The sequence below is a fragment of the Homo sapiens genome, chromosome 2 (assembly GCF_000001405.40).
Source record: "Homo sapiens chromosome 2, GRCh38.p14 Primary Assembly".
Classification (NCBI taxonomy): Eukaryota; Metazoa; Chordata; class Mammalia; order Primates; family Hominidae; genus Homo; species Homo sapiens.
The window spans coordinates 147,572,809-147,644,897 of NC_000002.12; the positions used below are offsets into that span (position 1 = coordinate 147,572,809).

Below are 72,089 nucleotides of genomic sequence, written 5' to 3' on the forward strand. Positions count from 1 at the left end.
GCCTTGCGAAATCCCAACCCTGTTCACTGTGGCATGTTGGTACGACTCACCCTTTATGTACCATCCCTTTCCACCTTCTCAGAGAGGCTGCTCTGTCTCTCTTGCTAATTCCCACTGGTTTCTAAACATGCTGTAGTGCCTTTCATGTCTTCAAAAGTACTCCCTTAACCCATAATTCTCACCAGAGACCACTACTCTCTCTGCTTCCCTTGACAGTCAAACTTTCCCCAAAATGTTGACTACACAGTCTATATGCACTTTGTCATTGCCTATTTACTGTTCAGCCTACTGTAATCTAAGTTCTGCCTCTACTTCCAAAACTACCCCTACTAAAGTCACCAATGGCCTCTAAGTTTTAAAATTAAGTCTTCTTCTCACTAAACTACCAAACATATTCAACAAACTTGGCCTCTCTCCCCTTGTTGAAACACCCTCCTCTGGTCCTTCTATGACACCGTTTCTCCTGAATGTTTTCTTACCTCTCCTACTAGTACCTTCTTAAGCTCATTAACAGTACCTTCTTTATGTGATATTTAAATTTTCGAGTTTTTCAGGGCTCAGTTCTGCGGGTTCTTTCTATTATATTCTTTTTCTCAGTAAAATCTTACACACTCACATGGTTTTAAGTAGCATCTGTATACCAATGTATTTTCAACCTATATCTTTAACCAGAGACCCTTATGTCCAACTAATTCTTTAACGTCTTCTCTATGTCTCAAAAATATTTCAACCCTGGTATATTCAAAATGGAATCTTTATTTCCCCCTCCAATTTGCTTCAACTCCACCCTTCTCTACTTCAGTAAATGGCATCTTCTCCATCCACCCAATTACACTAACCCCAAATCCTCCTTCATCTCCTCAACTAAGGCATTAACAAGTCCTCTCAATTTTACCAACAAAATATCTGAAATCTGCTAACCCCTGCTCATCTTTGGTGCTAACCCTGGAGTCCAAGCTACTGTGATCTTTTCCTAATCTAAAGCAGTAATGCTCCATCACCTATTCTTGTCTCCTCCTTCAATTAATTTTCCAGAGTGGTCTCTGGCTAGTTAAATCTAGTTGTGTTATTCCTTTGCTTAAAAGGGTACAGTGGCTTATTGTATTAATCAGGGCTCTCCAGAGAAACAGGACAAATAGGTTTTAAGTATACACATTTAAGGAGAGATCGAGAGGTTTATTATAAGAATTGGTCCATGTGATTATGGAGGCCAAAAAGTCCATCTGCAAGCTGGAGAACCAGGAAAGCTGGTGATATAATTCAGTCCAACTCCAACGGCTAAGAACTAGGAGAGCCAATGCTGCAAGTCCTGGTCTAAGTCCAAAACACCAAGAATCAGGAGCTCTGATGTCTGAGGGCAAGAGAAGATGAATGTTCCAGCTCAAGAAGACAGAAAATTAGCTCTTCCTTGCCTTTTTTATTCTATCCAGGAATTCTATCAATGGATTAGATTATGCCCACCCACAGTGGTGAGGGCAGATCTTTACTCAGTCTACTGTTTCAAATGCTAATCTCTTCTGAAAACACCTCCACAGACACATCCAGAAATAATGTTTCAACAGCCATCTGGGTATCCCTTAGCTCAGTCAAGTTGACACATATTATCAACCATGTCACTTATCATTCTTCTCATAATCTGGCCCCTGCCTATAGTTCTAGACATATCCCATACCCCTCACTCTCACACATATACCATGTTCCAGCCATCCTGGTCACCTTTTCATTCCACTAGTGCTCCCTGTTCTTCCCCTCTCCATAGCCTTCTCACTTGTGCTTCCATATGCTTGGAATGATTGTCTCTCCAACTCACTTTTTGGCTAACTCTTACTCATCCGTCAAGTAACTTTAGCACGATTCTTAGAAAGGTCTTTCCTGAATTCCCAAACTAATGTAAATTTTAACCTTTGATTATACTTTATATTTTTCCACAATAGTTTTTGGAACAATTTGAAATTATATAATTTTTCATTTAATTTTTATTTCCCAGTAGACTATACATTCTTTAAGGACAAGAACTGTGTGTGTTTTGTTTACTGCTGCATTCTCAGCATGTACATCAGCGTGTGGTTCATTGATAGCCATTTGTTAAATGAATAGGAAGTTAAAGTTTTTGTAAAGCTGCATTTGGCTGTCCTCACCTGATTTAAGGAGGGAAGGAAACTGCCAACTCTAAAGGGGAAAAAATAACTATATGCCTCCAAGACACAGAAGGACAACATTCAGGGCAATTAGCATGGCCAGGATGTTACAGAATAAAGCCCCAGCTCAGTTCTCTGGATACCTGTTGTAGAAAGAAGGCCTCAGAATATGAGATCAGACCAAACTGGAGTTATAAACTCTGTTAGACACAGTTGCAACTATTCAGCTTAATTTTTGTGTCACGTGCCTCTCTTCACATTGTTGGTGAACTTAATTCCATTAAACCACCAGACCTAAGGCTTCAAGTATGGTGTACATACTCTTGCAAGTATTTACAAGTATATACTTTTGTACATTTTGCACAAAAGAATAAGGCTGACTGCCTCTTATCACTGAACGGCGCTCTGATTTCTCTGTCCACAGGTATAAACAAGAACATTTTGCATTTTATTTTATGATTCATCTTGTTACAGATATAAGATAATGAGCCTGAAAGAGATGATACATGGATGGAAAAAAAAGAAAATTCAGGGCTGTGAATAATATTCCTGTAGATTCCCAAGTAAAATAAAATAATAAACAAATCTCATATCACTCCGGGTCCAGATCTCGTGATTAAAGTGTTATAGTCCAGAAATCCCATCAATGTTCATTGGAATTACATGTACTAACAACCAGAAAAGAATCCTCTTATCCCCCATTGCTGCCTCTAAAGGGATAAAAGAACAAATCCTAGAAATTATATAGTTTGCTTCACTTTCTTATTTCCTTTTCATGAACTGTCTTATTCCGAAGTTAAAAAAAAACTATGCTTATATATTAATATCTTCCTTTTGCCAGGTGAATATTTCCTAAGCATAATACTTTTCTATTCTACAGAGTACTCAAGCCAAATGCATTGAGAATGAGATGGCTAATAATTCCTTAGCAACATTGGTAAATAAATCTAAAGTTATATTACAGCCTGAAAAATATACCTAAGCTTAAATATACTGTCTTCCATGCTAAATGGGAGGTCAATACCATTCAAGTCAAGAAATTAGCTCAGCAAAATTTTGCTCTTTCTAAAGGGCTAGTAAAACTTAAATTAATCAACATCTGTAATATGAGATTTCACAATAAGGGTTAAGCAAGAACAAACTGAGTTCAAACTTTGTTCTTCTTAAACCTTTTTGAATCTTTAATGACTTGAGGTTTTGCTTTACCTTGGGTCATTTCTGAATATTAATAATAGTCATGAATGGTAGTTATAAGATAACAGGTATTAAACAGATTTTCCACTAATCCCAAAGCAACTCATGAAAGTTGTTTTCTTGAACAAAGCACCAGAAGATACTTCACTGGCATTCTTTTCTCCTGAAAACAGATTATAAGAAAATTGCAACCAACAAAACATTCTGCTAAATTATGGCCTTTGTACTTTAAGAACAAACAAAATGTCCCTAGGTGCAGTCCCATAGCACTAAGGAATTTCTAATAGAGCTATCTTTTGACTCCATTACAACTAGCCCATGAGTTCACAAGTACATCTGTCTCTTGGAATTCAAAATAGAGATGCAGTTGTTAAAAAGAGGGGTGGGCTTTAGAGTCTGCAAAACACTGAAGCTATGGGATGCAGATTCTAGAGAATACTGAAGCTATTTTCTCAAACTACTGTGATCTCTGCTTACTGAGTTAGGGTACAGTAAGTCCCCACTTATCCACGGTTCCACTTTCCATGCTTTCGGTTACCTGTGGAACAGTACAAGATATTTAGAGAGAGACAGAGACCACATTCACATAACTTTCATTACAGTATATTGTTACAATTGTTAGTTATTGTTGGTAATGTCTTACCGTGCCTAATTTTTCTTTTCTTTTTTTTTTTTTTTTTGAGACAGAGTCTTGCTCTGTTGCCCAGGCTGGAGTGCAGTGGTGCAATCTCTGCTCATTGCAACCTCCGCCTCCCAGGTTCAAGCCATCCTCCTGCCTCAGCCTCCCGAGTCGCTGGGATTGTGCCTAACTTATACATTTAACTTTAGCATTGTATGTATGTACAGAAAAAAAAGATACTATATATAAGGCTAGATATTATATGTAGTTGCAGGCATTTACTGGGGGTCTTAGAACATATTTCCCATGGGTAAGGGGGTCTATTTTATGAGGCAACTTGTAATAAACTGAGATGTAGCTTGAGACTATGCGTTATCACAATCATACCCAATAAACCAGGAGCTTATACTTCAAATGTCATACATTTTTCCTTTGCGCCCTGTGTACTTTCCCAGTTTGAGCAACAAAATCTTATCTGAAAAGCTTATTTTCATTCTCAGAGCTGAGTGCATGAGAACAAGCAACTTTAAAATAAGCAGAAGTAATGCAAAATATAAAAATAAATTTAAAAGGAGAGGGGCTATGGAAAGTAAAGTAAACACTAAGGAAAATAATGACCATTTGAACTAGGCTTACTCTTAGGCCCAAATAGCCTACTCCTACCCTCTGACAGATACAGACCAGTCATCCAAGACACATGATCCACGAAGAGTCGGCTTTCCAAAGGTCTTTGTATAGTGGAATCTGCACTGCCTCACTGGTGACACTGTTCAACTTTTCACCTTTGAACACCCAAGAAAGCCAGTGCCAAAAAGAGCCTCTGTGTTCTCTCCTAACACAGCAAACACTACGGCATTCCAAGTCAGCCTTCGAGAGGCTTCTGAGAAACCAAATTGTATCCATTCTCTCCATTCCTCTTTTCTCAGCCCTGGACTGTCAGAGAGTCAGAGTTATAGGAGGAAAACTTGAGCCTTGAAGGACTGAACCATCTTTACCAGCCTCAGGACCTAGTCAGGATCAGAACTGGCCTCTCATTTGAAAAATGAAGAAACCACAGTCTAGAGATGACGTGTCACACGCCCAAGGTCATACCACCAATGGTGGCCCATGTTTGGAGGTAAAATACTATTTGGCCCGACAATGTGTTTTTCCGTTTCCACCCTACTTCCATCCCTCCACCAAGCCAGAGAGCTGGAAGAAAGGCTGACTTATGCATCCTTGTGTTTTGCTTGTTTATTTGTTTAAAATTTTTAAAATAATATATGAGGGTTCAGAAGGAGAATAACCAGGGAGGAAGAGCAGCAGTGTGCAGCATTTTACAATTTCACAGAAGCCACTTCTCCTTGTAGGGTAGTCCAGCTACGAGCTTTCTGCTTCTCCATGTTTCCCAACCATGTTGGCGGCATATCATCTCTCCAGCCTTGAGAGTTACATATGGTGTAAGATCTCACTGTGTAAACTGACAGCAGAACCACTCCAAGTTCTCCCCCATAGAAAGGGACTGGTGGGATCCCCCTGTGTCAGAAAAACAGAAAGAATTTGTATTGCAAATAGCAACTTTTCTATAGGGGGAGAAAGGCTCCATGGTCCTTATTCTAAGCAAGAGGCCCTAACCTTTTGCACACAGACCTCTTTACAGTCAGGTGAAGTCTGTGATGGCTTCTCATAATTGTGTTTTTAAAAGCATAAAACAAAACACATAGGCATACAAAGGAAATGAATCATATTTAAATACTAATATCAAAATATTTTAAAAACAAATCACTGATATATTAATATACTTTTAATTAATGCATTAAATAATAAGATCTAGTTTCAGGTCTAATATCATATTCTTGCAGTATTGTTGAACATAAACAATATCTCATGATATAGGAAACAAATACAATGTGATACAAAAAAATCTGTGATTTCTAGTAATGACTAAGTCACAGTACTGCTAATACTACTATAATTAGTTGCCTATATTCATAGTGAAAGAAAATACTAAATTTCATTAGTGATTCATGAAAATAAAGCCGTAGTCTCTTTTTAATCCAATTACACAGAATTCCTGAGTTCTATCCATGAACCCCAGATGGAGAATCTCCACTCTAAAGAATCATTATAACTTATGAGAGCCGTTTGTCCCACCTAAGAAGTACATACCATGTGCACTTGAGCGTACTCAATTTAACATTTCTTAACATCATTACCTTTAAATTGAAGATTATCCAGGAGCCAGTAAGAATTAGATTACTCTGCCATCACTTTCACTAAACCAATAGCTAATATATTCTCATTAGCTCAATTAGTGCATGAGCATTATTTCCCAGAGCGAGATCATCACACCAGAAAATATTGATTATTCGCATGTATTATAGCAAGTCTTAGGTGCAGGTCTGTCTGTCCCTGCGGCTGTACATGCAGACCAGATATCAGCTGAGAATGTGGTGGTGAAACACTGGTTAAATGAGTGTAGAGATCTCCATTTATCAGAGGGAAGTAAAGAAAGATCCACTGTACAGCAAATGGGGAGTTTGCCTGCCTTCAGTTTATGGAGTTAGACAAAATCACGACACTGACAGAAATTCGATTTAGTCTACAAAATTGGCTTTGTCTTCTATTGTCTTTACTAATGTTCCTATCCCATTCTCTTACTCTTTCTCTAAGCCTCTCTAGGTAATAAATGCATTCCTGACTAAACTCTATCTCTAATCATCCTCTCTATGGCTGCATATTAGTTTCTGTTACTTGATTAAATTATGTCACGAGTAAGGCAGAATACATGCTTTACTTGGCGAAGCACTGAGCACAGTGCTAGGCACATTATAGCAATTTGTATACAAATATTTGCCCATTGATCAGAAGTAAATAAGAAATGTATTAAAATGAGGGAAGTACATTTACTAACTTCTTTGATGACCATTCTTTGTTTTCATGAGTGTTCTGTTCTGAAATAAATAAAGACATCAGAGGGGACTGGCGCTTTGGGATTCATTGGGTGGTAGTTGCTGAGTATAGGTAACATTTTCTTTGGGGCAGGCAGGTTGTATGAGTAAGAATGTTATTTAGCATGGAAGTGATGTGATGGTCCTTGGCAACAGCAACAGCATAACAGCCTAGTTTTCATTTCCTCGCTCATTCATTCATTCTACAAACCCATTGAGGGTTCACTAGGTGAGAAAGAGGAAAGAAACCTGGTGCAGACCTTAAGAAAACTTAAGCTTGGGAAGGTAACAATAATCTGATTGATGGCCTCCTTTTCTTTCCTTTACTGCTACTGAATTTAGGCTTTGAATCACTGAAATCTCTTCCAGTCTTTGGCTCTCATTTCCAATCATTTGCTATTTGTGCAACATAACCTTCTTCTCCAAATCAAACTGCTGCCAAGTGAATCTTAATAAAATAATTATAACACTATTGAATAATAGATAAATAGATAACCCAAATGTTCAACAATAGGGAAATGGCTGAGGAAATAATTGTATTTCCACAAAATATTGTACAACCAATAAAAGCTATATTCATGAAGGGTTTTTAATAATATGGGGCATTGATGTTGTTATATTAAGTACAAAAACAGAAAATAAATTGTATATTCAGTGTGATATCAACCATATAAATACACACACACACACACACACACACACACACAAAGAAACAAAACAAGGCCGGAGAGAAACATACCAATATATTAACCATACTTATGACTATAAGTAATGATAACATTTTTTGTTATATTTTAAGTTCTAGGATACGTTTAAAGAACGTGCAGGTTTGTTACATAGGTATACGTATGCCATGGTGGTTTGCTGCACCCATCAACCCATCATCTACATTAGGTATTTCCCCTAATGCTCTCCCTCCTCAGCTCCCCAGCCCATGGCAGTCCCCAGTGTGTGATGTTCCCCTCCCTGTGTCCATGTGTTCTCATTGTTCAACTCCCACTTATGAGTGAGGACATGTGGTGTTTGGTTTTCTGTTCCTGTGTTAGTTTGCTGAAAATCATGATTTCCAGCTTTATCCATGTCCCTGCAAAGGACATGAATTCATCCTTTTTTATGGCTGCACAGTATCCCATGGTGTATATGTGGGCCACATTTTCTTTATCCAGTCTATCATTGATGGGCATTTGGGTTGGTTCCAAATATTTGCTATTGTTAGTGCTGCAATAAACATACGTATGCATGCGTCTTTATCGTAGAATGACTTATAATCCTTTGGATATATAACCTAGTAAAGGGATTGCTGGGTCAAATGATATTTCTGGTTCTAGATCCTTGAGGAATTGCCAAACTGTCTTACACAATGTTGAACTAATTTACACTCCCATCAACAGTGTAAAAGCATTCCTAGTTCTCCACATCCTCTCCAGCATCTGTTGTGTCCTGACTTTTTAATGATCACCTTTCTAACCAGTATGAGATGGTATCTCATTGCGGTTTTGATTTGCATTTCTCTAATGACCAGTGATGATGAGCTTTTTTTCATATGTTTGTTGGCCACATAAATGTCTTCTTTCGAGAAGTATCTTTTCATATCCTTCACCCACTTTTTGATGGGGTTGTTCATTTTTTCCTTGTAAAGTTGTTTAAGTTCCTTATAGATTCTGGATATTAGCCTTTTGTCAGATGGATAGATTGCAAAACTTTCTCCCATTCTGTAGGTTGCCTGTTCACTCTGATGATAGTTTCTTTTGCTATGCAGAAGCTCTTTAGTTTAATTAGATCCATTTGTCAATTTTGGCTTTTGTTACCATTGCTTTTGGTGTTTTAGTCATGAAGTCTTTGCCCATGCCTATGTCCTGAATGGTATTGCCTAGGTTTTCTTCAAGGGTTCTTATGGTTTTAGGTCTTACATTTAAGTCTTTAATACGCTTTGAGTTAATTTTTGTATAAGGTGTAAGGAAGGGATCCAGTTTCAGTTTTCCGCATATGGCCAGCCAGTTTTCCCAACACCATTTGTTAAATAGGGAATCCTTTCGCCCTTTCTTGTTTTTGTCAGATTTGTCAAAGATCAGATGGTTGTAGACATATGGCATTATGTCTGAGGCCTCTGTTCTGTTCCATTGGTCTGTATATCTTTTTTGGTACCAGTACCATACTGTTTTGGTTACTGCAGCCTTGTAGTATAGCTTGAAGTCAGCTAGCATGATGCCTCCAGCTTTGTTCTTTTTGCTTAGGATTGCCTTGGCTATACAGGCTCTTTTTTGGTTCCATATGAAATTTAAAGTAGTTTTTTCTTATTCTGTGAAGAAAGTCAATGGTAGCTTGATGGGGACAGCATTGAATCTATAAGTTACTTTGGGCAGTATGGCCATTTTCACGATATTGATTCTTCCTATCCATGAGCGTGGAATGTTTTTCCATTTGTTTGTGTCCTCTCTTATTTCCTTGAGCAGTGGTTTGTAGTTCTCCTTCAAGAGGTCCTTCACGTCCCTTGTAAGTTGTATTCCTAGGTATTTTATTCTTTTTGTAGCAATTGTGAGTGGAAGTTCACGCATGATTTGGCTCTCTATTATTGGTGTATAGGAATGCTTGTGATTCTTGCATATTGATTTTGTATCCTGAGACTTTGCTGAAGCCGCTTATCAGCTTAAGAAGATTTTGGGCTGAGACAATGGGGTTTTCTAAATATACAATCATGTCATCTGCAACAGAGACAATTTGACTTCCTCTCTTCCTATTTGAATACCTTTTATTTCTTTATCTTGCTTGATTGCACTGGCCAGAACTTCCAATACTATGTTGAATAGGAGTGGTGAGAGAGGGCGTCCTTGTCTTGTGCCGGTTTTCAAACTTCCAGCTTTTGCCCATTCAGTATGATATTGGATGTGGGTTTGTCAGAAATAGCTCTTATTATTTTCAGATGTGTTCCATCAATACCTAGTTTATTGACAGTTTTTAGCATGAAGCAGTGTTAAATTTTATTGAAGGCCTTTTCTGCATCTATTGAGATAATCATGTGGTTTTCATTGTTGCTTCTGTTTATGTAATGGATTACATTTATTGATTTGCTTATGTTGAACCAGCCTTGCATCACAGGGATGAACCCAACTTGATCATGGTGGATATGATCTACCTTTTTGATGTGCTGCTGGATTCAGCTTGCCAGTATCTTACTGAGGATTTTCACATCAATGTTCACCAGGAATATTGGCCTGAAATTTTCTTTTTTTGTTGTGTCTCTGTCAGGTTTTGGTATCAAGATGATGCTGGACTCCTAAAATGAGTTAGGGAGGAAACCCTCTTTTTCTATTGTTTGGAATAGTTTCAGAAGGAAAGGTACCAGCTCCTCTTTGTATCTCTGGTAGAATTCAGCTGTGAATCCCTCTGGTCCCAGGCTCTTTTTAGTTAGTAGTCTATTAATTACTGCCTCAATTTCAGAACTTGTTATTGGTCTATTCAGGGATTCAGCTTCTTCCTGGTTTAGTCTTGGGAGGGTGTATGTGTCCAGAAATTTATCCATTTCTTCTACATTTTCTACTTTATTTGTGTAGAGGTGTTTATAGTATTCTCTGATGGTAGGTTGTATTTTTGTGGGATCAATGGTGATATCCCCTTTATCATTTTTTATTGTGTCTATTTGATTATTCTCTCTTTTCTTCTTTATTAGTCTAGTCAGTGGTCTATCCATTTTGTTAATCTTTTCAAAAAACCAGCTCCTGGATTCATTGATTATTTGAAGGGTTTTTCATGTCTCTATCTCCTTCAGTTCTGCTCTAATCTTAGTTATTTCTTGTCTCCTGATAGCTTTTAAATTTGTTTGCTCTTGCTTCTCTAGTTCTTTCAATTGTGATGTTAGAGTGTTGATTTTCTATCTTTTCCACTATCTCCTGTGGGCATTTAGTGCTATAAATTTCCTTTAAACACTGCTTTAGATGTGTCCTGGAGATTCTGTTACGTTGTGTCTTTCTTCTCATTGGTTTCAAAGAACTTATACATTTCTGACTTAATTTCATTATTTACCCAGTTATTCAGGAGCAGGTCGGTCAGTTTCCGTGCAGTTGTGTGGTTTTGAGTAAGTTTCTTAACCCTGAGTTCCAATTTGATTGCACTGTGGTCTGAGAGACTGTTATGATTTCCATTCTTTTGCATTTGCTAAACAGTGTTTTACTTCCAATTATATGGTCAGTTTTAGAATAAGTGTGATGTGGTGCTGAGAAGAACGTATATTCTGTTGATTTCGGGTGGAGGGTTCTGTAGATGTCTATTAGGTCCGCTTGTCCAGAGCTGAGTTCAAGTCCTGAGTATCCTTGTTAAATTTCTGTCTCATTGATCTGTCTAATATTGACAGTCAGGTGTTAAAATCTCCCACTATTATTGTGTAAGAGTCGAAGTCTCTTAGTAGGTCTCCAACATCTTGCTTTATGAATCTGGGTACTCCTGTTTTGGGTGCATATATATTTAGGATAGTTAGCTCTTCTTGTTGCATTGATCCCTTTACCATTACATAATGCTCTTCTTTGTCTTTTTTGATCTTTGCTGGTTTAAAGTCTGTTTTATCAGAGACTAGGATTGCAACCCCTGCTTTTATTGCTTTCCATTTGCTTGGTAAATATTCCTTTATCCTTTTATTTTGAGCCTATGTGTGTTTTTGCACAAGATGGGTTTCCTGAATACAGCACACCATGGGTCTTGACTCTTCATCCAATTTGCCAGTCTGTGTCTTTTAATTTGGGGCATTTAGCCCATTAACATTTAAGGTTAATATTGTTATGTGTGAATTTGATCCTGTCATTATGATGCTAGCTGGTTATTTTGCCCATTAGTTGATGCAGTTTCTTCATAGTGTAAATGGTCTTTTCTTCATAGCATCGATGGTCTTTACAATTTGGTATGTTTTTGCAATGGCTGGTACTGATTTTTCCTTTCCATATTTAGTGCGTCCTTCAGGAGCTCTTGTAAGGCAGACCTTCTGGTGACAAAATCTCTCAGTATTTGCTTGTCTGTAAAGGATTTTCTTTCTCCTTCACTTATGAAGCTTTGTTTGTTTGGATATAAAATTCTGGGTTGAAAATTCTTTTAAGAAAGTTGAATATTGGCTCCTACTCCCTTCTGGCTTGTAGGGGTTCTGCCAAGAGATCTGCTGTTAGTCTGACGGGCTTCCCTTTGTGGGTAATCCGACCTTTCTCTCTGGCTACCCTTAACATTTTTTCCTTCAATTCAACCTTGGTGAATCTGACAATTATATGTCTTGGGGTTGCTCTTCTTGAGGAGTATCTTTGTGGTGTTCTCTGTATTTCCCAAATCTGAATGTTGGCCTGTCTTGCTAGGTTGGAAAGTTCTGGTTAATATCCTGAAGTGTGTTTTCCAGCTTGGTTCCATTCTCCCCATCACTTTCAGGTACACCAATCAAACATAGGTTTGGTCTTTTCACATAGTCCCATATTTCTTGGAGGACTTGTTCATTCCTTTGCATTCTTTTTTCTCTAATCTTGTCTTCGTGCTTTATTTCATTAAGTTGATCTTCAATCTCTGATATCTTTTCTTCCATTTGATCGATTTGGCTATTGATACTTGTGTATGCTTCACGAAGTTCTCATGCTGTGTTTTTCAGCTCCATCAGGTCATTTATGTTCTTCTCTAAACTGCTTATTCTAGTTAGCAATTGGTCTAACCTTTTTTCAAGATTCTTAGCTTCCTTGTGTTGTGTTAGAACATGCTCCTTTAGCTTGAAGGAGTTTGTTATTACCCACCTTCTGAAGCCTACTTCTATCAATTCATCAAACTCATTCTCCATCCAGTTTTGTTCCCTTGCTGGTAAGGAATTGTGATCCTTTGGAGGAGAAGAGGCATTCTGGATTTTGGAATTTTCAGCCTTTTGCACTGGTTTTTCCTCATCTTCGTGGATTTATCTACCTTTGATCTTTGATGTTGGTGACCTTCCGATGGGGTTTCTGTGGATGTCCTTTTTGTTGATGTTGATGCTATTCCTTTCTGTTTGTTAGTTTTCTTTCTAACAGTCAGGCCCCTCTGCTGCAGGTCTGCTGGAGTTTGCTGGTGGCCCACTCCAGACCCTGTTTGCCTGTGTTAACACCAGCAGAGGCTGCAGAACAGCAAAGATTGCTGCCTGTTCATTACTGTGGAAGCTTCATCCCAGAGGGGCACCCGCCAGATGCCAGCCAGAGCTCTCCTGTATAAGGAGTCTATCAACCCCTGCTGGGAGGTGTCTACCAGTCAGGAGGCATGGTGGTCAGGGACCCACTTGAGGAGGCAGTCTGTCCCTTAGAAGAGCTCAAGCACTGTGCTGAGAGATCCACTGCTCTCTTCAGAACCAGCAGGCAGGAACGTTTAAGTCTGCTGATGTTGTGCCCACAGCCACCCCTTCCCCCAGGTGCTTTGTCCCAGGGAGATGGAAGTTTTATCTATAAGCCCGATTAGGGCTGCTGCCTTTCTTTCAGAGATGCCCTGCCCAGAGAGGAGGAATCTAGAGAGGCAGTCTGGCTACAGTGGCTTTGTGGTGCTGCGGTGGGCTCCATCCAGTTCAAATTTCTCCATGGCTTTGTTTACACTGTGAGGGGAAAACCACCTACTCAAGCCTCAGTAATGGTGGACGCCCCTCCCCTCAACAAGCTCAAGCATCCCAGGTCAACTTCAGACTGCTGTGCTGACAGTGAGAATTTCAAGCCAGTAGATCTTAGCTTGCTGGGCTCCACGGGGCTGGGATCCACTGAGCTAGACCACTTGGCTCCCTGGCTTCAACCCCCTTTCCAGGGGAGTGAACGGTTCTGTCTTGCTGGCATTCCAGGTGCCACTGGGGTATTAAAAATACTCCTGCAGCTAGCTGGGTGTCTGCCCAAATGGCCGCCCAGTTTTGTGCTGGAAACCCAGGGCCCTGGTGGTGTAGGCACCTAAGGGAACCTCCTGGACTGTGGGTTGTGAAGACCATGGGAAAAGCATAGTATCTGGGCCAGATAGCTCAGTCCCTCATGGCAGGGTCCCTCATGGCTTCCCTTGGCTAGGGGAGGGAGTTCCCTGACCCCTTGCGCTTCCGGGGTGAGGCAATGCCCCACCCTGCTTTGGCTTGCCCTCCGTGGGCTTCCCCCACTATCTAACCAGTACCAGTGAGATGAACCAGGTACCTCAGTTGGAAATGCAGAAATCACCCACCTTCTGCATTGATCTCACTGGGAGCTACAGATCGGAGCTGTTCCTATTCTGATAAAAACATTCTAAAGTAAAAGTTTATAGAGAAAAATTATGAGAATACATAATTTTTATACATTTTTAAATCCATTATTTCCTGGTATTAACCAAAAAATAATTTGAAAAATGTAAATCTGATTATGTAAATCATAATCCCGGCTCATAATCTTTCAGTGCCTTACTCTGCCTTAGTGATCTGACACCAATTCTCTTAGATACACTAGCCTTCAAAGACCTCTCTGAGCTGATGGTGTTTGCAGCATTTCTTCCTTCTCTCTTCTCACATTCTGATCTGATACCCCCAAGCTGTCCAGCCTCTGAACCTTTGTTCAGGCTGTTACTTCTTCCCAGAACTAGATTAAGGAAAGAGCCAGATGGCAAATACCCCAGCAATGCTTAAAGCTGTAATGAAATGGAACAAACTGTGTTTACTAGGACTCCCTTCAGATACAGGACTGTAGGTGTTAGGAAGGAATAATTTAATAAAGACACTTAGGGATGGGGAATATTGGCAGGGGTAAGTGTGAATAACCACAGATGGTAGGTAGCTACACTGCCTTCCAAGGAGAGTAGGTCCAGGTAACTGCAGGGCTTTTCTCCTGCTAAGTAGGGTATACAAGCTTGAGGCCAGGTCTGAATGACTTCAAGCAATAAAGAAGAGGCTTCTGTTGGGCTTCTCTCTCTCTGCTAAACAAATGCTGAGCAAATGGATTTGATGGCAAAGGCCATCAGTCTGAAGGAACACCAAATCACAAACTGGTCAGAGCACTTACAGCTCTGCCCTGTTTCTTCTGCAATGCTCTCAATTATCTCCTCCTCCAGGGCCTTCTACCACACACCACCATCTGAACATCTCCCTTCTCTGAACTCCTTTAGCTCTTAGTTGATACAGCACTTCTCATTCCACTCTGCCTTAAGACTATCTGAGGATGTGCCTTATCTCCTTCAGTAGATGAAAAACTTCTAGAGGACAAGATTTATTTTTAATTGTACCTCATATACTAGTCAATGTATATTAAATAAATGAATGACTGAATTAATTGGAGAACAAGTAAACTATCTCAGTGCTAAACCAAGAAGACAGAGATTAATGAGTAATAAGAAAAGGTCCTTCAGATACATTACAAAAGGCAACTTACTTGGACCAGTTTGACATAGGGCGGAGTGAGTAAAGGACAGAGGCTTACTGAAGATTCTACCTTGGCCTGGCCATAAACCTAGAGAAATAAAACCCTGAAGTGTCTAGGGCCCTGCTCAGAGCACATTTCAGTGTCATTATCTGTCTGACAGCTGGCTCTAAGCAGTCCTATATCGTTCATGAAAAAATGTCATTGAAATGTGAATAATTTGAAGCTCCTTTGGCATTCCCTAAGTAATTTCACCTAGACAAGCAGCTCTCCCCAGCCTGATGTCACATTGAGTTCTTTGGTTGGAGGTAGGAGTTGAACAAATGCTCAGACCCGCATGCTATATATAGGAGAAGACTGCCTCACACATTCTAATAACAATAACCATCCCTGAACTATTTAGCCATTGCCTGCCATATTTCACACTCCTATTTCCTGACTCATTTGCAAGAGTCAGGCCTCTGCTGTGAATCACCCTCCACTGCTAGCTCAATCCATTATTCCAGAATTAACCTTCAGACTCAGCAGAAAATCCCAAATCCCAGAGTAAGTAATCCCTTACACAGGTAAATTGGACCATCTCCCCTTCAATCCTCTGGGGACACATCTCCCCTGGGATGCTGTTCCCAACCAAGTGCCTGGCCAGCTCCTCACACAGTCTTTCCACAATGACTTCACTGCTCTCTCCAGTCATCACTGCCAAGGCACAAGTTTTTCACTTCCTACACAGTTTCTTTGGTGGGAATTTCACTTGTACAGGATCTGGCTGTCCACATAGACCAGAATTTTCTTAACCCTAGTCAGGTGGTCTTTTTTCCCCCTCCACATCAGAGATCCACAAATAGCATCTTCTTATAAGAATGAACTGCTTATGTATTGTATCATTCATTTTTTACTTTGTAAGGTTCTCACTAAAAGCTCTACTTTAAAAGTAATTCAAAAATGGCAAAAATAAGAATACAACTCAAAGAAGATGCTTCAGTATACATTAGGTTACATGCTGCCCCTTAGTACAATTTAAACATTTTAAGTCCATTTTGTCTGTGACTAATTGACCATTCTAACTTTCACAGTGCTGGTGAAAAATATCCAAATGGATCCTGTTAAACTAGACAGTCAGTATTTCTCAGAAGTCAGTATTTTCAGCTCTTCTAAGTGAAGATTCTGCTACAAAAAATCTTCCTTTTCCAAATACCAGAAGTCAGCCTATTAGGGACCTAATTATGTACTGAGATTTATAGGGGCTCTAAAGAAATCCGTCATCCCTGTGACTCCTCCCCACACAACAGGCTGCCATGGGACCTGAAGCTGCTGGAAACAACAGCTTTACCCCTTTGAGTAAAGGCCATGAGTTTTCTGGCCATCTCCCCAGTGGACAGTTTAATGTCTCTTCCCACATGCTAGACCCAGCAAGTAAAGTGAAGCATGCTGCCTCTTAAGTCATTTCATCCTCTTTTGGACAATTCTAGTTTCTTTTAAAAAGATTCCTTAATATATAATAGTAAAACCAACGTCCAATATCTACCATTTAGAATTTACAACTTTGGCATTTTGTCATTTTATTCATTTTTATAAAAGAAAATAAATGTTATAGATTAAGTTGAAGTCTATTCTCATTAGTTTAGGCCCATCTTCCCCACAGGAATTTGGTGTGATTACTTCAAGGCTATTTCTTAAACTTTTCTATATTTAATTTGAATAATATGAATTTGCTTATATTCAACTATTTTTTGACCTAAGGAATCTAATTTTGGCCAGGCATGATGGCTCATGCCTGTAAGCCCAACATTTGAGAGGCTGAAGCAGGAGGATCACTTAAGGCCAGGAGTTCAAGACCAGCCTGGGCAACATGACAAGACCTTGTCTTCTACTAAAAAAAAAGTTTTTCTAATTAGCCAGGTGTGGTGGTGCACGCCTGTGGCCCCACCTACTCAAGAGGCTGAGATGGGAGGATCGCTTGAGCCTGAGAGGTTAAGGGTGCAGTGAACCATGATCCCACCACTGCACTGCAGCCTAGGTGAAGGAGCAAGACCCTGTCACACACACAAAATAAATTTATGTGGTTCAACCGAACATGTATCAATATATTCTTCAAGTGTTGGCTTTTAAAATATATATAAATTATATCGTACAATACCTATCACTCTGCAATTTTCTGTTTTTACTCAATGTTATGGTTTTAAGGTCTATATATACATTTTGAGAGCAAGTACATTCACAGCTATATGGGACCTATTATATCAAGGTGCCACTTTGTATTGATCCATTATGCAGGGCTTGGTTTGCTTGTTTTGCAATTACAAAAAAAAAAAAAAGGTTAACAGTGTATATTCTTGCCAATTTGTCTTCAAAGCATATGAGTCAGTTAAAAAAAAAAGATCGCCAATGGGCTCTTACCAATGATCATACCACTCAGACTTCACCAACATTAAGTGAGAGTTCTTACTTTTACCTACTCTCACCAAACTTAACACTATCAGATTTTTTAAATATTTTGCCAATGTGAGGGGCAAAAAATTGTTTCTGTCTGGGTTGTTTAAATTTCACTTTTCTGATTACTAGCGTGATTGAGACAGCTCTAGTTTTCAGATAGTACTTCCTTACCTGTGAGCCACAATCTGCAACTTCCACCCATTGATTTCCTATATCAGCAGTTCTCAACCTTTTGTCTTCAGGGAGCCTTTAAAATCTTTACAAATTATTGGGTACCCCAAAGAGCTTTTGTGTATGTGAGTTTTCTCTGTTAATGTGCACTGTATTCAAAATTTTAATTGAGAATTAAACATTTAATTAATGTAAAATGTAATAAATCATTAACATACTTTAAATTAAAATAACCATATTTTTCAAAACAAAAAATTTAATGAGAAGAGTGACATTATTTTGCATCTTTGCAAACTGCCTTAATGTCTGACTTAGTAATAAAAGACAGCTGGAATCTCATACCTGTTTCTGCACTCAATCTGTTGTGGTATATTGAGTGAAATAGGTGAAGAAAATTCAACCTCATACAGATACATTCTTGGAAAAGGAATGAGAATTTTAATAGCCTTTGCAGATAACTGTGGAAATTCTTTGGTACTAGGCAGAACTCAACAAGTGGTAGTGTCTTAAAGGTTAGCTGCAATATGGAATCTGAAACCATATCAAAGAACATTTTACCTTCTGTTACATTAAAATTCACTGGCCTATCTTACACTTTAAATAGATCTTTGGCCCACGAATGATTCTCGGACTGCATACATTGGTCATTTAAAAAATATTAATTCACTGGGGTATCAGATTTTCTAAATACTGATACATTTTACACAATATCAAAAAATCATGTTTGTAATATCGTCATCAATCTAGAAAAGTTTTTAAGGATTGGGAAGCTGGCAAGCTCATGGTGACAGATACAAGTTTTCCAAAATTCTAATCTCCACTTGAAAGCTTGAATTTTATCACTGGTAACAAATGCTCAGTTTTTCCTTAGAGTGACAGGCTCATTTTGTTGTTAATTTTAAAGAAATGTCTACCAAATACCCAAGTCTGCATAACCATAGTCTGTCAGTCATGCATTCAACTTAAAATGCCATCCTATGAAAAAAGCAGCTAGTTCAGCTTGCAATTCAAATAACTGCACACTTGCTTTTCCTCAAAACAATTATATTTGGATAGGCAGCAGAATTACTTTATGCATTCTTCCCATTTTGCCACACAGAATAATAAAGAGATGTGTATTCAAGGTTTGAAATTTCATAAAATTAATAATTCCTACAGCTTCATCAGGGATTCTCAAGAGAAACTGATCATTTATTATATATGGAGGTGAATAATACAACAACAACTAGTACAGTTTGGTGTCACTGCTTTGTTTTCTGCTTTGTTTGTTGCCAGAAGTTTTACCACCACTGCTTTTGCACCATGAGTGCAAATGTCAACACAATAAATAGGCAAATAAAATTGTAATATTATCATGAAAATAGTCTTGACCTCACAGACCCCCAGGAAGAATTCCAGGATGCCCAGTCATCCACAGATCACTTTTTTGAGAATCACCACCTTACTTGCTAGTTTTCAATTATTGCCTCTTAGCTCAAAATTCACCCTTCATTGCCTGCTCTGTGAATAGAGTTGAGCCTTATAAATATATTTCCTTTGCCACCTAGAACGATGTCAAGCTTTGTCAGCAGCAGGTGCTGGAATGACACTGCAGGAAGAAGGGGCCTTCCTCCCTATTTCTGAATCTGGCATGCATGGCTTCTCTAGTGCCCAGATCCTACAGCACATACACCTTCTCCAGCATCTGGCTCCTGTAGTGCATAGAAGCTAGTACCAGTCAGTGACCAGCCATTTCTCCTGGCATCTCCCTTTGGGTAGTTTCACAGCAAAGAGCCTCCAGCAATATACCTTCCTGTGAAAAGCTTTCCCTGGCATCCTAGTGGGTGGAATTCTAACAAGTTCTAGAGAACACAGTTTCAGCAAGTTCCACCAGCACTGCATTACAATTAATTCCCCACTACCCAGGGAACCACGGTCATGCCCTCCAACAAGGTCTGTATCACAGCTGTGGGCAGTCAGGGGGCTCTTCCTTGGGTGCTCTAGCTCAGCCCTAGGGATAGGGCTGCTCTTTTATACCTGCTCTTTCCATACTCTCTCTCTCTTTTTAACTTTTATTTTAGGTTCACAGGTACATATGCAGGTTTCTTTCTTATACAGGTAAACTTGTGTCATGGTGGTTTGTTGTACAGATTATTCCATCATCCAAATACTAAGCCTAGGTCCCAAAGTTATTTTTTCTGATCCTCTCCCTCCTCCCACCCTTCAACCTCAAGTAAGCCATAGCGTCTGTTGTTCCCCTCTATGTTTCCATGTGTTCTCATCATTTAGTTCCCACTTACAAGTGAGAACATGTGGTATTTGGTTTTCTGTTCCCGCATTAGTTTGCTAAGGATAATGGCATCCAGTTCTATCCATGTTCCTGCAAAATATATGATCTTGCTCTTTTTCATGGCTGCATAGTATTCCATTGTACATGTATACCACATTATCTTTATCCAATCTGTCACTGATGGGCATTTACATTGATTCCATGTCTTTGCTATTGTAAATAGTGCTGCAATGAACATTTGTGTGCATGTATCTTTATGGTAGAATAATTTATTATATATTCCACTAGGTATATAGCCAGTAATCGAATTGCTGGGTCTCCATACTCTTTTAAAGTTCTTTTTAGTCTTATTATCCAATGCCTCAAACCTTTAATCTCCTGCTATAGTTAATAATTCCTTATATTCATATTTCTTTGTTCAAATAACTATGTGATTTCTGTCTTCTGATTAGATCATGATTGATATGGACCATATAGAACAAAACTCATTTCTCCCATATCAAAAATATCATCTTTGATACCTATTATCAGAATTTTTCCATCAATAGAAAGAAGCCCTAAACAAGAAGACAGAACAAGTAGGTTTTGGAGAGGAAAATATAAGATATAGACAAATGAAAAGTCCATGGAATGAAGCTTGAAATGAGGAGGATATGAATGAGGACTTAGAATGGAAATGGTTTTAGGAAATTCAGATGGACAATTGGAAGGCCCTGATCAGCCAAAAGAGAAATTAACTGGGTAATCTGTTAAGGTGACCTGTTCTGTATTTACCTTGTGTATTAATTTCCTATTGCTACTGTAGCATCTTAACACAAACTTAGTGGCTTACAACAATATAAATGTATTGTTTGTAACAATGTTATACAAATGTAATAATACACTTGTTATTTATAATGTATTACAATATATTTATTATATAAATGTAACATACCATTTGTTACATTTGTGTTGTTTTAAGCCACTAAGTTTGTGTTAAGATGTTACTTAAAATTCTGCAGGTCAGAAGTTCAAAATGGGTCTCACCAGGCTAAAATCAAGGTATCAGCAGGGCTGCATTTCTTCCTGGAGGCTGTAGGGGAGAGTCCATTTCCCTGTCTTTTTAGCTTCTAGAGGCTGCCTACCTTTCTTGGCTTGTGGTCCTTTCCTCCATCTTCGAAGCCCAAAGTGGAGGGTTACATCCTCATCTCACATCTCTAGGACTGCTCTGCTGCCTCCCTCTTTTGCTTTTAAGAACCCTTGTGATTACTTTGGGCGTGCCCAGATAAAACAAGATAATCTCCCTATTATAAGGCCAGCCGACTGGCAGCCTTGATTCCATCTGCAACCTTAATTACCCTTTCCAGTAAGGTAACAGTTACAGATTCCAAGGATTAGAAAGCAGATACCTTTGAGGGACCATTCTATTGCCTACCACACCTTAGGACAGATTGCTTTGTGGAGTTCACTCAACCAGGATCAAAGAAAGAAATGTTGAAGGGAGATTAATGATAGCCAAGAAATTTACCATTTTTGAAGACTTATAAGCCTTTCTGGCATTGTATTGTGTTGAATTCAAGTGTATCTATGCATAGGATGCCTCTTTTGACTTTCAAAGAGGTTAAAATCTAACATAGAAAAACAAAATGAACCAAATGTTTCTCCAACAGAAGAGAATCTTGTTATTAAAGACAGAGAATATTTTATTCTTCTTTGTTTTTCTGAGCCCAAAACACACTGTCTTGTAGATAGGAGCAAATGCTTGTTTAGTAGAGAGGAGGTAGAGAGAGGGTTGATATACAGAATAATATATTTTATACACACACGCACACACACATTCTGGAAGGCAAAGAAGAGGATGTAAATTAAGACAATATTTAAAAATAAAAGGGAGCTGTGGAAATAGAAAAAAGTTGAATTCCAAGTCCATATTATATTATCTTATTTCAAAGGTCTCTCAAAAATAGCTAAATGAAGTAGGCTTTCTATGTTTCTCTTCTAATTTTAACACAGAGAGAAAATGTATTCTTCTACCTCTTCAAAAATTGCAAAATATCAGCAGAATAAGTTCCAAGGTGATAACTTTCCATTCAGAGGGTAAATTTTTACAGTTACATTAAATTATAGCCCCCTGAGGTTTCAGTAATGGAAATGCCGGCAGACCCTGAAATACAGCAGCCGCACCCAGAGACTCCCACCCTTTCTCTCTCACCCTCTCCCACCTGCCCCATCACTACTCTCATTTCTACCACTGAGAGAACTGAGCTATTTTTTTTTACCAGCTTTTGATTCTGCACTCAAAGTAAACCCTGCCTTATATCAGGAAAATGTATGAAAATATTATTACATATTTGTCAAAAGCCATGGTATCTTTGGCTGACATATCTGTCCTGTTGCCTAACATTGCCTACTTTGTGTGACTCCAGACACTCCCAATTAGGGATTCAAAGGGCAAAAACAGAAGAATGACTGCCAACGCTTTATTACTGAGTCCCTTGCTAGCTGTGTAAGAGGCTCTGAAAGTTGACAGGGGTGGTGGGGCGGGACACAGTTGGGAGGTGTCATGGGACACATTGCCTCTGACTGTTGCCAGAGCTTCCTTTCTCTTTGGAGAGCTCTATGATTGTTACGGTCTCCCGGGATCACCCTCTAGGCTTACATCCTGCTGTTTTTGGAGGATTTTTAAGGCAGTGAGTAATTTTTGTGAATTTATCCTAGGTACAGGGATCTAGGAGAGGATGAATGTGCTCCTGTGTTATTGCTCACCTGGCAAGATTACAGCTGTCTACAGTTCTGCTAAGTGTCATCATTGGGGTTGTGCACAGAAGCAGGTGAGCACTTAGGGGTTAATATTGTGCATTGGCAGTTCTGAATGCAGGCCTCAGACGGCATTGCAAAACCTAAGGGCAGGATTTTTTAATTGCCTATTGTCTTCAAAATCTCCATATCTCATGCTGGGAACCTTATGAAAGATGCAGCATATACCTCTTTTGATACTGCCTTACTGCCTTTCAGCAGCTTTTCCCCCCAGGTACCCCTGCCTGGGACTGTCCACACCAGCAGCCTCACAACTTCCATCCTTCCTTCCAATCTTCTCCATTCAAAATGCATCCACCTGTGTCCCATGCCTTCAAAGCTCTATTTCCAGATAAAACTTTGCTTTAACAGATGCTTTCTGGAAAAAAATAAATAAATAACCTTAAGACAATGAAAATGAAATGAACAAAATTTCAAATCTGAGAAGGGACATGGGTTTGGTATCCCTCAAATCAAACCATATAATTTATTAGTAGGGTGGGTGTACATGATTTTTCCCTTCTATGTTTCTCATTTATTAAATAAATATTTATTAGCCAGCATTAATAGTGAAGCACAGCTGAAGATGTGGAGATGACAGAGAGTTGCTGCCTTTACGGAATTTACAATATAGTAGATAAGAAACAGACATAAATAAATGTAACACTAGGCACAAATACATAAACCGAGTATTGCAGGACTCCTAACACTACTGCCTCCCAAAAAATGGGGTGTCTGCATATATTTAGAGCTAAATTCTGACACTATATATATATATATATACAGTTATGATTATACTTTTTTCAGTTATACACACGAGCCTCACTAAACCTCGCCAGCCTTAACTCTTTTCTGTTTATGATTTAGTGGAAGTAACAGCAAATGGAAGAAAAAGTAACCTGATGAGAGAAGAAAAGCAATTACACAGCTTATAAAAATACCAAGGATGACTTTTTTTCCTTCCTAGCTGTCACTGATTTCAAAAACAAAAAGAAAATTTATAACCTGAAAAAGAAAGCACAGAAGTAGGTGCTGATTTGATTTTGTAGCAGATTAGGAACACTGTTAAATGCACTGCAGTCCTTTATACTTAGAGTAGCATGGGCAGGGAAGGACATCAGATGATCATTTTCCTAGCTCTGTTTATCTATATGTTGCTAGGAGAAAATTTAAAATATTCATCAAAAGTGCATTTGGAAATATTACTGGTACTGGTAAAGGAATAGCATCCCAGGCTTCTGTATATTTCATTGTCACCATTTCAGAAATCTCACCTGCCTGGCAGATTGCTTTGCTTAAAGTGGAAAAAAAATAGTGGTATCTATTTTAAGCATCATGATTCTTAATTTCTTAATCTTCTGTTCTTGAGTTCTATAATAAATCCTTTCAAAGTTGTACATATGCATTAAGAAGCACACAAAAGTCACCTTTTCTTTTCTCCTCAAAACATGAAAGCTTTTTTATTCTGTTTAAAAAGGCTCTTAAAACAAGTTCTCTAAGCCAACTTTCTAATCCACGCATCATGTAACACTAGGACCCAGTTTTTCTGGATGCAGAAACTGTTGTATCTGGTAAAGTTATTTCACCCCTTGTCATCCCATGGAAAATTAGTGCTAGGGTTTGAATGTTTGTGTTACCCCAAAATTCATAGGTTGAAATTTTAATCCCCAAAGTGATGATATCAGGAGGTGGGGACTTTGGGATTGATTAGAGCCCTCCTGAATGCCATGATGAAAGAGACCCACAGAGACTTCTCACCATTTCCACCATGTGAAGACACAGTGAAAAGGCACCATCTGTGAACCAAGAAGTGGTCCCTCACCACATACTGAATCTGCTGGCGCCTTGATCTTGGACTTCCCAGCCTCTAGAACTGAGAGGAATAAATCTCTCTTGCTTATAAGCCACCTGGATTATGGTTTTTTGTTATAGCAGCCGAAATGGACTAAGACTAGTAGCTTCAAGCAGGGCCAGTTCTAGGAAAACGAAAGGGGAATGTTGTGTTCAGGGGCTCTCTCTCTTTCTCTCTCTCTCTCTCTCTCTCGCTTAAACACAGCTCAGTTTTCACCAAATCCCCTAAATAGTAGTTAATAGTAACTAGTAAGAACTAATTAGGAAGTACCTTAAGACTGATAAATATTTCAAGATATATTCCAGAGACATCCCTAATCCATAGGCTCCTTTACATGCCCAAACCAAAGGATGCCAGCCATGGCCCCAGAAGGTTCTGAGACGGAGGTGTTTGTCCCAAGTTATTCATCAGGATATGAAAGTTAACCCTCTGGATCTCTAAATTTTATATATATATATATATATATATATATATATATATATATATATGTGTGTGTGTGTGTATATATATATATATGTATATATATATATGTATGTGTGTGTGTGTGTGTGTGTGTGTGTATATATATATATATATATATATATATATATATATATATGTATATGTATATATCTCCCCTCACCTCTCTTTCTGGAATGAATTAATAGGTGAATGAATGAATGAATGAGAAAATAAGAAAAGCTTGAGCTGTTTTGCTCAAGTACTGCATCTTCTATACATTCTTCCCTAACTAGTGGTCTCTCCTGCCTCTTAACAACTGCGTATTGATTTTATCTTGCTTTGTGAGAGGTCTTGGGTAATTAGAACATCTCATATAACCCTGCCCTTTATCCACTCAAGGATATTTTCAAGCTGCCTCTCTACACTAGGTTTCTCTAGCACTGCTGACATAACTTGGTGACCTCAACATTCACACAATGATTCTTTCAACATTCTCATTCCTCACTGACAAACTCCAATCATTTCCCCGGGCCATTTTCAGTCATATATAAGTCCTGCTGCAGGACCTCTCAGTTTCCAAACTCACCATTCTAATGGTGTTTGCCCCCCATCTGATACCAACCTTTTCCATCTCCCAATCTCCTAGCCCATCAGCTTCATTTATCTCTACATCCAACCCCAAGGTCAACAAGGTCAAGCATTGCAACTTGATTCTTGCCAGCACTGTGGGATTCCTCAAAATGTTTCTCTTTTTCACCTATGTAACTCATGTTGCCAACTCCTGTAAAGTGGGTCATGCCACTCTGTTCCTGCCCTAGACCTGCTGACCCTGGCAAGCAAAACCAGAAGCCAGGGGTCTGGCTCCTCTATAAATGCACACCTGAGTCCCACCAAGAAAGGACACTGACTTGCCTCCTGCCCTGGACAGATATAAAATGCCCTGAAATGTTGTGCTGCCATGGTGGGCCCTGGAAAAGTCTCAGGTTATTCCAGCTCCCTCAGCCTTTTCGCACCCTCTCCTTCAATGCTGGCATTTCCTGAGGGTTACAGCTTTCACTTCCTCTGCCCTGGAATATCAGCAGGGACTTTTTCTGCAGAAGCCTGGAGGGACAAGAGAGCACAAAAGTGTGAGCACATTCCTCAAATGGCTTCCTAAGATAAGGGACAGGGCTGAGTGCAGACACCCCACAGGAAGACTCTTGAGCTTCAGATCCTGGATCTACTGCTTCTTTGCCATGTGACATGGAGCAATTAAATACACTTCTCTGTGCCTCAATTTTCTCGTGTGGAAAATGGAACAGGTAATAATACCTAACTCATTGTGTTGCTGTGAGGATAAAAGAAAGTTAACACTTGTAAGCTGTAGAGAGTGCCCATTGAAAGTGCTCAGTAAATGTTATTTTTAGCTCACAGAAAGCTTATTTTATTGCATGGACCTTCAGTAAAAGCTGTGTCCCCGTCAGTGAGCATCCTTGTCCACCTCTACTCACCTTACCCTCTCCTCCAGGATTCTCAGTTACACATTTAAATGCCCCCCATGCAAGAGGATGTTCTCCATACTCTGCTCCCAAAGGGCAGACACTCTCAGGTTTTACCTATTTTATCTTTTATCCTGTGGGTTACCTTGGTAAGTCTTAGGACCACTGCTAAATGGAAGGCAAGAGCTTACCTTAGACTCTCTCATCCTCTAAAGGGCTATGACCACTGTGCTCAGTAAATACTTTTTTATCAGAGTTTGACTTGATCTTTGTATTCAAATTAATAAAATTTCCTTAAGTGGCCTGAGATATTCATCCCTCGTACCTAAAGAAGCCCAGTAAATCACCCATAAGCCCCAGCAGACCCAAACTCGAAGAGTTTGTTCTTCCAGGTCTCAGGATTCGTCAGAGTTTGTTTCCAAGCCTGGACACACAAGTGTCCCTCCACTTCTAAGAGGAGATCTAATGTTCTCTCACTTGCCTTCCTTCAAACTTTGGGGAGATTAACACTGGAGGCTTGTTTCAATAGAAGATCCCTGGGCCTGCATCCCAGAGATGATAATTTGGCAGGTTTGGAGTGAAGATCAGGTGTCTAAATGGTATCAAGTCTCCAGGTGATGCTGATGAAGGTGACGACCTTTTGGAAGACAGAGGAATGGGTGTTATCCTTGAGTGCTTTTTTCCAAAACCTAGCACAATGTCTGGCACATGCTTGCTGGTCTGACCCCAAAGTAGCCACTACTATCTAGGGACAAACCAGTATGGAATTGAATTAAAGTTAGGGCATTAGACATGACACCGGAAATCCCACTGATCCCATGCTTTATCTGCACCGTTCTTTTCCCTGCTCAGAGCCATTCTCAGCCTCACTTTGCACCTTGTTGACAACTATCTGGCTGGTTCTGGGAGCATCCGGCTCTCTTACATCACCATCTTGGCCCCTGCAGTTATACATGGGCACGTGGTTCTGTGTTCCACCATCCGTACCAGCCTCAAAAATAAGCTCAGGTGACTAGAGACTACAAGCAATCTGGAGGAAAGTGAAGAAACTTGGGCCAAATTCCAAGAGGAAACCAAGCCAAGAGTGTTCAGCCCTCCTCTCTGTTTCCCCTTGGCTTTACAGGAACTGGTGGCTTCGGGAAAATTGAGGCTGTGGCTGCCGGCATTTGTACTTGTTGTCTGATGGGGAATAAGAGGATGATTAGGTGGGCAGGGAGTGAAGCCAATGCAAATGTTGTGGGCTGAAAAAAAAATGCTGAGGAGTTTTGAAATCTTTTTTGAATCTGACACGGCTCAGTCCCATTGCATCCTGACTGCTGCCCACCCCCATCCCTTACATACCCTAGCTCCATCCAGAAAGCAAAGCAGAGACAAGGAGAGCAGCTTCCCAGAAAATGGAGCGCCTGGGGTGGCTCAGCATGTGGCACTTGAGTGTTGAATGAAACCAAGCTTGAAGAAACAAGCAATCTGGGTCTGAGTTACAGGTCCTTCACCCATAATGTATTCATTTAGGCTCGGTTGTCTCCTTTGAAAAATGAGGCGATAGGAGGCAGTGGACTAAAAGGGTTTTTGTACTGTAGTATGTCGTCACCTGAGCTTATTTTTAAGGCTGGCACGGGGAGTAGAACACAGAACCATGTGCCCACATGTAACTGCAGGACCAAAATAAACCAACGACCCAAGTTATTTTACCCACTCCTTTCTCAAAGTATACTATCGTAGGAAGCTCACCTATGTGAGCTGCAGAATTCCTGAATCTGTTAAATATGAATAATTTTGATAGCCTCCATTTTACAGATATTGATGAAGAGAAAACTAATAAACAAGAGTAAGCAAGTAAGCACCTAGAAATGGTAAATTATTATAAATGTGTACAATCATCTTGAGAATGATAGTGTTCTGCTGTCTTCTTCATTATTAATGAACTAGACAACCTTATTTAAAACAGACAATAGTGAATAGCAAGAAGATAAATATCACATTTTGCATTCAAGACTTCCTCTCTACAAAGAGAAATTTCATCTTATAAATATCTCATGTTATTTATTCAATTACTTCATTGTACACTGCTCTTTCCCACCTCAATTTATATGGGGATAAGAGCCTAGATTGTTTTTCCTTTGTACTTGAAACTCAGGGTGATTCCTGTATTTTGCACTACATAATCATCTTACCCCATTTTCCTTTGCCTGTGTTAGATTTTAATATTTGAAAATAGGCAATTGCTTACCTTCTAGAGAGGTGGTGATTTACTACTCATATAGCTCAACTCCAAAAGTATGAGACAGCACAGAATTTATGCAGGTTAATGACACTTTTTGCTGTACCAATTTCAGCTAGCCCTACTACTTATTCTCCAGTTCTCAAGAAATAACACAGGGGCACTAGGTTGAAATCCCATCATCACCTAAACTCTGCAAACATTCAGTCTTAGTAAAATGCATTGAACATAACCAGCACTCTTAATTAACATGAGTTAACCTGACTACTTGTCTTAGTTGCTTCGGGCTGCTGTAACAAAATACCTCAGAATGAGCAGCTTACAAACAACAGAACTTTATTGCTCACAGGTCTGGAGGCTGGCCAGTCCAAGATCAAAGTGCCAGCAGATATGGTATCTGGTAAGGGCTTGCTCTCTGCTTCATAGATGACATCTTGTTGCTGGGTGCTAACATGGCAGAAGAGACAAATTCCCTCAGGCCTCCTTCATGAGGGCACTAGTCCCATTCATGAGCACAGAGCCCTCATGACCTAATCACTTCCCAAATGACCTATCTCTTCATACCATCACCTTGGGGGTTAGATTTGAACATATGAATTCTGGGAGGGGGGACACAAACATTTAACTCACAGTACCACTTGAAGCAGATTCTAGATGAGGTGAGGGCATAATATCTTGTACTTAAACTGTACTTCCTACTTTAAGAAATGCTTAAACATATCTCATTTGCCCTCCACATTAATTTAGCTATTAGCCCATTTTACAGATTAGATGCTAAACAAAGGCAAGAGGTCATTTGACTGCTTTGCAGAAAAGCATAAAACCATCCCATATGAGAAGTGGGAGATATTTGTAGCCCCCTCACTTCAAGTACTGTTAATAGAGATAAGGCAAAGCAGAATACACAGAGTGCTGGAAGCCAACATATCTGAATCCAAGTTCTGCTTCTGCCACTTATTAGCTGTGTAGCCTTGGGCATTTCACCCACAAATACTGAGCTAATAATAAGCTACCTCTCTGGGTTGCTGTGATGGTTAAATAAAATAAGTCAAGGAACAGGCCTTGCTTTGATGCCTGTCACCCAGTAACCACTCAAAAAAGAATGCTTTATAACCAAAGTACACAGTGCCACCTGTTCTTCCTAATTAACGCCCCTCATAAACACACCCAAACGAAATATCAAACCACGTAAAATTCTATCCATGTCCCTAGGAAGATATAAAAAACATGCCACCTTATAATCAGTAACACTGTTCCTATATCTCTTGTAATAATTAGGTCTTTCTTCCAAGCTTACAGAACCAGATATTACTTAGACCAGACACAAACAGTATCTCCTCCTATGGCAATTTCTTTTTTTTTTTTTTTTTTTTTGAGACGGAGTTTCGCTGTGTCGCCCAGGCTGGAGTGCAGTGGCGTGATCTTGACTCACTGCAAGCTCTGCCTCCCGGGTTCACGCCATTCTCCTGCCTCAGCCTCCCGTGTAGCTGGGACTACAGGCGCGCGCCACCATGCCCGGCTAATTTTTGTATTTTTAGTAGAGACGGGGTTTCACCGTGTTAGCCAGGATGGTCTCGATCTCCTGACCTCGTGATCCGCCCGTCTTGGCCTCCCAAAGTGCTGGGATTACAGGCGTGAGCCACCGCGCCCGGCTGGCAATTTCTTTTACTATCTTTGACCTACACAGACAGACTTCCTTATTCCTCTTTACCCTTGATTAATGGCATATTTCACAGGTGATTTACAAGCTTGTAACTCATGATGTCCTAAGAAGCCTGACGGAACCATAATCTTTGGTTTATCCATCCATCACATTTTAGTAACCTAACCTGAGAAACAGGTATCATTCTTTGTCCAAAGGAATTGCTTCATGCTCTCAGGCAGTCCATGTTCCAGGATTCTTTCCTCCCTTCCTGTCCCAGCACAGACACCAAGAAAATGGGATTCCTTCAGGGAGGGCTTGGATGGAATCCAATTCAAAGACATATAATTGGCAGTTTTTTCATTTTTCAAAGTCCTTTACAATAGTCATGATGTTACAGTCAGACTTGCTTTGATTCACACAAAGCATTGCCTCACCTCCAAGACTGTTGCTAGGATATAGGGGATATCACAACTCCTGAATACATGGGCGGAAGGAAAAGATTTTCCTCCTCCTTACAAATGCCATTCCAATTCTTGCTCTGCTTTTCTTCAAGGCCAAACTGAGAACAAAAGAATGGGGTTACCAGTATGAAGTATTCAACATAAAAGTCAGAAACCAGAGGCACCAGTGCCTGACTGGGAATGGGGATGGGGAGGTCCTGTGGGAGAGAAAGTTTTGCTTGTAACAGTTGTGAGGTGATCACTATGTGGACCAGATCCAGAGCCGGAAGGGTGACTGTGTGCCTGTGTGCACGTCCACCTGCATGAGCACGTGCATTGCAGGGAGGAGAGGGTATTACAAATCAACAAGACTGAAACACCCCATTCTTCTCTGTCTAAAGTCAATAAGTCAGGGAAGGGAGCTCTAGAATCTATTAAGCTTTGAGCAGCTTGAGGCCCTATTAATATGTAAATATGGGATCTGGAAAGGCTAGCATATTAAAGGGTTATCCACTGTGGTAGGTTTTCAATACATCCACAAAGTTTTCGATACTCCCCCCTTCAAAAGGTGGAGCCCAATTCCTCTTTTCTTAAGTGTGGATTGTATTTAGTGACTCACTTCTAGCTGAAAAAAAAAAGTGGGGGGAAGGTGGGTAGACCATGTAACAAACCTGCATATGTACCTTCTGAACCTAAAACTTAAAAATAATAAATTTTAAAACAAATAAATAAAAAAGAAAAATAACAAAATTACAGATCAACATGAATAAATGTAAGTATAGCTTTCTTTTTTATCTTAATCACTGTACATGCTGTTCCTAGATTAATCATAGAAAAGCTTCTACTTAAAGCCACTTTCCTGCACTTGGCCAATTTTAAATAGGCCAGGATTCTACAGAAAGTCTTTATAATTATATTATTTTTAAAGAAAACAGAATGATTTGAAGTAAAATATTGGGGACTGGTAAAAGGGGCGTATTTTTAAGGGTGCATGCAAATCCCAATCACTTATTTTTACCCTTGTAGTTTTGGAGCAGATTGTTTTTGCATCTGTGTAGAAAGTGCTACTAAATTTTCTTGCTTGGATTGTATAATTTCTATTTAGAAACTCAAACCACTGATATTAGCTACATTATGTTTCTCTGTATTCCAAAAGGAAAGTTACAATATAGTGAAATATAAAAGATTGTTTTGGGGAAAAAAAAAAGAATGTGGTAGAGTGACAGCAACACTGTCATGAGATTAGGACACAAAAGGCTGAGTGGCTCCCATCTTATTTCTCTTTCATATCAGCCATTCTAGGGAGAGCCATGCCATCGGGATACTCAAGCAGCCCCATGGGGCCACTTACAAGGAAAGGAACTGAGGTGTCCTGACAGCAGTAGCCCACCAGGAACTGAGGACTCCAGCCAACAGCCACATGAGTGAGCCATCTTAGAAGCTGATCCCCCAGCTGCTGCCAAGGGCTCAAGGATGACTGAAGCCCCAGCCAATATCTCGAAAGACCCATGTCAGAGCCATTTGACTAAACTCCTCCCAAATTCCTGACCCAAATAAACTACAAAGTAACAAATACTTGCTGCTTTAAGCAAAGCAACTCAGTATTGGGTTAATTTGTTTTGCAGCAGTAGAATCTAATACATCCATTTTTCTCCAGCAACGTATTAGTTCAGATTAGCTAACCACACAGGCACCAAAGAAATTAGGCCTAGGACTAAGGTGTTTTAAAGAGAGAAGGAGAGTCAGATATTTTTTATATCCTTTTCTTATTAATGTATGCTGACAGAGAAGACAAGCTGGGGTAGAGCACAGTGGGAAATCTATGACACCAGAGCCAGCAGGCCCAAGAGGAGATAGGAGGGATCCAGAGAGGAACTGTGACCTTTTCCCAATGTTACCGAGAACTTGTGTCTTGGTCATCACAGGTCTGGACCTACCTTCTGCTTCCCAATGATGAGAGTGACCTACACCCAATGGAGCAAGACGACAAGTACAGAAAACCAGAAGCAGGAAGACCAATCACGGACAAGAAGGCCTGAATATCTCCAGTTTGACTACCCTAAGATGGAATAACTGACAGTTCAAAGTGTCCCAATATTTTATAAAGACCAGCCTGTGCCATGCACCACATGGGTTTACATTACCAGGCCAGTGACTGTGAACATAACAAGGTTCCTACAGCAACAGTTCCTAGACCTAGCTATACATTAACACGTGAGAAGCTTTGGGGAAGTGCCTCATCTCAGAACCTATGGAATCAGAATCTCTGGAAGTGGGCCCAGGGCTACAACTGAGAAGCTTCTCAGAGTCAGAAAGCATCAGAAAATGTTGGATCAGTGGTTTTGGTCACATGGTTGCCTCACTGGCCCCAGATTTCCCATCTACAAGAAGAAATAAAAACAACTTCCCCACAATAAGTTAGATACTGCCAGAACACCCTGAGCTCATCTGAAGAAAGTTACCACCCAAATACAGGGTTTGTTGTTGATGTTATTCTGCTCAAGGAACACAGTTGCTTGTAGACCACTTTGAGTTGCTACAGAAGCCTACTTTCCTTTGGAAATAAACCTTTGAAGCTGTTCAGTATCCACCTGCAGTGAAAAACATGCAAAATGGGGCTTCTTCCAAGGACATTTACTCTGAAAGTGGCCTTCAAGGCAACTGGGTTTTGAAGTGTGTGTGTGTGTGTGTGTGTGCGCGCGTATGTGTGCATGGTAGAGAGTCAGTCTCATATCCATGGCTTGCTGTTTTTTGGCATTTGTGCGCATTATCCTAGGAACTGGCCTGACATTCTCTGGTAGCACAGGCTCCTATCACAGAAGCTCACCCACAAATTATAGCCCTGAGAAGCCACTAGTAGCATCTAAATGTTTCCCAAAACACAGAAAGGAAATACACGAATATGTTGATTATGGATATTGCTGGATAGTGGGATTTCAGGTAATTCAATGCTTTTCTTTTTATAGTTTTATGTTGTTTACATTCTTTTACAATGGTCATACATTATGTATAATCAGAAAATAATGTGTTGGGGTTTTGTTACTACAAGTGGGAGGAGGTAGCAGGAGGAGATAGGTAGTATCAGAACCCAGACAGAGTAGCATGAAGAAAGCTGGATCTAACAAGCTTGTGAGGGCGGGGTGTGGGGGCACAATGGCAGAGCCTGTTTGGGAGTTAGAGACACTGCTGGAGATGCTACCTGATGCAGAGAGTTGGCAGAGTAGCCAGTATCTCCCCTCCTCCCTCTATGCAATTTCCTGCCTGTGCATCTCTATGGCTGACCCTGACTATGCAGGGCAGAGGCTGAGAACAAGGAATCAGTCTGAGAGCAAACAGAGAAATGACTGGCACCATCACTTTTCATAATTATTTTCCATCTTATCTTTTGATGTTTGGGAGCATGGGGAGAGATAAGCCCACACTCTCCTACAGCACTCCTGGCACCATGACACCAAAAAGAGAATGCATTTTTAAAGCACTGTGAAAAGCACCTAGCTAGATTGCATAAGTTCATTTTTTTTAAGGAAAGGCCCTAAGGCACCAAAACCAGAGTGGGAGGAAGGAATACAATTCACAAAATGAACTGTATCGCTCATTGGAAATGTCTTCTACACAGGTTTAGATATTTAGGCCTATTCATAAAATTTATAAACAGATGGATAAGGTTTCATCACTTATTTGCAAGAGGCAGAAAATAGTTTTTCTAGGCTAGGTTTTCTAGGTAAGTCAAAACAAGGCTAGGTTTTCTAGGTAAGTCACCCCTTTCCTCATCTTCTTTGTTCTATGTGTAACCAGGCACAGCTCTGAACCATGGTGACTCCATTGCAACAGCAACAACAATAATAATCCACTTGAAAATGAGAGAAACAAATACTCACCAAACCACCTAAGAATGTGCAGACTTTTTGTGGTTATACTAGTTCTGGAAGACAAGCATCATCTACTCCTCCAGTACCTAGTCATGCACTTCACGTTTTAAACAACATCAGATTCGATCGTGGTTTATGGAATATCCTGTAAGTATGGGTTAACTAGGTTTCCGTTTTAATTCTCTTTATACACACCTCCCATTCATTTATTAGAATATTTAAAACTGCAGTCTTTGCTAAAAGCCAGTCCACAAACACAATAAAAATTTTCATTAAAATATTTAAAACCCAGAACAGCAGCAATAACATCAAAACTAAATGCTAGCAGCCTGCAACGGCAAATCTCAAGTGGCCTTTCCACTATGTGGCCCTGTTAAAAGAGCCAGCGTTTCACACTTTGTCCTAAAAGCTATGAAGCCCAGATTTTTGAAGGCCAGGGAAGGTAAGCAGAGCCCTTCATGCCCTTCCCTCTTTCTCTTTATAATGAACAGTTAGATGATTGTTAGATTAGATGGATGGATGGATGGATGGATGCATGGATAGATAGATAGATAGATAGATAGATAGATAGATAGATAGATAGATAGACAGACAGACAGACAGACAGACAGACAGACAGACAGAATTACTGCATGGAGTCGAGCCAGCTATAAATGTGCTTAGCAAACTACAACACCCTAACTATGAATGACTGAAAAGGATCAGGAACTGTTGCTACCCCCAGGAAGGGCAGAGGATCAATTTACGACCAGCAGATAGAGGCACTTATATACCCTGCCATCTAGCAAACCCATAAAAATAAGAAATAAGTGACTACTATGCACCAGACATAATTACATTTCCCAAACAGAACCCAGGAAACAACCCAAAAAATGGTGTGATGTACAGACCAGAATATCTGAAATGAGGACTGCCCTGGAAACATCGGCCTTGAGGTTTATGGGACAGGCCCAGGGAACCGCCAGGGCATGAATGTGTGGCTTTCTTCCAGGATTCTGTCTGTAAGACCTACCCACATAGGCCCTTTTTCAGAAAGTTCTGGAATTGTCTGAAATCCCTTTAAGAGGGGCAGAGTTCCACAACTGGCAAAAAAAAAAAAAAAAAAAAAAAAAACCTCAAATTGCAAACACACCTGGGAAAGGTAATGTTACCTTGATTTCACACAAGTTCTAAATGGCTGCTTTCTTGAAAGTGGTTTCAGTGTAAGGGTGAGGATTGAGTGATAACAGGGAGGAGATACAAGACAACAATCTTGTGTACCTGAGAAGTTGTCCTGTGGAAGAAGAAAATAAGGTCAAAAAGGAACACCTGAAATAACCTCAGTTATGCCAGTTTAGCCCAGGGAAGAACTTCTGTAGCTCATTTTTACACCCCCCTACACACAACAAATACATCATAGCACCTGTCTCAAAAACCTCACTCCAGCTTGGCTTAGGCTCATGGTCACTCCCCCAGATGGAGGTCAGAGCATGGAGGTCAGAGCAGACTCTGGAGCATGGTGCCATGAGCTCGCCTCAGTAGCAGCAAGCTGCCTGTTCTGCAGCCAGGAAGAGAGTATCACCAACATGAAATGCAGAAGGCTGCAGAGGGAAGGGGTCACATTCTGAGGAAAAGAATGAGAAACTCACATTCCTTTAGAATATGTTAGTTTTTTGTTTTTGTTTTTTTTTAAGATCTTGTTTCCTGTTTGTTTTGGGGGTCTGGTGATTCCAGCTCTACAATGCACTTGTTAGCTGTTTTGTAATAGAGTCCCTATTTTCTCATAATAACCAAATATTATTTAATACTACCAGCAATCCTGGAAGGCAAATACTATCATTGCATATTAGAGATAGGGGGACTGAGGTTTAGCAAAGTTACAGGGCTTGCCCAAGGTAACAAAGCTAATGGCGGGTACTAGAACTGCAGTCCAGGTCTGCCTCCTCTTTTGAAACTCTGAGTCCCTGAGAGCAACACTATCAGGATATAAATCTATCCATATTTCAACATACTTAAAAATAGTTTCCTTATCAACACATATTCTGCAAACAAACATATTAATTCACAGAATGTTTTTACGTTGTTTTACGTAGTTTCTCTCCCTCTGCTCTTGTTGGATAACTTTCTTTCACTTTCTCTCCCTCCCTACCACTTTGTACACTCACTCCCTTCTCTTCACCCTCCACCCTTTTCTTTCCCACCTCTCCCTGATATTTCTTCACCCTCTTTGCATTACCGAATGTTCTCAAAGCAAAGATAATTAAGCTAAATTGGTTGAACTTAACAAAAACAACTTCGAAACCTTTCTCATGCAGCGGTTCCTCATCTCAACCACAGAACATAGAGGGATCATTTTCCAAATCTTCCCAAAATGGTACGTTGATTGTATTATTCTAAAAGCATACACGAAAGGTTCATTCGTTAAATACAGTGGACACTTAACGCTGCTGAAGATCCCTCAGAAAAATATATTCCCGTACCTAGAAAGTTAGTGAGAAATTTAAAGAAAATTATGGTTTTTACCATTCATAATCATATAATATAGGAGTAGTGAGAAATCAAACTAGTCATAGGTAATTCCAGCAAAAATATAGAAAGTGAAAACAATGGTTAAATTTAGGAATAAACCCAAGTAGTAAGGGAATTCTGTCATTCTCATAAATCAATTTTTTGATATTTACACACACTGCCTGGGCTATTGTTTACTTAATATTTTTCTATAAGTATTTACATTTTTTTCTACCTAAATTTATTATAAAACAAACCTTATATCATTATGAAAAATGGACAACTAGCATGCTTTACACCAAAAACTAAACAATTAAAGACATATCAATACCCAAATAAGGCTATCCCCATTAAATAATCAGAAAAAAAAAATGTAGAGAGAATTGGAAAATGAATAACTTTCTATGTGATGGGTCCCAGCCCCACCTAAAATCATCTTGACCATCACCAAAGCTACTCCTATCCCTGTGGGAAACCCTACATTTAAAAAAAATCAGTCAACAAATGTTTACTGAGCCCAGGAATGTTCATTGCACTGTACTTGGAATTACAAAGTCTCTTTGAATGAAGAGCTGATATTCTAATTTTAGAAGATCTACTCCACCACAATATGGCAGATGCTCAAAGTCAACTCCATCTGCCTCTTTAAAGGATACATAAAACCTTGCTACATGGAACACATTTCAAGTCCCTAGGACCCCAGAAAAAGAAAGCAGTTGCCTAGACAAAACCCAGCTCCACAATAAACAATCAAGTCTTTGTCAACCAAGTGGTATGATAGGAGAGCCTTAAGCAAGGGCAGAAACAGCCCAGGGTGCACAGATTTAAAGATTACGTTCATACAACTTATCAGTCTCCGATGACATGGATCATTTGCATGATCCTCATTATTAACCAAAATTTCTAAAATCCCATCCCAGTACATTTCTTCTTCATGTTTAAAGACTCTTGTTTTAAGAGCTCCTCTATGAAATGATATCCTAATTGCTATGAAAATAATCAAGCTACCACTTAACACTCTTGTCACAAGATATTTATTTTTAGCCTCTTACCCTTCGCCATGCTGTAGAAACTTCTACTTCCCCAGTCCGTTATTATTCAAAGATTACACAAATTAGAGAAAAACAAGAAAATGCCCATAAATAAAAAAGTAAAATTTACTCACTCTCCTCACAATTATTCCTATAATAACCAGAAACACAAACACAGGGATCATTATATTTCAGCAACTGTCACGGGGACAAAGTAATACCAGACAGCTGCATATGATTTTTTTTAATGTTTTCATTTGTTAAAATATTTTAAACATTGTTTGGATCCTTATACCAGCTGGCCAGAAATGGATTTCAGTTCACTTTATGTTACAGCTTCTCTAAGGCCACAGAGCCTCAGACTTTTTGAAGTCCCCACATTTAACAGGGTGCACATGTGTAAATAAGGAAAGCCAGCTTACAGCTTGGAGATTTGTAGGCCTGGATCTCACTCCCACAATGGCTGAAAAATTCCCAACTTGATTAACTTTCAGAGCCCATAAAGTACTTTGAGTTCCTCCAAGAAAGACGCTATATAAATACAAAGTATTATTATTAGGTGGCACTGGAATTTATTAACGGTTTAGTTATTCCATCAGTTTCTTGGCATGTAGATTTTGTTCTGGCTTGCACAAATCCACCTGTAGGGGTAAAACAAAATTCAGCTCCATGACTCAAAAAGCCACTCTCTCTGAGACAGTAAAGGAAGCAAAGATGTTCTCATTAGCCCGAAACAGTAACCTTGCAGCCTCATGTCTCAACTACCCATAAGTAAAATCATGCTAAGCCATTCCCAGAGTCAGCCAAACCATGTTATTCTGTTTTGGATGGCACTTTTGATGAGCCATCACAATTACCTTTCATGATATCATCTACCACAAAAATAAATGCATCCAAAATATTCTTACATTTTCTTTATTTTTTTCTCAAGGCAGTGTCTCATTCTATCACCCTGGCTGGAGTACAGTGGCACAATCATGGCCCACCACAGCTCCACCTCAGCTTCCTGAGTAGCTGGGACTACAGGAGCATGCCCATCTAATTTTTGTATTTTTAGTAGAGACTGGTTTTGCCATGTTGCCTAGGCTGGTCTCGAACTCCTGGGCTCAAGTGATCTGTGCGCCTCAGCCTCCCAAAGTGCTGGGATTACAGGTGTGAGCCACCAAGCCCAGCCATATTTTCTTAACTTGTTTTCTCACTCAATAATTTAGCCAAACATCAGTGCTCTCCCTTTTTAAATATACATTTCTGGATATAATGATTTTTATAAGTTTAGTATCAACTATCAAAATTTCACAACTTGTTTGCCAATTATATAAGAAATATATACTGATATACACATGCCATGGTGGTTTGCTGTACCCATCAACCTGTCTTCTACATTAGGCATTTCTCCTAATGCTACATGTATATCTATGTAACAAAGCTGCACGTTCTGCACATGTATTCCAGAACTTAAAGTATAATAAAAAAAGAAATATGTATTGATTCTCTGTAATGATTTAAAGAAAAACTCATGCTATTCTATGGGTAAGTATTTTAGTAGGTTTTAGAGAGGAAGGAATATGGAATATAAAACACATTCAAAGGATTTAGGATTCAACTGAAATTATTAGACATACACACCCTGAAGGATGATTAATGACATAGAGCAGATAGTTGTTTTTTGTGGAGTGAATTATATCAGACATATTAATTACAAATGAATGTCCCAGCAGGAAGTCAGAGGAACAAGTGAAAGTGAGGAATACGTCACCGAAGTCTAGTTAGAGCTAAACTGGTGGCCCAGGTCTATTAAAACCACATGGAGAGCTTTGAAATAATTCTGATGCTTGGATCCCACCCTGGATCAATTAAATTAGAACCTCTGGAAGTGGCGCCCACACATAGTATTTTAAAAAGCTACCTAGGTAATTCTAATATGTAGCCAGGGGTGAAAAACACTGGGCAAGACTTAGAAGGATTCATTAGGAAAGAAATGCAGTACAGACAAGAGTAAAGGGGAGGAGAGGCCCCCCTGTGACTAGGAAGTTGCATTTGGAGAACCGTGAACCAACCCAGGGCGGATGGACGGAGAATTCTGATAAGGTAGCAGTGAAGAGCAGCATGAGGGAGAAGGGCTGGGGCAACCTACTAAGGGCCTTAAAGTCTAGAACCACAGCTTGACTGATCATCTCTTCCTAGGCCACAGCCATTCTAAGCCTAAACTCTTCTCCAGATTATAACGCTTTTTAATATTTCAAAAATTGGTTTTTTAATTTAAAAAAATGGTTTAAAGACATAGTCTCACTCTCGCCCAGGCTGGAGGGCAGTGGCACGATGACGACGTCTTACTGCAACCTTAAACTCCTGGGCTCAAGAAATCCTCCTGCTTCAGCCTCCTGTGTAGCTAGGACTACACCACATCCAGCTAATTTTTAAATTTTTTGTAGAGACAGGGCAGGGTCTTGCTATGTTACCCAGGCTGGTCTCAAACTCCTGGCCTCAAGCAATCCTCCTGTCTCGGCCTCCCAAAGCATTGGGATTACAGGCCTGACCCACCATGCCTGGACTTTAATTTAAAATATTTTAAAACGACCATCATATTTCTAGAAACTTCACTTTTTTTTTTTAGGCTAAATCCCTCTCAGTTCAACCATTCCTAAGACACTCAAGTTTTCTTAAAACCTAAAGCCCAGAAAAACTTGGTTTTGAGAAGTGGTCTCTGCAAGCCTGAGGAGCCCTCCTTCAGCCTTGGTGCTGGACACCTGCCACATAGACGCCTCAATGCCTGAGCACTTTGCATTCAGGTCATATCACTGCACGTATATAGAGCTTTTAGTCAACAAAAGCCTCTAAATTTGGGTGGATGCTGTTTTGTCTTGCTTTGTTTTGATTTGTTTTGCTTTAATAAACTGCATAGTTATTCTATGGATATGCAGTCAAAAAAATTTTTTTTAACTGCAGGACTTTGCATTCAGCCCTGTTCTATTTCAGCATATTTGTTTTGGCCCACTCTCCCAGCCTCCTTCCTTGAAAGTTAATTATGTTTGATTAACATGATCTGAATGTGTCTATTTCCAATTGCCAAAGTGAAGTGTTCATTAGCCCTTCAGTGAGATGCACAAATTACTCCACCAAACAGTAAAAAACCAATTTGGACCCTTGGGAACAATTTAACTCAATTCCAAGACACTTCCCTGGTATTCCTCCTACCTAAACAATTTATGTGAAGGAAAGGCAGTAAGGAATCCATGAGCTAAACAAAGAAATAAGGTATCATGAGCCAGGAGTTTCCTACTGACTTTCCATGACCTTGGATCACTCAAAGGTGATGTGCACTTCCTTCATAGAAGTCTAGAGCCAGAAGGCAATGCAGGCTCTCAACTCTCCCTCTGCCCCTGTGTCTCCACCAACACAGACTGACTTATTTCATTCCAAGATCTCAGACTTTAACCTATTGTTCATTATAAGACTCTTCAAAATTGAATCTATGAGGAAAGTAATTTCTGTTTGGAAGACGGGTGGAGGAAGGCATTGCCTCCAATTAGCATTCCTTTCCAAAGAGCATCTCCACCCTCACCTGGACTTAGCTCCGGTCAGGGTCCCCTTTCCTCCTGTGTAAATCAGAAATTATATTGACCTACTTTCCTCAGCATAGCTAGTAAAAAGTTGTGTGTAGCACTGTCCAGATATAATGTGGCCTATAAACGTTCTGCAAGTGGCATGGGACAGCCATGTATTTCTAAAGCTTAGGAGCCATATGCCTCCAAAGTGTGCATCTTAATTACAACTAAGAGAATTCCATGTGTTTGCAAGTAAGAGAGTCTACTTTTTACTTGGCAGGTTCATTTTTCTTAAATAAATTAGATATTCCAACTTGGGTTCTTTTTGTTCTTGTTATTTTCTACTGTTTTCCTCTGAGAAAGAAAGATGAAAGAAAATACAAAGAGTGGGAGCCTAAGGAATGTCTGAGTTCAGAAATAAACATGAGTCTGAGCTCACATTGATGGTTGATCTTTCTGTGTGTGAACACATATGCATATGAGAGTATGTTCTCCAGTACATCTATCTGGGAGGAATTGACTCGTTCAACTCTTTGAGCAGTGACAGCATATGACAGGGAAGGAGAAAGGGAGCTCTGGACACCCAAACAATGAAGACAAAAGGCTGCTTCACATTTCATCAGGAGGAATTGAGATGGTGGAACTGACGAGTCACGTGGCACCAAGCACTACATGTTCAAATTCCGCAGTTTCTAAAAGTGTTTGGCATGCTTAATTTTTCCCCTTTGCTGATATTAATAATGATAGCACTTAGCATTTCTAAAACACTTTTCATCTTCAAAGTACTATATGAACATTACCTAATTAACTGACATTAACTAATTATAATTAAACTTGCCCTGGGCTCACAAATCAGGAGAACTTTGAGAAGGGAGGGGAAAGGGAGGAGAAAAAAAGAAAAGCTTCCTCACCAGACAGGTTTCCCAAGTTTTCTCAGACTGAATTTTGATTCGAATTATCACAGATTTTTAAGCAATCCTTGAGATAACCTAATGGGCCTCCCCTGCTTCTCAGTGGTTAAATATTGATGAGAATGATGGTAAACGGTCTCCAGAAAAGAAATTTGTCATTCTTATACCAACTTCTATTAATAAAAGAATTTAAGTGCCACTTATAGGGATTTCTCTGAAGCAACATGCTCTAAAATATTGACCCAAAGAAATTTCTTTTCCTAAAGCAACCTCCTCACTTTACACACACACACATACACACACACACACACACACACACACTGTTGAGTGGCGTCGAATCCTGACTTCCAGGCTTTAAGTGCAGTGAGCTCACTGCTTTAACTCATGAGCCTATTTCAGACATTTTAATGCATCTATTAAATTTCCTTTTTATTAACCTTAGCAAAAACTTTCAGTAATATTATATCCCAACATCAAATAAAACATCCTGTTTCCATAATTCCTAGACAGAAGAGCCATATAATCAAATGAGCCTATTTGGATGCTTATGTTCTGTACATTACACTTATCTAAATTTATACTTGAAGGAGAGGGTGGGAAGATAGGGTTTAAGGCTTCTTAAAAGTTCCCTCTTGTTTTCATTCTCGAAATGTCCACATGAAATATGTAGCTATGCTTCACTGGAAGCTGTTGCTAAGACTTTGTTCTAGTCAGTACTTGCTCAGACTTCGTTCTAAAGTATTCGCTTTAGTAACCTGCAAGTTCAGTATGGTATCAAAATATAATAAGTCCTCCTTTATTTAAACTCTTCAAATGGCAGTATTTAGTAGGGTGGCTATGGAAAAGCCTAGCAATATGGCATAATTTCTCTTGGTTTTGGTTTTTGTTTTAATTCATGCTGCTTGCATTGGTAAAATTATTCTATTTCCCTCAATAAACCAGATGTTACAGAAAAATCATTGCAACATGCCTGTATCCCTATAGGTTTGCTTACTTTAAAGGCTTCCAGGCTTGAAAGAATCTTTGCTTCTCTGTGCGTCTTGGAGAGAGACTGATACAGCTGGCTGACAGTGGTTACACTCAGAAGCTGGTTATCGATCAGCTAAGAGGATGATGTGTGTCGTTTATCTCTGCTGAATTTGATCTTTTTATTCTGCCCCTCTAGCCTCTGTGTAATGAGAACCTGTGAGCCAGGGCCATCCACTGAAGTCACTTCCACCTTCTTATTACCCGTGTGTCTCCCTATGAAGACGTACTTCATCTTTCTCCTCTGAAGACTGAGTATCAGAGATAATAGAGGGTATGGGCATCATGAAGGCTGGAAGCAGCATTAAAACATCAACCAATAAGAGGTCAGAGTCTCTCTCCAGAGCTAACATTTTTAGTTTTTCCAATATGATACTTAGGCTTCTGCTTTGCAAAGACACACAGGCATATTTGAGTTCTTTGCTCTCTTAAGAGAACTGGTGTTGCTTTTGGAGTTTTGTGGAGTTTTTTTGTTTTGTTTTTAGCAGCACAATTAATTCAATGCTTAGAAAGTATCCAATATCAAAGAAAAACGGTGTGGATATTACAGAATTCAACATGTCACATTACGAAAAGGATAATCCCTTGGGCAACCCAGTCACAGGTTTCTTTCAGAAATGTGAGACAAATAAATAAAAAGGGCCACAGAATAAATCAAAGGAGGACATAATTTTGAAGAAAGATATTTAAAATCCTCTCCCAGTAAGGCTAATGGCATGTGCCATTTTTATTTGATGGCCTGAAGCAAAGTCACCTAACAACCCATAATGCTCACAGAATTGCGTCTTTATTTTTAGCTTCTGCCTGGGAAGTTATATGGATCCTTAAAGTATCTTATAAAATCTCAGTATACAGTATATACAAATCTGCAAATGCTTGCTCTGCTACCTTAATCCTTTAGAGAAATTTATTCACTACTGATGAAAACCTAATTTCTGAGCCCCACCTATTTGCTGAATCCAAAATCTCTGTTACACTCTTGATAAATGCTCTACATAATTCTAGTTTCAAATGGCATAAAATCTGCCCAAGCAACAAACAGCTTTATACAGTGAGACCTTCCTCAAACATTGTTCTCAGGATAGAAAAAAGGAAATAGTTTGTACACCATGTGTACTAAGCTTGGCAATACATAAAAAGCAACAAAGATTTGGTGTGCAAAGGTAATGCAAACACAATACAAATATTTGGAGGTGAGAACTTGCTGTGCCTAGGCTCAATACGCAGCCTATTACACAATACTTTTAAATTATTTAAATGTATATGCTCAACACTGTAATTCCTGCTGAAAACTCATGAGGCTGTGATATGCAGAATCTCCACCTTCGTTTCTTTGATCTGTTCTACTTGAGAGAGAATGAGGATTCTAATTAGAACTTGAGTTTTTAATACTTTTTCTGAATAAAGGTAAAATAACTTCAAAAGCTGAAACCATTATCTTCGAAAAAAGAAAGGTCTCAAGATCAAGGCTGTTTATTTTGGAGTTTTGAAGCACAGAAGTGTTTCACATGTGAAGGGGTTGGGAATGAAGGAAGGATCATTTAGAAATTTAATTTTTCAGAGGGAACTATCTAAAATATTCAGAATATCTGAATAACATACCTATGCCATATGCCAAGATCATCCGCATTTCTCCCTGCACCCCCCCACAAGGAGCCTCATGTGTCCTTCAACCTGAAATTTGCATCAAAGTAGGGGAGAGAAGCCAAGCCAGGAAGCCATGAGCAGAAGAAGAGAAACTGAGGACATGAATTCATGTTTAGTAAATGAACTAAGACAATCTCTGTAATGACTGTTACATTTCATTTGTGTACCCCAAGCAAAATCTGTTAAAAATAAATTATATATGTTTAAACTGGAAGTGTTCCTAGCATAATGGTATAAGGTACTCAGGGCTAAATTGAAATGATCATTCTAAAACTACAAAAATCTCAGTAACATAAATTATAATTTCACGGTATGCCTTGAAATGGTGGTTTTGCAATAAAATTAAAATATATATTCTCAGTGTTTGTCTGGCAAATGCAAATACATGAAACAAACATGGTTAGTAAATGAACCAACAATTTGCTACATTTGAAGAAATCTGTTTTTACACTGAATACTTCAATTGGCAAAAAAAATGTAGAAATTTTGTCTTTCCAAAGGAATTACCACTGGTATAATTCATATGATAGCCCCTGAATAATCAGAGATGATAATAACAAAGATTTACCGTTATTTTTTTAAAAAACTTTAAAAGGAAAAGCTTAAGCAACAGAAGAAATATTCTTGCTACATTAAATCTGTTTTTTTTTTTCTATGTACATTGACTCCAAATAAGGGCAAACACAAACCAATTCAAGTACCCTTACTAAAAATCAAGTAGTGGTAAAACTAGAAGTTAGAATTACAAAATAAACAAAAACCAACCTACAATGAAGATACATTACCCAGATGGTTTTTGCTTGCTTCTACCTACATTGCTTGCAAGTGTAAGTAGGCAGCCCAGGGCTAAGAAACCTCAAAATGGAACTGCTGGAGTTTTCACTCACTCACCCATTCAACAAACCTGCCACCAAAGAGCTTATTGAATGCTCATCAATTCTATTTTTTTAATGTAAACAAACATTCTTGATTTACTAATTTTCAGAGTAATGACACAAATTTAGCATTCTCCTTCAATGGGAAACTTGCTTAGAAGTTACTGCATTCTTTTTCTCTTTTTCAGAAGCACATCTTGTAGCACCAGCTGCTTTTCTCTGAAGGAAAGCTTATTTTTTGACCGGACATACTAGCTATACCGCACCATCATCAATTCTATTTTTTAAAAAAAGATACGAATTTATTTGAAAGATGCCAGTTTGTTGTTAGTGTTGATATTTACTGAGTTTTGCACCAAGCAAGTACAGATGCTGTAAAACAGACACTCTAGGAATCTATACTATTTGATCATGCAGCTCTGTATCTTCACAGATAAATAACAGATCTGAATTACCATACCTGTTTAATCTTTTCTGTGAAACATCTTCAGAACATTGTGTTTAAAACTCTATTTAATCCTACCAATTGAAGCCCTTTTGTCAGGGGGCAATAATGCAGAGTGTAGAGACCAGAAAGCTGCTAATTTAGAGACCAACGTTCACTCTGGTCCTAGCTCTTCACCTGACCACCAGTGGAGCTTTGGCCAATAAGCTGCTAAAGCTGCCATCCTTTTAACCTTGGGATCCTCACCTATAAATGGAAGCTTTTGAGTTCAGTATGAATTCTGAAGGCAGTATCAGAGCCTTTGATCATACAGTGGAGTCCGTCAAGTGACTAAATCAGCATTCTTTAAGAAGGTTTGTTGATTTTTTTCAGAGCTCATGAATGTTCTAGCCTATGTAGAAATGCCAGTGGGTAATATGTTAAGTGGTGCCCTAACAGTCTGGAAGATTTTATGCCATCAGATGGGGAGTGGTTTACTCCTCGGGAGAACCATATTATTCAACATACGCTACATTTGCAAACTCAAATTTTGTAGTAGTGAGAGAGAACGACTTTCTGTTTTCATTCAATAGATCTTTCCTTGGGTTTCTACTGTTTGAATTAAATTTTAGCTTATTTAATAATAACATAATTTGCATTTTGTTGTGGTTTGAAGAAGAGAGGAGAGGTGTCATCCAGGACAACGTACCAAAGCACCTACTCTCTCCTCTCCCCTTACTGTGACCTATTTTTCTGTATAGCACTTATTCCCATCTGGCATGATTTTATTTATTTATTTACAATTTGGTAATTTTCCACTTCTCCCAGTAGAATGAAAGCTCCATGAGTTGGGATTTGTGTTTGTCCTGTTTACCTTTATATGTTCGGTATGTAGAAAAATATCTAGCATATTTGTGAATGATATCATTTGATTTTAAAGAAACTGTTATATGGAATATCATCAAACTAATAAGAGTAACATTAAGTATGCCATAAGGGGTGTGTGTGTGTGTGTGTGTGTGTGTATAAATATATACATATATATACATATATATATAAGCTTCATCTCAGGAAAAAGAAAGTCAAGAAGAGTCAAGGAAGAAGAATTAGAAGAATAGAATCTTCTAGACTCTTGCTACTCAAATCTAGGAACCAACAACATTAGAGTAGCATTACATGGGCGGCTGTTAAAAATGTAGGACCTCAGGCCCTACCCCAAATCTACAAAATTGGAATAAATATTTTAACAAGATGTCATGTAATTCAAATGCATATTAAATTTGAGAAGTACTACCCTGGGGACCCATATAGGAGACCTATATTTTGTGGAAGACACCAAAACATGTCTTTCCTCTCCTGGTGCAGGCTTCCAGCATCCATATCTGAGTGGGGGATGATTCCTAATGATTCTCTTTTGGATCTTTCCAGTGTGATTAAGTCAGGTTCACCTCCAGAGACTTACAAGAAAGTCTAGAATGAGATCAGAAGACTGTCTTACCCAGTTCCAGAAAGACTCCCTTCCTGTTTAACGATGCTTGAAATTCCTTGAATAAGGGAGAAAACTCCATATCTCAGCCAGAAATAAAAAGCCTAAACTGCAAATACCCAGAAAAGGTAAAATAGAGACAGAAACTTAATCATACTAAGGTAAAATCTAACAACAGAATAAAAGACTGAGATCATATTTCTGCAAGTTTTATTAGGGAAGGAGTTGTCGAGGGAGGAGGAAGGTATTCAGTGCTTGTAGGTTATTTGCTAGGGAGATAATATATGATGGAAAGAGAATGTGAGAATCAGAAAGTAGAATTTAAAGTCATGAGAAATTTTGTGGGGCAAACTTCATCTATTTTGAATTGCAAGAAAATAACATATTCTTGTCCACATAAACTTACGAAGGTTTTTAAAATTCTAACTTCTTTATGTTTAAAGTGCTTTATTCCACAGCTTTGATAATCCAATATTATCCGATAATCCAAAATAAATTTACAGCCCAGTGAACTACAATCTTAGTATCAGCAATTCTACCTGTAGAAGCACATCCAACAAAAGGAAGAGGGGGCCCCAGGAGGCCACGTTGAAGAGGAGTACCCTACCAGGTTTGCCATTTGGAGAAACGAGGACAATGAAAGTGTACTTTTTCTGGGAACTCAACCTGCTACCAGCTGATAGTCATCTTAAGAGGCACTTTTCTATAAATCACTATAATTTAAAAACCAAATGCTTTGAAACTCCTTTTGCCAGATCAAATCAAACTGACTCTCAGTTGGTGGAAGGCTCAGATGTGAATTTCATAACACACATCAATTACTATCTAATCCATCACTTGTAATGGCTGAATGTGCTCAGCGCCATTCCCAGAACCAGTGTCATGGAAACAAATAACAGCATCTAGATAAGAGTAGAATTTTAAAATGCTCTCATCACTATCTGCAAAGCATGAGTTGAGCATGTGTAAGCACATGCTTGATTTGGCCTTTCAATCTCAAGCCATATCATCTCTTGAGCTTTCTAGAGCTCAAGCTTTTAGGGGCAAGAGATATTGCCATGTAAAGATGTCGGTTTCTCTAATGGCTCCTAGGACACTTTTTTGGTGATAGCCAAAACTTTTCAGGTAATGGTATGTCCCCTAACATGTTCATTAACCTCTGTGATAGGCACATGGGTGTCTTTCCACATAGAAAATATTGGTTAATTTTTGTCCTTTACACTGTCATAAGTTGCTTTCAACAGAAAATAACATTGCTAGTCTACACAATGTAAATAAGCTGACATAAATATGAAATAGTACACAGTCTATTTGAACAACCAAACCATCTTTACAGCTAAATTTCTAATCCATTATCTCCCTAGAGGGGTTGTGGCAGTCATAACTTTATTTTCTACTTGAACTGGCCGACTGGACCATGGTCAATTATCACAGTGAGAGATTATCATCATCATCATCATTACCACCATCATCATCAGCATCACTAAAATTTATCTAGTGCTTAGTATATGTCAGATAGTGCTCTGTACATGTTATATGTACTAATTTATTTTACCCTCTTAAAAATCATTATGTGGTAGATATTATTATTATCCACATTTTACAAATGAGGAAACTGAGGCCAGAGTGGTTAAGGAACTTGTGCAGGGTCATACAAATAACCTTGGATGTGTTGAGCGCTTGACAGAATACAAAACCTGTCCTCTGTTGCTTGTTCCATAATTCCAAATTTTTACATGCACAAACACACTGCCCCCTAGTCTTTCTGACTAGCTAGAATATTATCCAAAAGAAAGACAGATAGGTAGAGGAGATGTGAAGGTACCACTAGGGAGATTTCCTTGCACCAGTCATGTTAGCTGTTTAAAGAGAGCATCCACAGGGTTGATATTGTGGATGCCTGGTGTGTGGCTTTGGAGGTCCAATGTGTAACCTGGAACCTAGGAACTCCTTGAATATGCTGCTTGGGAGCATGGCCCAGGTGGCACAATCACATGGAAATCATCCCAATGTGAGTATTGGGATCTCAGGTGTTACTCCTTTTGTCTGCTCACTCTGGGCACCAGAACCTTAACTGTACCACCATAAGGGATCCGCCAGGTTAAAGATTTCATGGAGGCTACAGATGAGTAACTACAAAGACAGATTTTTTTTTTCCTATGGAATGAGAGCTAGAAGCAATTTTCTATGCTTTTAAGCAAAAACCATACAAAAGAAAATGTAAAATTCACTGGACCTTAGAGTACTTAACATTATATGTGGCCAATAGTACTCACTCTACAAATATTTTTCTTTCACTTCAATTCCACTCCTTAAAGAATTGGTGAAGACTCAGCCATATAGGGCTAAGGGAAATGTCCCTATTCTAAAGTTCCTTTCTAGGTCTCTCCTTACACTGTCCATCATATTCTGTGTATCCCACACTACCCTTGTCATGTCTGTGCCCTGTGCTTTGATGTGTCATTTCCTCATGCACATTTCTTCATTACTAAGTCTAGGTAAATTTTAGTCTTTGCTTTTACCCTTGCACAGGATGTGGTTTAAGTATAGCATTTATAGCAGTAGTATTTCTAAGGACATTTGCTTTCTCCAGTACATTTTGCAGTGCTTCAACCCAGGCAAGACTCCTCTTTCAATACACATGGACCCGCATGCTGCTGTCACCTGTATGGCCCTGCTTCAGGTCACTCCCAGTCTTGCCCCACATTTGGCCACTGTAAGATCATTGGAGAATTTTTTTTTTTTTTTTTGAGATAGAGTCTTGCTGTATCCCCCAGGCTGGAGTGCAATGATGCAATCTCAGCTCACTGCAACCTCTGCCTCCCGGGTTCAAGCGATTCTCCTGCCTCAGCCTCCCAAGTAACTGGGACTACAGGTGCACCACCACGCCCAGCTAATTTTTTTATTTTTAGTACAGACAGAGTTTCGCCATGTTGGCCAGGCTGGTCTCAAACTCCTGACTTCAGGTGATCTGCCCGCCTCGGCCTCCCAAAGTGTTGGGATTACTGGCGTGAGCCACCACGCCCAGCTGAAATTTTTTATTTTGTTTTGCTCCTTTTGTTGACAAAAATATTTCCTAGATTGGAGTCTCAACAAAGGATGACTGGCCTTCCCCCAACTCTTTGGGGGACAATACGCTGTGTTTCCCTACCCATCCTTATATTTTATTGCTGAAATAATTGTTCTCATTGACTTTTTTTTTTTTTTTTTTTTAGACGGAGTCTCGCTCTGTCGCCCAGGCTGGAGTGCAGTGGCGCCATCTCAGCTCACTGCAAGCTCCGCCTCCCGGGTTCACGCCATTCTCCTGCCTCAGCATCTGGAGTAGCTGGGACCACAGGCGCCTGCCACGACGCCCAGCTAATTTTTAGTATTTTTAGTAGAGAAAGGGCTTCACCGTGTTAGCTAGGATGGTCTCTATCTCCTGACCTCATGATCTGCCCGCCTCGGCTTCCCAAAGTACTGTGATTACAGGCGTGAGCCACCGCGCCTGGCCCTTATTGACTCTTCTAAGAGAGTTAGTACATGATCTAGCTTGGCTCAGAGGAAAGAAAATTAATTCCCCAAATCTGTTTTAGGTGCCTGAAACAGGACACAATAAAGGGGAAGCTGAGAAATCATTTGTGATTTGCACATGGTGCCCCAAAGAAGGATTCTGGTCTCAGTTGGTGCTGTCAGTAGCTCTTGCTGTATTCTCAGCCCCTAAAGCAATAATTAATGTACCAGGGTAATAAGTTTCCATATGCTATTATCTAAAGAACTAAAAACATTTTAAAATCCCATAAACATGTGACCTAAAAACATACTCAACAAACTCAGTCAAAAAACAAAAGACTAACTTTTTTGTTGTTGTTGTTGTTATTTTTTGAGGGAGTCTTGGTCTGTCGCCCAGGCTGGAGTGCAATGCCACGATGTCAGCCCACTGCAACCTCCACCTCCCAGGTACAAGCAATTTCTCCTGCCTCAGCCTGCTGAGTAGCTGGAACTACAGTTATGCGCCACATACCCAGCTAATTTTTGTATTTTTAGTAGAGACAGGGTTTCACCATTTTTGCCAGGCGGGTCTAGAACTCCTGACCTCAGGTGATCCACCTGCCTTGAACTCCCAAAGTGCTGGGATTACAGGCATGAGCCACCATGCCCAGCCAAGAGTAATCTTTTATATTTGTTGAACTGCCAAAGAGAAGTTCATCCTTCAGCTCCTACGTTTGTTTATTTGTTTGTTTTATATCTAATCAATACTTTGTATTAGAAATAGTCTTAAAAATAACTTTGAGTCCTTCAGTGAAACAAGCCCTTGAAAATATCATACAAATAGTAATACAATAGAAAAATCAAAGCAATTTAAAACTTAAGGTATCATCTGGATGCAAGTAAAAAATGTTCAATTCAACATGGATGGAGTTAATAATAAGGAGAGGGAGAAAAATGATTGGCTCACAGAATAAAAAGTTCAGAGAAACCTGAACCAGGGGTTCAAATGGTACCATCTGGACTCGGTTTCTCTCCACCTCTTGGCTCTGCAAATTTCTAGGTTGACTTCATTCCCAGATGTACCCCATCTTTATGGTGACCTTATAGCTCATGCTTAACTCAACCCAGAGCTAGCAATTACTGCAGAAAGGGATAGTCTCTTGCCCATAATTCTGATAAATGTGCAAGAATTGAGCACCATTGTCTTAGACTAGGTTATATGCCCATCCCTGAACCAACCATATGCCAAGGGAATATAATATAGCAGAATCAGGGTTGGAGGGAGGTGCTGCATGCAAGGCTCGTCTAAACCTCATTTACTGAGGGCCGGTTCCCAAAAGTAAAATCAAGGTGTCATTACCAGAACAAAAAGGGAAATGGATGCTACACAAGCTAAATAAATAAATAAATAAATAAAATGCACAAACCACTTCTCAAATGAATTAACTTCCCAACCTGAGCTTGTAAAATATTGATAAGAATTTTTTAAAGGAATTAAGCACAGTAATACAGTGCCACAAATCCAACTCTTGACTAATTGGCAAAGGCAAGAATACATACATAAATGTATTAGAACAGTAGCCCTTCCATTTCAACAACAAAAAAATATGTGGGTCACTCAGATGGAAATTAAAATCTGAATCTAGTCCGAAACAATTGTTAACTCGGTTCTAAAGTTATGAGCATCCAAGTACATACTAATACGCTCCCATGTCAAAGAGGTCCTATTCCTCTTCACTTCAGTTTGCATCCTATTCTGACATTATACCATGTCATGAGGGCCCACTGCTCTTGTATGCAAAGCAGGTTCAGAGTAAATGAGCTAAAAATGTCTTATATACATAATGGCTCTTGTCTCAACTTAGCTGTGAATACTAGATTGCTGCAAACACCAAAATAATAGTGCTGCTAATGAGGAGATTTGTTCATAACTTACTACACTGTCAAATTTAATGTTCAACCATAATGGTTATTATTTATTGATATGTTGTGTGTATACAAAGCAGTGGCTGAGGCCAAAAGCAGACTCTTAAGAGAGTTCAAGCCTAATAGATTATGAAAAATCTCCTAAAGAGAACTATTTTTTTAATTTGGGGGCCCAAAATGTTTGTTGTTTATCATATCTTGATTGAAAAGACAGAGGTCTAGAAATAAAGTCAGAATACTAGGGATCATTCTATAGGAGACTAGAATAAATTTACAAGTGACAACCTCCAGTGCTGGTGAGGATGCAGACAAACAAGCACTTTCATACCTCATCAGCGGAAATGCCTTTGATCCAGCCTTTTAGAAAGGAAGCTCACATATATATTAAAATTTTAAAAGCATTTTAAAGTTTTATAAAATTTTAAAAGTCATATTAAAATTTGACTCAGCAATTTTACTTCTGGGAATCAATCCTGTAAAAATTGAAGTATCAGTACATAAATACATATATAATAAGGAAGTTTATTGCAGTTGTGTTTGTAATGGCAAAAACTTGAAACAACCTACCTGTCTACAAAGGGTGGAAAGTTTGAATAGATAGCAATGGATCCATATGGTGCAGCTTATCATGCAACTATCAAAAGAAAGAGTCTGGCCAGGCTCAGTGGCTCACACCTGTAATCCCAGCACTTTGGGAGGCTGAGACAGGCAGATCACCTGAAGTCAGGAATTTGAGACCAGCCTGGCCAACATGGCAAAACCCCATCTCTACTAAAAATACAAAAATTAGCCAGGCATGGTGGCGTGCCTGTAATCCCAGCTACTTGGGAGGCTGAGGCAAAAGAATCACTTGAACCAGGGAAGTGAAGGTTGCAGTGAGCCAAGATCACACCACGGCACTCCAACCTGGGCAATAGAGTGAGACTCTATCTCAAAAAAAAAAAAAAAAAAAAGAAGTCAGATTTACATATTAACTTCAAGAGATGTCCATGATATAGTATTGAGAAAAGCAAACTGCAGGGAAGAAGAGAGAGAGATATATAAATAGTATGATCACATCTTTGTTTAAAAGAACAGAATAGTAGAGTTTGAATTTGAGCTTTGCAATTTAAGTGATCTTTGAACCTTAATTCTTTTTTTCTTCTTGCTTTTTTTCATTGTTTTGCTGCGTTCAAGGTTTGCCTAGAAGAACCTTAATTCTTCATCTGCAAAATAAAGGCAATCTTTTTGTAAGATGATGATGAAAATGACTTCTGAACTGTAAATAACAACTAAATGTCATATAATATTCTTATAAAATGGTCTTGTGTGAGTCTGAAGTGTAGGCTCCACAATGTCCTCAAAGGGTAGTATCAACTTGCAAAGTTTTATTTGGGTGTATCCATGCCAATATCAGGCACCTCCTCTGGTTTCCAATTGTGTGCAACCAGATTCACAAGGGAGAAGACAAATGGTAAATTATACTTAAGACCACTGCAGATCACTCTTAAAATGCCAAGAAAACAACTGCCCATGTTCCTCCAAGGAGTCACACAATCCATTCAGTACTTTCAGGACTGACAAGATCATGTTTATTTCAGTGGCTGGGTAAGTAGAGCATCATAGAAGATAACAGCTTTGTAGAAATATGGTTGTATATAAAAAGTGTTTTCACCTTTTAAAGTCAATACATTCTCTCTCCACCTTATCCTAATAGATAGTTTTAATCATACAATAAACATAATTTTATATCCCATCTCTGGGCCAGATGGCCTGCATTCCAATCCTGGGCTCTACTTCCAGCTGTGTAACCTTGGAAAATTACTTAACCTCTGTCTCAGTTCCTTCATTTGCAAAATGGGAGTAATAATAATACGTACCATGTACGATTGTGATAATTAAATGAGTTAAAACATGTAAAGAATGTAAAATTGAGATATTAGCTAATAGGTACTAAATAAATGTTAGTTTATTATTAAATGCTATTATCTTAATCTTTCCATTTAACACAAATATATACACTTTTCCCATATTTATTATATAGTCTTCATAGCCAACATTTTATTGGTGCATAATAGTATATAAATAGCATACTCTGTTAAGTGGGTGTGCTATAATTTATTTCAACATTATTCAAGACATGGGAATAATGCTTGCTTCTTATTTTTCAAAATTTTTTATATTTTACATTTATTAATAATATCTTAATGTCTTTGTACAGTGACTTTTTCCATATTCTGGATTATTACTGTAAGCTCGATCCCTAGAAAGAGTTTAGAGGAATAATTGGTATAGAAATCTTTAGGTATTTTGATACATCTTGAAAGTTGGACTTTTGATTATAAAGATTCTATCTTTGCTTATTCCTTTCTGAACCTCTACTCAGAACTTGACACAAGGCTCTTCATCCAGCCATTCAACACCTGCTGATATTTGTTCTCAAGGTACATTTAAGAAAGGTCATTATAAGAAATTACCATATTAAAATTCATCTACAAAATTATTTGAGTTTCATCTTTAAAAGATAGTTTTCTAAGTATATAATCACTTCATATTAGAGCTTTGTTGCTAATAAGGGAAATTTGAACTCCAAAAAAAACCACCAGAAAAACCCACTTACTCAATGATATTTTTAGCACGTAAAATTCCCCCTATGAATCATATGCTCACAAACCATGCACCCCTAAATATTTAGCTCCTTCTGACTCATTCTGAAACATTCTGACAACTTCTCCATTGAAATTTAAAATTTCCCAATACTGTAAGATCCTCCTTTCCTCTAATTAATTAGTTCCCTTTCCCATTGGCAAAATGCAGTAGTGATAATCTCTACACTTACAGACTGTGGAATGGAGCACACAGCTGGAATCTTTCACTGCCCACAAGTCTACATTTTCCCATCTTCCTGGTATGTCTCTCTCACCTAATACTGGATTTTCATTGCCCTCTTTTCCTGCCACTGACAACCACCACCCACAGGTAAAATCTTATCCTTCAAAATCTTGGATGTGTCCTAAAACCCCATTTTCAACTGTATTAATGAGAGTTCTCCAGAGAAACAGAACCAATAGACTATATATATGCATATGTATGTGTGTATAAAATAGAATATATATGTGTATACATATAGAAAAAGAGAGAGAGAGATTTAAAACGAATTGACTTATATGATTATAGAGGCTAAAATGCCCCAAGATTTGCAGTTGGCAATCAGCAAACTAGAGAACCAGGGTAGCCAATGGCATAAGTTCCAGTCAGAAAGCTTGCAAGCTGAAGAACCAAGAAGAACCAATGTTTGAGTCTGAAGGCGGGAAAAGACCAATGTTCCAGCTCAGGCAGTGAGGTGGGAGGCATCCCCCCTTACTCAAGGGAGGTTTAGCCTTTTTGTTCTATTCGGGCCTTCATGTGATTGGATGAGGCCCACCCATATAAGGGAGGAAAATCTGCTTTGCTCAATCTATGGATTCAAATGTGGATCTCATCCAAAGCACCCCAACAGATACACCCAGAAATAATGTTTGACCAAATATCAGGGCACCCCATGGTCCAGTAAAGTTGACCCATAAAATTAACTATCACACCATCTGCAGACTCTGGTTTCTGCGCTCTCTCTGCACCGTTTGCTTAAGAAATCACACCCTCTTCACTAATATCTGCGGATTGATGCAGTCTTTCTCTCCCATAACACTCTGCTTACTTCCTACTCTACTAGCAACACACTTCCGAGTGCTCTGTCTTATGCGGGGGTCACTCCACACAGAAAGCTCCCACCACACATGAGAAAAATTGAATTCATAATGTTTGTTCTCAATGGCCCCTTCTCTTATTGTCAATGATTATAGTACCCAAAAAATAAACATGGAACTCATTCCTCAGGTATTTTTCTATTCTGTTGCTACAAATCACACCAGGTTGCTGGTCTGGCCAGCTTTCAAGTTTCTTTGCCACCAATTATTGAATTAATTAGTTTTCCAGCAAGCTTGCTCTTTGTTCTGTGTAGTACATAAATGGCACTCGGGGTGGAAAGTTTACAGTAAGAAAGCAAGACAAGTGCTCATTTAAGTCACCATGAAAAGCACTTAAAACCCCCACACCTTCCAAGTAGACCCTCACTGACCATTATCTACCTCTCAGGCAGGACCAAGTGAGTGGCTTTAGAGACCTGAAAATTTCACCTCAGCGGCCTTGCATGAACCCAAACTAAATTTGAAATATAAAGTCATTCTTTGAAACCTCACTGGAAATGCTAGCAATATGTCTGGGTGATGCTTCTGGCTGGCAAAATGGCAAGTCATTTATCCTTTCTGCCCTTGTTTCCTCATATGTGAAATGAGGAACACTGACTCACTTCACAGGAAGGCTGCATGCGTTTAATTAGTTAACAACACACATCAAAAATACAAACTGCAGAATACCTTTGCTCAGCCGGAAGCTCAGTAAACCTGCCAGGAGCATTCATTGCTTAGTTGATCTAACCTAGATCTTTCCTTACGTCGTGGCTCTGGTTCTGCTCTGACCCATAAACACGTTTTTGTCTACATGTACAGATTCTTACAGACACATGGATTTTAGATTTCTATTTTAATGTTTTCTTTTTATGACTGCAATTGTTGAGGTTTTATGTTTTCTTTATCAAATGTTCACTAAGATCCCTATTTACTACAGAAAACTTTAGACACCCATGCCAAAAAATTGCATGTCCGACTAGCATATCCTAGCCAAATGAGCCCACATCAAACTCAGCTTTACTTTCCTTACTCCAAAGTACCTTCTGTGACTAGACAAAAGATGATGGAAACTTCATCCTAGAACATCAGACCCTGCCAGGCACATTTCCATCTGTCCTATTGAAGATTGCCAAAAGCATTTTCTGAAGATTTTTTTCTCATAAAATTCATCAATCAAAAATTCTTTCAGGCAGAAGTTATTTAAGGACTAGGAAATGTAGTGATTCCTTCCCTGACTGACCTCTTGGACTGCAGGAGACACACCTAACCACAATGGAAGGAGGAAAACAACTGATGCACCGTCAGGATCTGTTTACTTCCTTTCAGCCACACACTCCCCACTGCCACCAGCACACATACAGACATTCAGCCTAAGTGATCAACAATCATAGCCTTACAAAAAAAGAGGAAATCAGGTGTCTTGAACTCTAAAGGAAGTGGGAAACTTCACAGCTAGAGCCTGGAACCCAGAAGTTAGGAGATAAATCAAATTGATGCCAAGGAGGAAAGGTTGAGGCCAACAGCTTGGGTTTGAATGGATCAATGGCTGGCCAACCAAGTCAAAAAGTAGCCTGACTATGTTGACATTGGAGCAAGGGAAAGTCTTGCTGATAAGCAGTGGCAGGGATAGAAAACATTCATATTAAATGTGTTTGTTCTCTTCTGCAGTGAAGACTAAATAGTTGAAGGGGAAAGCCTTCTTAGATTCCTCTCCTTGAACTAGCACTGTTAATTTGCTAACCTGTGCCAAATTACCAGTCACCTCTCATCAGTCCTCTCTTGTCAGTCCTACTTCTCAACTTTTCCCAAAGATTCTTAGGACCACTAAATCTTCCCACATCCAGTTCTCTTCCTTTTAGGCCCTTATTGCTTCAGGCTCTTCTTTTTTCATTTTTCTCCTAAATAGCCATGGCAGAATTATGCTGGGACATTGTAGTTTCTAGGTGCATTAGTATGTGAATTAGTCTTTATTTAAAGAAACTATGGCATGCCGATCACCATGTTGGGTATATAAGAATGCTTTTAAAAAATGAAGTCATTTCTTCTACCAATAAAATTTTCTTTCTAATTAAAGAGTTCATACCACCACAAATACAATAGCACTGAAAAAATGCATTAACAAAATGAGGTATAGGCAAACAGAAGTCAAGATACTACCAAATAAGCAGAATCCAGAGGTCCTAAAGGAGCACTCTCCAACCACAACCCCAGGAAATGAGGTCAGAGCTAACTGGGGAAAGTGATCACTCCAGCTGCCTTCACTTCTTACTTCCTATTCACTCCTTCACCCTCTGGCATCTGGCTTCCTTTCGCCATATGTTTGCTATCTAGCAGCTGATGGTTCTCAAATTTAGCATGCATGAGAATCACCTAGAGGGCTTGTTCAAACAGATTTCTGAGGCCCACTCCTAGTGCATCCAATTCAGGAGGTCTGAGATGTGGCCCCAAAATTTGCATTTCTGAAAAGTTCCCAGGTGATGATGATGATGTTGCTCTCGTCCTAAATCTTTCCTCCTTGTGAAGCTGCTTAAAATATTGCTTTGGTCAAATCCCTTCAAACTCTAAAATCCACCCTGATTTTTGTGGCCTAAATAATGAATTCCCAAAGCTGACTCAGGTATTAGGGTCTCTGCAATCTGCCCTGACCTTCAGACAGAGGCCAGATGGACACCTGTTGAGTCAGTGGTAGAATAGACTCCCGCACTGAGCAAACTTCCCTTCCAACTCTCCAATTGTATCAGGTATATCCAAGTTTTAGTTTTATGATTTCTCTGATAAAATCATGGCTTCAACCAATCCATCCTACTAATTTTTTGCGCCAAGATTCCATCTTAACTATCACATACGCACCTTTGTTAATGAGATTCACATTGATTTCTGTCTTCACAAATCCTAATCACCCATCGAAGTCAAACCCAGTGCCTTCTTTTCTACTGGTGTTCATAATTCCATGGCTCTCGGGTACTTTGTATTTAGTCTTCCCCTTCTTCTTCTTCCTCTTCTTCTTTTACTCCTCCTCCTTCTTCCTCCCTCCCTCTCTTCCTCTCTCCCTTGAATTATTCCTATCACTATAAAACATGATTTAGAACCTCTTACCCTATAAAAAATGGTTAACAATCACAACTTAAACATATGAATCACATGCCTACCATCTACCAATCGGTCCATTCCTTTGTTTGCTTTTACAATTTCTCTACACATAGCTTCTTTACTTTTTCACTCGGCATTCATTCCTTCTTCAATCCTCTGCAATTTAGCATCTAGCTCCACTAATTTGCTCATTTTAACTCACCAACAATCTTCTCTGTGCCAAAGTCAACAAAAATCTTCTCACCTCATTCACCTCTCAATAGTAGTCAACATATTTACCAATTTCTCTCTTCTTAACTCTCTTCCTTCTCTTGGCTTCCAGCACTCCACACTCTTTTGCTTTTGTTCTTACCTCATTGGTCACTCATTCTCAGTCCTCTTCCATAACCTCTCTTTTACTCAGCCTCCAAATTATGGAGTGCCCAGGAGCTCAGTGCTGGACTCTCCTCTTACTATCTACACCCATTCCCTACATGATCTCATCTATTCTCATTGCTTTAAATATTGTCTGTCCACCAATGACTCCTTGTTTTACCTCCAGGCTTAACATCTACTTGGGGCCCAAGACTCTGTCTTGATATCTTAATTTTGAAATATAATATGAACACTAAACTTACATATACTGAACTACTAGTTGTCCTCCAATTCCCTCTCTTCATTCTACTCCAATCCTCCCTCTCTCAGTGAATGGCACTATCCATTAAACTTAGGCCAAAAATGTAGACATCATTTTAATATCCACCCACATTCAATCTGTCAGTAAATTCTCTACATTATATGAGCAAAACATATCTCAAATACATCCAATTCTCTCCACCACCATTGCTGCCACCCTAAACCAAGCCACCGAAATCTCTTTCCTAGAATATTGCACTAGCTCCTAAGTGGCCTTCCTGCATCCAAGCTTGGCCTTCTTTCATAGCAAACAGTTATCTTTTAAAAACATAAATAACATCACATCACTCTCCTCCTTAAAATATTGCAATGACCTCCTATTTTACCTAATATAAAAATCAAGCTTCTTACTATAGCTATAACATCAGGCTGTTGCCTCTCTCATCTCAGTCAGTACCACAGCTGACTCCCTGCAAGCACCTTCCTCAGGCCACTTTGGTTTCATTTTGTTCCTCACACAAGCCAAGCTCCTTGATCTTAGGGCTTTTACTATTCCCTCTTTCAGGATCACTGTCTCCTAGATTTTAATCTGGTTGACTCTTCCTCATGCTTCAGCTTTTTAACTACAAATGTTATCTTCTCAGAGATGTCTTTTTTGACCACCCTGTCTAAAACACCCTGAATAAAAAGGCACTCTCTATCTTACCACTTTGGTAAGAATTATCATAATCTAAAATCTTCCTAATTTTGTTTTCATTTGTTTACTTGTTTGTTATCTGTCTCCAGCTTCACCTCCTAATGTTCCCTCAACTAGAACAGAAACTTTAAAAGAATAAGAAACGTATCTGTATTTTTCTGTGATTTATTCCTAGCATCTAAGACTAATGCTTAGCATTCTGCAAAAAACATTTGTCAAAAAAATTAAATGAATGGGAAACCCATCTATGAGACTGCATGGGTTACAGAAACATACAACTCCAAAATCTCAGTGGGATAAAGCCACATTGATGTGCATCTTATAAATGCTATAGGGCTCAGTTCATCGTGATTCTTCAGGGAAAGTGACTGACAGAAGCTTTCTCACAACATTTGTGTCCATGAAGATCACCACACCAGTCAGAAGACAAGATGTGGCTAAGTGGATGCAGCTGTTATGGTTCCCAGCAAGAAGTGATGCATATCAAGTTTGCTTGCTTCAACCAAAACAAATTATTTGGCCAGGCCTAACTTGAAAGAGGGTTGGAAAGTATTATCCTACATGAACCCAGAAGAAGGAAGAATGGAAGTACTTGGTTAGCAGCATTTAGGACTTTCACATTTACTTTCAACTGGAAGATTTCTTCCATTAGCGGAAAAAAAAAAACAATGGAAATATTTGGTCATATGCACTTTTGGCTTCTACATGCTGTATAGTAGATGCACCTGACAGCAATAACTTAACTTAAGCACACCCTGAGAATGACCCTGTATGGCAGAAACACCTGACAGCTATAACTTAAGCATACCCTGAGAATGACCCTATGGTCTAAGAAGAACATGTGTTTGGAGTTCCAAGCTAAGGAATCTGAGAGTGGCCAACCCAGAGACTCGCTTCTTATCCATGAGGAACATCAGAACTCCCAGGCCATCCCATGGAATGCAGGCCATACAGGGGATGAAGGCCCTTTGTTTTTGGTTAAATGAAGGTTGCCAGGTGGAGGTTGCTAGGGGGAGGGTGCTAAGTAAATATTCTATATAAATTGCATGCTTTTTACAAGTGATTGCAGTTCTTCTCTCCAGCCTGCTGCCACTACACCGCCCTGTATGTAAATTCCCTCAATTAACCCCATGTCTTGTTCGCTGACTCCAGGTTTCTTCTTCAGCCTCTTGAACATGGTGCCATCCCTATTGAAGTAAATAGGGATTCAGCCTGACACATTCACCTTGTACTTCACATTTTCTTCTACTGAGTCAGTCTAATGTAACCTCTCTGAATACCTCTAGCACTTGTTTCTATAATCCTCACTTCATGTAATTGTTCAGTCATCTGTCTCCCTGTCTACATTCAAATAAGGAAGGCAGAGACCAGATCTATTTTTTCCATTGTATTCTGAAAACCTAGCACAGTACCTTTCAGTTTTATTTTTATTTTGAGACAGAGTCTCGCTCTGTTGCCCAGGCTGGAGTGCAGTGGTACAATCTCGGCTCACTGCAACCTCACCTCCCAGGCTCAGCTATTCTTTTGCCTCAGCCTCCTGAGTAGCTGGGACTACAGGCATGTGCCACCACACCCAGCTAATTTTTTTGTGTGTGTTTTTAGTAGAGATGGGGTTTCATAATTTTGACCAGGCTGATCTTCAACTCCTGACCTCAGGTGATCCACCTGCCTCTGACTCCCAAAGTGCTGGGATTATAGGTGTGAGCCACCGCACCCAGCCTCAGTACCTTTCACATAGCAGATTCTGAACAAACATTTGTGGTAGGAATGTCTTGTAGCTTTTCGTGTGTGTGTGTGTGTGTGTTTATCTGCACAATTAGACTGGATATTCCTCTAACACAGTACATAAAGACAAGAATTTATATTCCACATATCTTCCAGCTGACTCATCCGGGAGATATTCACATATTGGCAGGAATATGGGAAGGAATTGTTGAACTAAACCGATTAGTTGTATTGGGGCTACTCGTCTAGGTGTGAAATGCAAAACACCCCTATTAAAAAGGTGCTCTCAAAGCCCCCAGCACCAACATCTTATGAACACAAACAGAAGACGCACATTGCCGTCCCTGGCCTCCTGCAATAGATCACTGTCAGTTTTCTTTAGTAGGGAAAAACCAACAGATGATTGTGTGGATTTTCTTGGTTCTTTTGCTGGTCAGTCTGTGTCTGGAAGTGAAACTCCCCTTTCCACAGGATTTCATCATAGCAGTAACCACAAGGCTCGAATTTTGGTCATTGACAGTGCTGCAGCTCAGCTGTGTATCCTAATGTGGAAAAAAAAAAAAAAAACAAACCTGTGTTCCACTCCCTTATGCTCCCTTTTCTTATAGCGCCAAATCCTAAAATGATGTTAAGATTAAAATTGGTTCCTTCTTGAGCAGAGTCATCCTGTGTGATGACAGATCTTTCTCTAAGACCTTTACTGCATGAGAGAATACTACAATGTCATTGAGATTTTTACATTCAGGAAATATCCTTTGGCTACCAGGTGGTTTCTTTTTCTACTGACAAGTTCAAAGTACAGATATTCGGACATCTTCCCTGCTGCAATGCTGTCGAGCTCACTTTAGACAAAATGCAGTTTCAGTTGACTGAGTACTTCCTTAATCTTCCAAATCACACAAGTAATATAAGAAATCAGTGTGGCATACTAGAAAGAGAGAGGCCTTCTTGAATTCCACAGCCTATTATGGGCAAGTTACTTAACCTGAATTTCAGCTTCCTCGTCAAAAAAATGAGGATAATAATACCTGCCTCACAGCATAGGAAGTGTTCATCTGTGTTCCTGGCACACAAGGGATATTCAATAAATGTTTGTTGTTTTCTAACAGCTGCTTTAACTGTTAAACAAGGTACCAATTTAAAGTCCCTTCAAATAAAATCACCTCACAATCACAGAGTTGTTTGAGCTAATGAACACAAGCTCCCACAGCAGGGATGGGCAACATTCATTCTGTGCATGAATGTTGGCCAACAGCATCTATGCTGGGACGTGCAACTGTGCTATACTCTGATTTTTTCAACTTCCCCATGTTTTCATCTCAGATATATAGCTTTTCTAAAATGTATCATGGTTTTACATTGTGATTGGGAGTGTATATAGGTATAACTTGTTTCTATAAAGAACAATTTAGCAATATCTATCAAAATATTTAATGCACAATTCTTTGAACCAGCAATTCTACTTCTAGGAATTTAGTCTATAGATATGCTACCACATACACAATATGAAATATGTAGGAAAACACACATTCTATTATTGTTCATAAATAGCAAAAGATGGAGAACAATCTAATTAATGCCCATTAATAGAGGAGTAGTCAAACAAATGATGGTATGCACATATAGAGGAATACTGTGAATGAAGCAACTATAAATACTGCCAGAAAACAGTCTCCAAGGTGTCATTCAGCAAAAAGAACAAGATGCAGAGCAAAGTCTATGATATGCTGTCATTTGAAGTAAAAAATGATGTGCACATATATGGTGTAAACATACAACATCCCTAGAAGGACACAGAGGAGACTGATAATGTTGGTTGTGTCTGGGATGGAGAAACAGGTAGCTTTGGCAAAGGGTATAAGAATAGTTATTTTTCACAGAATAACACCTTATAACACTTTGAATTTTGTACTACGCACATGTTGTTTATTTTCAAAAATTATGTTACCTAAAGTTCTCTTTAATCCTATGATAAAGCAATGATTAATCCGGAAAGCGGAAGATAGAGAAAACTCTATAATGCTTTATTTTTTAAAGCAAGATATTCATGATACTTGCAATTATTTTAAAATAACAGAAAAAAAGAAAAATGATGGGAGGAGTAAAAAGAAAGCAACTACAAAGGAAAAGATAGTTGGTTAAATCATTGTCACTTCCACACCACACTGACTGTCCATCAATCAACAAACATTTATTGAGTAGTATTGAGTCCTTGATGTTCTGTTGGACACAGTGAGAGGGAAAAATGCAGAATAGATAGAGGGTCCCTGGGTCTCCCCTCAAGGGGTTCGTAGTCTGATTGGATGAATGAGACTGACAGGTGAAATAGTGAACAGTGTCCAACAGCAAAGAAGTATCATGAAACAGGAAGGCTGATCTGCTGGAAGAGGCTTGATAAGGAGAAATTTGCTGAGTCTCTGCAACTGAGATAATGATGACTGTGGGGACAAGTTATGGCTCCTCTTCTCTCCATTTCCTTGTCTCTAAAATGGAATCTCCTCTCACAGGGATGCTGTCAGGATGAATGAGGCAAAGTTTGTGCTTATGTAACGTCTTTCTTCTGGGAACTCAGAGTGCTTTGTAAAGTATTCTTATTAATATTCATAGGATGGTTTATATATTTTCCTACCTTCACTTTGGAAGTGGCACATCTATACCTAAACACTCCAGTTCTTCTCTCACTCTTTCTCAACATCACTCTCTTTTTTTGCACCAAAATAGTGCAGGTTCAAGCTTTAAAGTCTTGATGGTTTTATATATAGCTCAGGGCTAATGACATCACACAGCTTGCCTGCCAGAGAACCCACCTGTACATTCTAAAATTTCTACAGTATCCATTGTATCCATATGCATGATAAACCTGAGCACATGGTAAGAGATCAAACAAATATGTAACCAGGGGAAAAACCGTAACCGAGACTGTTCTCCAAGAAGGGTGACTCCCAATATTACTAAGGGGCTTGCAAGTCTAGAACAGAGGCTGAGCCCCATCTCCCTCTGCTGCCCTATTCTGCATAACAGGGATAATTTGGGGTTGGGGTGGAAGACAGGGAATATGGGAAGAGAGAGGAGGTGCTAGCAGAGAAAATGGGAAGGAGAATGGAGCCAGGAGAGAGCAGGAGGTCATGCAGAGTAGGAGAAAACTCTTTCCCAGATTCCTCCTCCCCAGGTACGGCAAAGTCCTGCTACAGCTTACAAAACACCAGGAGTGCATGGATTTCATAGGAAACTGGGCTGAGTTTGCACCCAGAGAGATGGGAGTGGTAAAGCAGACAAGCTGTGTAGTCTGGGAAATTACAGAAATCATGGGAGGTTTCTGGACTTTCCATGTCTTGGGACTGACTAGGATCCAAGTTAATCAGACCAAATCTCTGACAGAGAAAGGGATTTGGCTGACAAGTGGATATACAGTAGATATAGGATGTCTATTTATGCCTGTTATTTAAGCATGTATGCAAAAATTAAAGTTTTTAAAAAGTAAACTTTTTGCTTTGGAAAAATGGCCCCGTTCAGCTCTTTTCTTGGACCAAGTGGAGAATGTGAGGCAGAGAAGTGAACAGACATCCTCCCAATACCACAACCAAGGTTGGAACCCAGTCTCCTACCTTCCAGGCAGGTGCTGGCTCTGTGTAACTAACTCAAGCAGCCTCACAATGCAACTTTCTTATGTCTGCTCTGTTTGGATGTGGAGAACAGTGCTGGCTGAAGCCTTCCACTGGAGAGGTAGTAGGAGGGCTGCCTACTCATATCACACTACCTGTTTGGCCCTAGGCCAGTATCACAAAACAAAACTTCTTGCAGCAACTGAGAAGAAACAATTTGCATAACTTAAAACTATGTTGGAGTGTTGTGCTTCACGTCTGAGCAGCATAAGTCTTGAGCTTTAAATAGCCCGACCCTAACATATATTTAAGAGAAATGTTCTAAAGGCTGTGTTACATAAAGTAGAGCACTTAGTGACACCAAAGCAAAGTGCAAGGTCCCCTTTCTTGCAAATTGACAGAAGGCAGTATCAGTGAGGCAGCTGGGAGGAAAACCTTCCTGTGATATGAAATGCAATAGAGGTCAACCCTCCTTATAATTTGAAGAGTCCTACAGTATTCTATCAGCTCCAAATATCTCCTACCCTGGTCTGTGCTGGTCTTACCAGCCCTCTGACAGAGCCACCATAAGGTCACTCCTTTGGATTAGACAACAAAAGAAGAGTCATAATTCCTGGAAGGACACTTAGGAATGCCTAAATGTGCCACAGGTACAAAGGAAGAGCCTTAGTTGGTGGAGGGAAGTGGTAGACAACACTTTTCTCCTTTCAACCTTCTCCCCCTTAACATACAGGCCCAGCTGAGTTTCCATTACTCTCTTTGATTTCCTATTAGTTGCTTCACAGTTTAGAAAGCATGGAAGACCAAGTTGTGCACCAGAATTATCTATGGAACTTTTATAAAATATGCATTCCTAAAGTCCACTCCAAACTTATCCAGTCAGAATTTAGAAAGGGGTGGAGGTTTGAACAGGTATTTTTGAAAATGCTCCCAAAGGCATCCTGATACAAACCCCTGTCTACCAACTACTGGAGGAAGGGTGGGATGTAGGTCAAGGTCAGGGTTGGGAACGCGGTATCCTGAAGACCTGGTGACTGGAGAAATAAGGCAGCTGGGAAGAATAGGGCCCAACCACTGCTCCCCAGGGCAAGTCCCTGATATGAATGAGCACAGTGCTGAAAGACAACCCCTGTAAAAAGAGGCTGAGAATTCCAGACCATGCTAAGAATCAGTGCCCCAGCGTGGACTGCCTGAAACAAATAAGAAATTTAATCAGTGCATACTGCCTTATGTGTCTGCATTTGTTTCTGTATTCAATTTAATATTTATTAGATACTGAATACTAGGCACAAAGTCAGCTGCTGGGGATAGAATATTGAGCAAAACCAGACACAATTCCTGCCCTCATGGAGCTTCCATTCTAATAGGGAAGGCAAAGGATTAAATAACTAATTACAACTAAATGCAATGAGTAGTTTGTTAGGGGAAGTAGAGCATGTATAGGAACACGTAATGAGCAAACTAAACTTGTCTAAGGGTAATCAAGGAGGGCTTCTGGAGCAAGTCTTCCTTAAGTGGAGACCAGAGGGATAATTGAATATTGACCCCATCTACAGAATAGAGGATGAATCCAGAAGCCTCAGTGGTTCTCAGCCTACTCTGGACATTAGAATCACCTGGGAAAATTTCTAAACTCCCAGCTGCATCCCACACAAGTTAAATAATAATCTCTAGGGTGGGACCCAAACATCAATAATTTTTAAAGTTCTCCAGGTGACTCTAATGTGCAGCCAAGGAAGAGAACTACTGGTTTAGAAAGAGGAATTTCCATAAAAGGGACTAAGAGAAATTCAGAGCACTGAATGCAGGTGAGAGAATGACAAGGGATGAAGTGGAGAGACCAGATCATGTAAGCCATACTAAAGCATTCATATTTTATCTTAAAGTTGTCAGACTCTTTTCAGCAGGGGAATATGAAGTGACTCATACTTAGTATGGTCACTCTGGCTATGGTCATGAGAAAGGAATAAAGGAGGAGAGATGAAGGTAGTGACGTCATTAGGAGGCTGTTGCAAGAATCTAGGCAAGAGATGGTGGCAGCTTGGACTAGGGTGCTGACGGAGAGTTGGAAAGATGTGGAGAAATGTGCATCCACCTGCAAAAGGAAGAATCAATAGGATATGGTGATTGGTTGGATATGAGGGGTGAGGGAGAATGAAGAGTCAAGAGTGACGTCCAGGTTTTCACTTGAACAGCTGGGTGAACTTGGAACTCTACCAAGATAGGGATTCATAGTCCTGCAAAGACCACTCTCCTGCAAAGAGACCACCTGTGCTCTTCCAAGCACATGGGTATTCCAACTGGATTTCACCAGGCCCTAAGGAAGTCTCACCTACTTCCAAGGTAACCCCAAATTGAAAAGATCTGAGGGTGAAGAAATTATGAAAAAGGGCTGGAAAGTCAAATAAACGGAGAATAAATGTGTTTGCACTGAAGGGAAACTGATCCTAAAACTTTGTCTTTAGAAACACAAAATGTGCTCTTTTGTTTCTGATCATAAAGCTGTGGTTCTATTTAGTAGCAAGCTGAAGGACTTTTGGACCACACCCAGGCATTAGTGGCAATAGGATGCTTTTGCCTAGAAATGCCACTCTGGGAGACGCAGCCAGCTTGGTTACCCACAAATCATGTCTTCTAACGCAGAGGCCTCCGTCAGTTAGCCAGCAAGCCCTCTCATCTCCAGAATAACCTTCTATTTAGATGCTCTACAGCCCCTCCCCTGCCTCCAACAAGGAGCATGGTCTTTCCAAGTGTAGAGAGCAAGACCACACCCATCAGCTCCATCATTCTTCCACATGAGGGGTAGCGTAGGGTTAGTTACTGACACGGGTGCAGGGGCACTGTACAATTGGGAAACACTGTGGGCCCTGGGCCATATTTTAGCCACAGAAAACCTAGAAGTACCAGGCCCTCCTTTGCAAAACTCTTTTTGTAGGAGGTTCCCCTATATTCAAGTTCAACAGCGGCTTGAATGATTAACCTCAGTAAACAGCTGTGTTTGGTATCATAAAGCACCTAAAGCTACAGTTATTAACTACTAGAATGAAATTGTTAAGCAATTGTGTTCATTTCCTAGGGTTGCCATAATAAATTACCACAAACTTGGAAGCTAAAAATAACAAATGTATTTCCTCACAGAAATACATTCTGTGAGGCCAAAAGTCCGAAATCAAGGTGCCAGCAGGGTTAGTTCCTTCTGGAGACTCTAAGAGAGAATCTGACCATGACGCTCCCAGAGTCTGATGGTTGCAGGCAATCCTTGGGCTTCCTTGGTTTGAAGATGGATTATTCCAATCTCTGACTCTGTCTTCACATGGCATACTTCTCTGTGTATCTGTGTCCCCTCCTCTTCTAGAAGGATATCAATTATTGGACTTGGGGCCAACTCTAATCCAGTAAGATCTTAGCTCAATTCTTAACTAATTACATCAGAAAAGACTCAATTTCCAAATAAATGCTCAGTTTGAGGTTCCAGATGCACATAAATTTTGAGGGGACACTATTCAACCTGCTAGGGCAATATATCAAATTTTGATGTTACTGAATGGACAGTAACCAACTACAATGTAGTTTAACTAATGGCTAAACCCAACTACATATGCAAGGTCTAAACTTTTTTCTAAATATATGTCATTCCTTCTCATGCCAGGAATCAAACATGGAATTTCAAATGTTCCTGTAGTGTTTACTTCTGGGGCTGGGGCAACCCCCACCCCTCCCCTGGCCTCCTGTCCTTTTCCCAGTTAGTCCTTTTTAATGAATTACCCCAGCCATCATCACTTTTCTTTCCTTGCCCTAAATCCCAACCTCAAATAAACAAAACACAGCTAAGCTTAGGGCCTAAACATTTCTGAACTAATCAAATGAAATAGATTGCCTTGGTCTTCCACTTCTCATATTATTTAAAGAATATTAACATCTTTTTTTTTTTTTTTTTTTTTTAGTAAAGGGATTTGAAGACTTGTAGGGGTCATGGGACCTCTTGGGTAAGAAGAGTATTCAGGGTTAAAAAGTTTGGGAATCTGCTTTAGAAATTGTGACCCCACTGTGGTAAGATCTTTGGATACAGGTAACAATATTATCTGAAGCTATTCTGGTTTAAGATGTTTAAGTAGCCTAATATATCACAGTCTGTATTAAATGTAATACATTAAAACACACCTCAACACAAGACTATAAATGAAACAAAGATGTCTTAGAGGAATCGTTTAGCTGTGCTTCTTACAGCCTAAATGTAAACTCCGCTTTAGTCTAAAAGCATTAAAATCATAATAATGAAATTTTGCCATTAAGAGCCAGAAAGCACTTTTCTTTTTAAAAAGACAGATGCATTAAAATTTAATTATTGTCTCCCTACCTGATTATCAGACAAGAATAAAGCACATTTGAGGGGAAAATATATATATGTTCACCCAGCACAGGAATATTTTTAAAGACTCTTCAAAGAGATGTTCCCCAATACCCACCCCAAGTGGAAAAAAAACGTAAATGACTAGATATAGATGGGCAGAAACAGGAGAGCCAGTGTACCAAGTGCATAAGCAAACAGATGCAAATCAGGTGCTTAGGAAAGGATTGTGGGTTTTTAATCCTGTGTCTGTGCCCACTGTCTGAACAGCCTGAATCATGTATGTGCATTTCACTCAGTACTGCCCCATCAGAGGGTTCCTTAATCCACATTTTTAACTTCTTCAACATAGGTAAGTGGAGATTCCTTCCTGGAGTGTGAAAGCTCGCAGCAGCAGGAACACAGCATATCTCATCTCTAATTTATGACTGACTAACTGAAACTCCTCACTGTCAGCAAACTCTGCCGTGTTTACTGGTTTGACAGCATACACACATATGGCAGAAGCCAGATGGACCTTCTCCCCCAGCTTCGAGCTAAGGGTGCTTCATTAGGAAAGAGATGCAGCCAGTCTTTGAGATCTTTGAACAAGGCTTTCCAGCATGACAAGAAAGAAGTCAGTCAGCAATCAGGAAAGAAAAGACCCTCCCCTAGGCGAGAGATTTGGACAGAAG

General features: G+C 39.5%; 1 annotated feature.

Annotated features, from left to right (window-relative positions):
- Positions 62,967-63,176: an enhancer, noted in NCBI's record as "active region_16613". NCBI's record gives its function as "activates an Ori minimal core promoter by ATAC-STARR-seq in GM12878 lymphoblastoid cells {active_cell/tissue: GM12878}" and the evidence as "EXISTENCE:reporter gene assay evidence [ECO:0000049][PMID:35858748]".